Source organism: Taudactylus pleione, unplaced genomic scaffold, assembly GCF_031769625.1.
Source record: "Taudactylus pleione unplaced genomic scaffold, aTauple2 ptg000015l, whole genome shotgun sequence".
In the NCBI taxonomy this organism is placed as follows: domain Eukaryota; kingdom Metazoa; phylum Chordata; class Amphibia; order Anura; family Myobatrachidae; genus Taudactylus; species Taudactylus pleione.
This window is the reverse complement of record NW_028284417.1, coordinates 31,596,771-31,668,859: the sequence shown is the minus strand read 5'-3', so window position 1 is coordinate 31,668,859 and position 72,089 is coordinate 31,596,771. Positions and strand designations below refer to the sequence as shown.

The window sequence follows — 72,089 nt, the reverse complement described above, 5'->3', positions numbered from 1 at the left end:
CGTTTTGTCGGTCAGACACACCTGCGTTCGCAGTATCACTCCCCCGTTCCCAAGCACCTTTCCCTGTTACCACCCGCAAACAACACTGTCACTCAGAGTAGCGACCTGATAATGGCTTACGAGCAACCAAAATCAGATCGCAACGAATAGCTTGCACATGCGCACTGTGAATTATACGCATGCGCAGGAGTGCGAAAATCGCTCAGAGAGAGTGCTCCCGCCCTAGCGAGTGGGTCTGAATCAGGTTCATAGTTCAAGGCACAAAAGCAATGGGCAATAACAGTGCTCAAAAAACCAACTAGTATAGAGCAGGAAGGAGTTAAATGTATACCAGGCTAGTTATAGCGAGGTACTGTATATATGGAGACAGATGCCCATACTCTCTGGAACCTGCTGAAGCATGCACACGGCGGAAATCACCGACCCAGTCGTCAGTGCTGTTGCCACCGGTGCTGGGGTTGCTGGAGCGGTAGTGACAGCATCCTATAGGACGCCCTTCACTGCCCGCTCTTGTTGAAAAAAATTTAAATATTTAAAAATAAATTAACAGTAACAGGGGCCACTTTAAAGCAGCCCCACAAACAGGTGCCCGCTCCTGCACGGCACCAAACTAAAACTGCTGGCTGGGTATAGTGGAGAGGGAGCCAGGTGGCTGCTGAGAAGAAATCAGTAACTATTTGGTGCCCAGATTCTCCACCTCCAGGCTATATCCAGAGTGATCCCTGTGCTCACTAGAGGAGGAATAGTGATTTTCCCTAATTATCAAGACCAACAGGATACAATGGCAACCACTAGGTATAAGCAATCTTGCAAATAGCCAGGCCTATTCTGCAAGAGCTACAGCATTTACCACATATTTAAGGAGTAGACGGCCGTACCTTTACAGCTGGCTGTTCTCCTATGCTATTGAATTTTCAGAATGGCGATAGCGGATGCGGTGTTATTTAACCAAGGCATTTTTTGCTTCATCTACTGCAGACATATTTTTTTTCTAGTTGTTAGAATTCTTGAACATCAGCACGATTGCCGGTCGAATAGGACATCATATATACTGTAGATATTTAAGTTCCAATTTTGTCACGATTACGAATCGATGCAGATTAATATAGCGGCCAGATTGATACATAGAGATGTGTACTCACTCACCTTTGTTGCAGTCGCGTCATACAGCACCTCTTACCGCATCTGGTCCCATGAGAAACTAGCACGAGCATCTTTATTACCAAAAATGCTTCTTCGTCGCAATGCAATGTGACTAGGACACACCAGGAGACTGTTGATTAATGTGATATGTGACACTTGTATATCTATGTGCGACTCTCAATCAGCATGTGAAGTGCTACGATGCAGCGGATGCAGCATTTTTTCACGCCAAGTTCCATTTACAGTCTCAGTCGCGCACAGATATACAAGCGTGGAATCGGTATGATATGCCGGCGGCCGCATGGCCGGGAGTTCGAATCCCGGCAGCGGCAGCCCGACAAAACAGCAGAGCCCGGCAGCGGAAGCCCGACAGAGCTGGAAATCCCGATCATCCTAAGGTAAGTATCTACTAACCTAACCCCCCTAACCCTCCTTAGGGGTGCCTAATCCTGACCTCCCCCCATGTGCCTAACCCTAATCCCCCCTCTAATTGCCTAACCCTAACCCCCCCTTCCCCGATGCCTAAACCTAAGTCCCCCTGGGGGGTGCCTAACCCTAACCTCCCCCCGGGGATGCCTAACCCTCCCTCCTCCTAGCCTAACCCTTCCGGGGGGGTGCCTAACCCTAGGACCCCCCCGGGAGCCCTAAACCTAACCCTCCAACCCCACGGCTGTCTGCTGGCGGCGCCTGGCATCCCTTCGATCGGGATGCCGGGCTCCAGTCTCCCGGCTTCGGTAAAATGACAGGCGTCTAGATCTAGATGCCTGTCATTTAACCCTCGCCGGGATAATGCAGTCGGGAAACCGGCTGTCGGGCTTACGTCAGCCGGCTTCCCGATGGCATCCCACAAGCGTCACACATCAAATTAATCAGCATGGTCTCCTGGTGCGTCCTAGTCCTGGTGACTTTTTATCAGCCTAGAAAAATATTTTATACTGCTTTGACAACAAAAAGTAGAAAATATTTTTTTTTTTAAGGGGCTATTTGATAGACAGCAAGAAATCAGTAAAGGGAATGGGCCATATTCAATTAGGTGAGAAAAGTAGTGTTTGGCAAAAAGCGATCGCAGGTAAGTGCTTAATGCGAAAACTCCATAGACAGAAACAGGTGAAATTTTTTTACCATCTCCGAGCAGATGAGAAGTGCAAAATCCCTATTTTAGGCTAAAAATTTAGGGACTTGGTTCGGAACCCTTTGGACATATACCCCTTTCAGATATATATATCTCGGGAAATTTCCTGCTCAGACCCGGGAATTTCTCCTGTGCAAAATCCTGGGTATTTGGTAGAGACTCCCCTTTCACACTACAACGTCTACCCAGGAAATTCCCAGGTAGACCCCTTTCAGACAAGAGCAGGGTTTTTCAGAGTTTTACACAGAAAATCACATTAAATGCTATGGTGTTATTGTAATAAATACAAAAACGTAATTTTTGAATTGTTCAAAAATTGTTTTATTTTAATAAAGGCCTTTTGTTTTGCATACGAAGTTTGAAAGCACTTCCATATTTCTTACATAGGAAATAATGTTGCACAAAATACAACACAATTCAAAACCAAACAATAGTATAAAAATAAATAAAAGTGCACATTTACTTCAGAACCCAAAGTACTCCATATGTATGGATGGATTGATATTGTCGAAGCGTAGACAATGTAAACATTGTTAAGTGCACATATAGCTGTGAGGCATTAAACAAACCTTTAAAATGAAACAAATAGGACCAGACTTTTTTGGTAGATCCTTGTTTACACCAGCTCAATATCCTTAAAAAAATAAAATGACAAGCCGTAACCATAACATTTTCAACATCATATGGATATGTCTAGTTAACATCACTAGATATATTTGATTACCACAGTTAAATATTTTGGTAAACTGTAAACTCTGGGTTTTTGTCAGGAGTAAGTTCCTGTGACAGAGTATTAGCTGGCAAAGTATCTTTAAATTGACCTTCGAGTACATTATCTAATGTACTATCTGTAAGTGTTGAGGATGACTGAGGTGTTTGCGGATGCTTGGATATATGGGATGTACTTTGCCCAAATGCTGTGGGGGACTTTACTTGTTGCGCATACTGGGATATTTTCCCAAATGCTGTGGGGGACTTTACTTGTTGCGCATACTGGGATGTTTGGCCAAATGCTGGGGGGGACTTTACTTGTTGCGCATACTGGGATGTTTTCCCAAATGCTGTGGGGGACTTTACTTGTTGCGCATACTGGGATGTTTTCCCAAATGCTGTGGGGGACTTTACTTGTTGCGCATACTGGGATGTTTGGCCAAATGCTGGGGGGGACTTTACTTGTTGCGCATACTGGGATGTTTGGCCAAATGCTGGGGGGGACTTTACTTGTTGCGCATACTGGGATGTTTGGCCAAATGCTGGGGGGGACTTTACTTGTTGCGCATACTGGGATGTTTGCCCAAATGCTGGGGGGGGGGCTTTGCTTGTTGTTGAGCATACTTGTATGTAGTTTGCCCAAATGCTGTGGGGAAATTAGCGTGCTGGTCATACTGCGATGTATGGTCAAATGAGGTGGGAGACTGCGGTTGTTCCACATACTGGGATGGTTCCCCAAATGAGTTTGGATAATTAGCTTGGTGCCCAAAATAGGTGGGTGGTGGAACATGTGTTGTTTTGTAGTGTATTGTGCTCAAGATTTGAGTAAAAAATGTACGGTTATCGTGACTGAGCATTTCCTGCATAGCCATCATTTCCTTTAGCAAATTACTCTGCATTTCTCTCTCATTGGCCATGAACCGCTGCAGTCTGGCATCCTCTTGTGTACGCCATTCCGAATCTAGGTCGCGTAGTTGTTCACAAAGAATATTTGTCATGGCTTTGGTAGCAACATCAATTTTGCTCTTCTTTTTACATGTTGGCACTGTGAAAACTGAAAGTAAAAGAGAGAAAACATTGAGCAACAGATGTAAAAAATATTTGAAACACAAAACAATAAATGGACCAAATTCAAAAAGCAGCACGTCTGTGTGCATGCGCTGCCCGTCCTCCACTACAAGATGAACGCAGAAACAATACGGTTTCTACTATATACTACAAATTTAACTACATTACATAGATTAATGCAGCAAAACATAAGTTATTTGATTTAAACTTACTGTTACCGCATAGGGTGGGCTTGTCTCCCTGGGTTTGTGGCTCAGACTCAGAATCTTGCCTTTGCGTTGGAGATCACATCTGTGCCAGTGCTTGGTTCAATGATGATGGTATTAGATGAGTCCTCATCTGCATCATCAAATAGGACCTGTGATAATGCCGGGCTCTGCTGGCTGCTCTCAGGAGTTGTTGAAGATGTGCCTGTCGTTGTTGCAGACAGTGTGCCAGCATCATGGCCGGATTAAGGTCTGTGGGGGCCCCTGGGCAACAAACATGTGGGAGCCCCTATTAAATGTGACAAACTGGGGGTATGCGCAATGGGGACCTTATGCAGAGCCCTCAGTAGTGTCAGTGCCCACAGTGGTAGGGCTCCATATGCAGTGCACCCAGTAGTAGTGCCCCTTATGCAATGCTCCAATTAGTAGTGCCCACTGTAGTAATGCCCTCTGTATAAATGCCCCCAGTAGTAATATTCCTGTAGATGTGACCCAAATAGTAAATAGATAGTAAATAGATGTCTTGAAAAAGACCCTTAAAGGTCGAAACGCGTTGGTACTGGATGCCTGCATAATTTTCTGCCTTGGAAGTAAGAAACACCTTCACTTGAAAAGCATTGGGACCCTGTGTCTGACCCCTTAGGAGATTCCGGATGATCCCAGGACCGGTTACCTAGGGGTCCCAGTGCTTATTCACTGGGTATGTGATGGTGTGTTCTATTCTGCATTTCATTGAACATTCCTTATTCCATTCTTGGATGGTGTCTCATCTGTATGCAGTTATATTTGCACCTTATTGTATTTATGTGCAATTGCATTTGCACTTTACTTTTAGCCATTTCTTAATGGTATTTATGTGATTTTATTGTCTATTGTCTGATTAAATTGTTATACTTTATCACCACTATCTATAATTTTTATTAGTACTCAGCGCAGTGGTGGAATTCTTTTCAAATTTTATTATATACTATTTATCATCGGTCGGGAGTGATACTGACGAGATTAATTCCATCTGCAGCAGAGCTGTGCAACCAGAGTGTCATATACTTATTGTTGCCCCTCTATTAGTGCCCCCAATATTAATGCTCCCTCTATAGTAGAGCCAATAGTAATGCCCCCAGTAGTAATGCCTCCCCTTCCGAGTAATGCCCCACCTCCGAGTAATGCCCCAGCAGTAATGCCTCCCCCCCGAGTAGTGCCCCCTGTAGCAATGCCTCCCCCCACGAATAATGCCTCAGTAGTAATGCCTCCCCCCCACGAATAATGCCCCAGTAGTAATGTGCCCCCCTCACCGAGTAAAGCCCCCAGTAAGCTGCTTGCACTAAAAAAAAAATATATATAAAGCTCATACTTACCTTAAGCTAAGCCCCGCGTCTGCTGCAATCCGCTCGGCTGCTCCTCTGCACTATAGGAGACATCATGATGTCTCTCCCATAGTGCACTGCGTGAGCCGGAACTCGGAGCTCAGGAGTGAGCTCCATCCTCCGACTGCCACTGCGGGGAGGGAGCCGGGCACCCACTGGTTACAATCTCAGCGGGAGTCTGGCAAATGAAGCCTCCCTGCGGCGCCGGGGTTAGGTTGGCAAGATGAGGCGGAACTGGTTCCGTCTCCTCCGGTCCACTTTAACCCCAATAGTTGTGGGGGCCCTTAACGTGTGGGTGCCCAGGGTCGATCGTCCCTGTCGCCCCCCCATTAATCCGGCCCTGGCCAGCACTTGAAGAAGATAGAGCAATGGGGTTGCATAGTGCTGTATGCCCAAAAGCCGAAGTGCATAAATTGTATAAGGGCCATTCCATCCTTCCCACCAGGGCCGGCTCTAGGGGTGTTCGACCAGTGTGGTCGCACAGGGGCGCCACCCGTAGAGGGGCGGCACCCCTCCCCAGCATCCCGAAGTAGCCAGCGGGTGGTCAAATCGGGAGACTGGGGACACCCACCGCCACAGTTGTACAGCGGTGCTGGACCCGCGAAGAGTGAATGGATGTCGTGCGCATGCGCGCGGCAACCGTTCACTGATGGGAGAGGGCTGGAGGAAGCCCAGCCAGTGACAGAGTGCTGGGATTTACCCCCAGCCCGAAGTAATTTGGAGGCGTGCGCCATGCGGGCACGCCTCCAAATAACGTTTACATAGGGGGCGTGGTCTATGGTAATTAGGCCACGCCCCAAATTCGGTCGCGCACATATCGAAGCCGCGTGCGATGTTAGGGCACCATCTTGAGGGCCGGCACAGGGTGCTCCGAACCCTGGAGCCGGCCCTGCTTTCCACACCACTGCGATTACAATTGTGGTCATGGACCTTTGTGTATTGTTTCTTTAGGCTCTTTAGCTTATTAAGGACTTGCTACTGTCTCTTCACAATACCCCGGCTGGCCAGGATTTTGGCAATGTTGCAATATATCATGGCATCCTTAACAGTGCCTGTGAATTGAGCTTTTATTTCCTCCTCTCCCCGCACATGGACCTCCTCGTCCTTCCAATGTGACATGATCTGCAACCACCTGTACACACCTGGTACCACTCTCCAAACACCTGGTACTGCACTCTGTCAGCACCAAGTTCACCTGGCAGTGTTGCGGGCCTCTCTGCAGCTGTTGCGGCACCTAAATCCGTCTTGTAGCACTGCACTGCCTTTTTAGCGCTATGTGTGCGTCTGTGGCGTCTGCCCTCCACTGTCCGGCTGCTGCTGATCTCATCAACAGGCAGCTGCATCCAGGCCAATCAGCTTTTTGGTGAAGCTCGGGAGTAAATTCCCGGGTAGCACCATTCACACACGAGCAGGGTAATTTTCCAGCACTTATGTCCCGGGAAAAACTCTGGTCGATTGAAGGGGCGGCTACCCGGGAACGTGTTCCCGGGTAGGTACCTTTCAGACAGATGCGGCTACCCGGGAATTTGGCTGGGCAGGCCAAATTCCCGGGAATCTCGAGATGTCTGAAAGGGGTATTATTAAGCAAGAATTATTTTTTTATTTAACTTAATTCCCCCTAATAATGACATGTCATTTTTGGGGTGAAAATTTTAAAAGTGTAGGAAAATGGGTTTAAAGTACTGGGTCAGGTATTTTGGAGGGCTGTATGGATGGGACTTCTAAATTGATAACCTATGTCAGTTAGGCTTTTTATGGGGTACAGACTGATTTCCCTAAAATGCGCTGTACTTTTCGCTAGTTTCGCCATGAGCAATTATCGCGCAAATGCATTTTCATGTTTTTGTAATTGGATAGGGAGAATAACGGGAGCGAGCATTGCGAAAATACGCAAAAAGATCCCACCAAAACTGGCGAATAGGGCGAAAACTTCTCCGGCAAAAGTTTGTGTTTTATCGTGGCTAAATGAGTATGCCCTAAGTGTCAGGAGACTTGTGCAGGGTGTGGATGTTACTATACATATTTTATCAGCATGAAACTTGAGGGGAGTGGCGGGATTTTTTTACAAAAAAAAGGTTTTTTTCCCCAACTCTGGCTAGAAAGGATTCAAACATGGTTTATCAATTACTAATGCATAGCGATGTTTCACAGTATTAATATAATATGCAGGATTTACATTTTTTTTCATTAATGCAAAAAAACTGGTTTAAACTAAAAAAAAAACAGTGTAACCAAAAAGTTTTTTTCTTCTTCCAACCAGGCATGTAAATATCAAATAGCGCTATTTCACATTTACATTGCACATCAGCATGTATGAAAGCAGATAAAATAGAGAAAATGACTTTTCTCTACAGTCCCTGCAAACATCTAACGATTTTGTTGTAGATTGTATGTTCCCAGTAATAGTGTGATTTCTGACCAGCACTTTCTATGGGAGAATAAAAAAAGTCTGTACACTTCCCTGAAGTTTCAATTTCACTGTTGCGATGGAAAATGATTCAGATGTTACTATGGAGGAGAAGTATGAAGAAGTGGTTAAGTGTGAAATGCACTATAATCAGAGCTGTTTGATGTGAGCCTCCTTCCCCACAATTACACACCTACATCTATATGTAAAGAAGCAGATAACAGAGAAAATCACTTTTCTCTAAACAATTTTGCTGTCACCATACTATTGTATGGCGACTAAAAAATCCCTCAGATGTTACTAAAAATAAACAAAAGTAAAGGCGCACTTTTGTGGCTTATCCTTTTTCGCAAATCGTCAGTCTGCCAGTGCCCAAAATCTCGCAGCCAGTAAGTAAGACGCAGCATATCAGCACAGGGCTGTTGCGCTGTGGGACATGCATGGATCGCTGGAGGGCGTTTTCTCTCCCCTACTTTGGCGGACGAGATTACACTATCAGCGTTACTGCCTCTGGCGAAGCAGAAAGAGCTATAGCCGCACTATAACTCCCGCTATAGTACATCTCCTCCATAGTTGCTAAAATCACACCAAAATCCCCAGATTTAGAACAAGAGTCAGACGCAGTTTACACTGCACCTTCAACCTCGTGTCCAACCCTGCTCGTTACCCGGGTTTAGGGATGGACATCAGAAGCCCGGCATTGAATGGTTGCCATGATTCTGACATCAAATACAGCGATGCAATGGCAACTAGCCATTGCATCGCAACGGTTAGATAGTATAACCATTGTAATGGTTATACTTGCGGCCAAAAATGGGGCAGAACCTCTCGGCACCCCCATCCACGTCACTGTAGGTGTGTGCCCAGCACTCTCCGAGATGCTGGGCTGCCTCCAGGCTTCCCCCTAGAATAGATGCCATGCGTACGGTATCTATTCTCCTGGGTGCTTTCCCTCCCACAGCAAGCCATCTGATGGGCATCGGAAAGCTGCATCCGATAGCTGGCAACCATCGAATTCCCAGTATTTGATGTAAAAAGAAATTCCATCAAATCAGAAACATCGATGGTTGCTAACAATCGGCTTCCGATGTACTTCCCTACCACAAGGCTGAAGTTACCTTCTTATTCGGCCAGCTTCTTATTCACTTCTTATTCAAGCTCCAGCTACTTATTCATTTTCCAGCTTCTTATTCAGAACATGTTATATTAAAAAAAAATATCATTAAGCTTACATTGTGTACACAAATTTAAATTGTATTTTGCTTGTTCCACAAAGCTTTTGGGCATGAAATAGTGGCAAAGTGGGCACAGGGCACAAATTAATACATTTGAATAAGTAGCTGTACTTGTGCAAGGGTTAAAGAGCGTTGGGCAACAAATTTGCCACTTGGAATCCACAGAGGGGGGTCACTTACATACGACCCACTTGCAAATGGCCTTGCCCAACAAGCTTTTGGGCATGAAATTGGATGGTAAAGTGGGCACAGGGACCAGATTTTCTAAAATTTGAATAAGTAGCTGTAGTTGTGCAAGGGTTAACTAGCCTTGGCAACAAATTTGACACTTGGAATCCACAGAGGGAGGTCACTTACATATGACCCACTTGCAATTGGCCTTGCCCAACAAGCTTTTGGGCATGAAATTGGATGGTAAAGTGGGCACAGGGACCAGACTTTCTAAATTTGAATAAGTAGCTGTAGTTGTGCAAGGGTTAACTAGCCTTGGGCAACAAATTTGACACTTGTAATCCACAGAGGGAGGTCACTTACATATGACCCACTTGCAATTGGCCTTGCCCAACAAGGTTTTGGGCATGAAAAAGGGCATTAAACTGGGCACAGGCACCAATTAATACATTTAAATAAGTAGCTGTAGTTGTGCAAGGGTTAACTAGCCTTGGGCAACAAATTTGACACTTGCAATCCACAGAGGGGGTCACTTACATATGACCCACTTGAAATTGGCCTTGCCCAACAAGGTTTTGGGCATGAAATTGGGTAGTAAAGTGGGCACAGGGACCAGATTTTCTATATTTGAATAAGTAGCTATACTTGTGCAAGGGTTAACTAGCCTTGGGCAACAAATTTGACACTTGGAATCCACCGAAATGGGTCACTTACATATGACCCACTTGCAATTGGCCTTGCCCAACAAGGTTTTGGGCATGAAATAGGGCATTAAAGTGGGCACAGGCACCAATTAATACATTTGAATAAGTAGCTGTAGTTGTGCAAGGGCTAAAGAGCCTTGGGTAACAAATTTGATACTTGGAATCCACCGAAATGGGTCACTTACATATGACCCACTTGCAATTAGCCTTGCCCAACAAGGTTTTGGGCATGAAATTGGGTGGTAAAGTGGGCACAGGGACCAGATTTTCTAACTTTGAATAAGTAGCTGTAGTTGTGCAAGGGTTAACTAGTTTTGGGCAACAAATTTGACAGTTGTAATCCACAGAAAGGGGTCACTTACATATGATCCACTTGCAATTGGCCTTGCCCAACAAGGTTTTGGGCATGAAATAGGGCATTAAACTGGGCACAGGCACCAATTAATACATTTAAATAAGTATCTGTAGCTGTGCAAGGGTTAAAGAGCCTTGGGCAACAAATTTGACACTTGGAATCCACAGAGGGGGGTCACTTACATACGACCCACTTGCAATTGGCCTTGCCCAACAAGCTTTTGGGCATGAAATTGGATGGTAAAGTGGGCACAGGGACCAGATTTTCTAAATTTTGAATAAGTAGCTGTAGTTGTGCAAGGGTTAACTAGCCTTGGGCAACAAATTTGACACTTGTAATCCACAGAGGGAGGTCACTTACATATGACCCACTTGCAATTGGCCTTGCCCAACAAGGTTTTGGGCATGAAATTGGGCATTAAACTGGGCACAGGCACCAATTAATACATTTGAATAAGTAGCTGTAGTTGTGCAAGGGTTAAAGAGCCTTGGGCAACAAATTTGACACTTCCAATCCACAGAGGGGGTCACTTACATACGACCCATTTGCAATTGGCCTTGCCCAACAAGGTTTTGGGCATGAAATTGGGCAGTAAATTAGGCACAGGGACCAGATTTTCTATATTTGAATAAGTAGCTGTACTTGTGCAAGGGTTAACTAGCCTTGGGCAACAAATTTGACACTTGGAATCCACAGAAATGGGTCACTTACATATGACCCACTTGCAATTGGCCTTGCCCAACAAGGTTTTGGGCATGAAATAGGGCATTAAATTGGGCACAGGCACCAATTAATACATTTGAATAAGTAGCTGTAGTTGTGCAAGGGTTAAAGAGCCTTGGGCAACAAATTTGACACTTGCAATCCACAGAGGGGGTCACTTACATATGACCCACTTGCAATTGGCCTTGCCCAACAAGGTTTTGGGCATGAAATAGGGCATTAAACTGGGCACGGGCACCAATTAATACATTTGAATAAGTAGCTGTAGTTGTGCAAGGGTTAACTAGCCTTGGGCAACAAATTTGACAGTTGTAATCCACAGAAAGGGGTCACTTACATATGATCCACTTGCAATTGGCCTTGCCCAACAAGGTTTTGGGCATGAAATAGGGCATTAAACTGGGCACAGGCACCAATTAATACATTTGAATAAGTAGCTGTAGTTGTGCAAGGGCTAAAGAGCCTTGGGCGACAAATTGGACAGTTGTAATCCACAGAGGGGGGTCACTTACATATGACCCATTTGCAATTGGCCTTGCCCAACAAGCTTTTGGGCATGCAATTGGGTGGTAAATTGGGCACAGGGACTAGATTTTCTAAATTTGAATAAGTAGCTGTAGTTGTGCAAGGGTTAACTAGCCTTGGGCAACAAATTTGACACTTGGAATCCACAGAGGGGGCGGGTCACTTACATATGACCCACTTTTCAATTGGCCTTGCCCAACAAGGTTTTGGGCATGAAATAGGGCATTAAAGTAGGCATAGGGACCAGATTTTCTATATTTGAACAAGTAGCTGTAGTTGTACAAGGGTTAAATAGCCTTGGGCAACAACTTTGACACCTGACATCCACAAAGAAGGGGTCACATACATATAACCCACATACAATTGGCCTTGCCCAACAAGATTTTAGGCATGAAATAGGGTGGTAAAGTGGACATAGAGAGCAAAGTATATGTATTTGAATAAGTAGCTATAGTAGTGCAAGGATTAAATAGCCTTGGGCAACAAATGTGACACTTGGAGTCCACAGAGAGGGTTAACTTACATATAACCCAAACACAATTGGCCTTGCCCAACAAGATTTTGGGCATTAAATAGGGTGGTAAAATGGGCATGGGCACCAGATTTTATTAAAATGTATAAATTTGCGCCTATGCCCACTTTAATACCCTATTTCATGCCCAAAAACTTGTTGGAGAAGGACAAGTGCAAGTGGGTCATATGTAAGTGACCCCCCCTGTGCATTCCAAGTGTCAAATTTGTTTCCCAAGGTTAGTTAATCCTTGCACACTACAGCTACTTATTGAAATGTATTAATTTGTGACTGTGCCCACTTTACCACCCAATTTCATGCCCAAAAGCTTGTTGGGCAAGGCCAATTGCAAGTGGGCCATATGTAAGTGACCCCCCTCTGCGGATTCCAAGTGTCAAATTTGTTGCCCAAGGCTAGTTAACCCTTGCACAAGTACAGCTACTTATTCAAATATAGAAAATCTGGTCCCTGTGCCCACTTTACCACCCAATTTCATGCCCAAAAGCTTTGTGGTCCAAGCAAAATACGATTGAAATTTGTGTAATAGATACCATATTTTGTTTATTCAATGTAAGCTTATTGATTCTATTTGAAAAAAATGTTTTAATATAACATGTTCTGAATAAGAAGCTGGAAACTGAATAAGAAGCTAACTTCAGCCTCGTATCCCTACCCGGGTTGGATTCCCACTTCCCAGGTCACTGAACCCTGGTTATTTTTCAGGGACCCTTTCGCAATGATGAGCGGCGACTCAGGAATTATTTTGAGAGTGTATAAGAGTAATGAGTGACTGCTGTGATATCTTATGTAACTTGTTACACAGGGACATTTTGGTTATAGCTCTAAATCCTTTTGGTGAATGTAAGTGATGTATTGCACGGCATACGCCATGTACAGAATTCCCCCAAGCTACAGCACACCATGACAGGAAAGAGCTGCGCACACAGGAAGCTGTCATTGCCGCCCCCTCCCTCCCTCCGCGGCATGTGTCGGGCTGCGGCATGCTGGGATCTAGGGCACCAGACATGGGCTCCAAACTTGTCCGCGCTATGAGGAACTTTAACGTGGCTAATAGAGCCGAGCGGCTGCTGGAGAAGGAGAGGCCCAGCGCGGCGCCCCTGCACCCGGCAAGCAAGAAGACGCTGCAGGCGGTTATCTCACGTGAGTGCCCACCCCGGCCCCGAGTTACACGCACGTCTGCCGGGTCCTGCTCTCCGGGCTGGCGTTATCAGCGAGAGTGCGTCTATCAGCCGCACATTAGGGACAGCTGTGAGCCGGCGCACTGTCTGATCTACTCCCAGCATGATACATGGCGACCGAGAGCGTGTCCGGAGATCAGCGGCTGGCTGACAAGCTGCTGATGCCGTGTGTGTGACCTCTGTTATTCACACAGGAACATAAGAGGACACACAGCAGCATTTTTTGCTTCAGATGCGTTCCAGTAACAGGAAGCAGAATCTTGTAGCTACAGTGCATTCTGGGAGTTGTAGTCCTGTGCACGATATGTATGGCTGGAGGTCACCGTCACATGATAGAAGTGACTCTGTGGCTACCTGACTTTGCCTGGGGATCACCTGTTGTAGATTTCCATTGTCAAATTCCTGGGCCATAGTGGTATAAACTATGCAAACCCAAAGCTGCTTATTCTAAAAGCTTAAAATTGACTGTGTGACTGGTTTAGCTTACCTCAGACACAACTTTTTGGGGGCGATTCAATTGTTAGCGCCGGTAGTTTGGGTGCCCTAAATTTGAATTTAGATGTACCCTGTCTAATTGGGCGTGACAAGTGCGATAATGGGACTCCCAAAACAATTGAATTGCTACATTGGGTGCCCAATAATTATCGCATGCTAAAAACAATTGAATTGCTTCCTTTGTACTTCTTGTCCATCTATGATCCATCACCAACTTGGAAACATAAAGTACAGCGTATAAGGGGCAATTCAATTGCTTTTTTAAAGAGCGGTAAAGCTGGATACACACTGGGCGATATATCGGCTGTTCAATTGAATGCGTTGGCGGCTACAGTATGTATCCCCGATATGTCTGTGAACGACGTTCTCAGACATATCACATCTGCTCTGCAGTACAGCAGATGGCCGATATATCTGCAGATATATCGGTGCATCTGGCTGTGTGTGACTGACAGCTCAACTGGGCAGGCAAATTCAAATGCCCGCCCAGTTGTGATGTCAGGGAACACCCAGCGAGCAGCCAACTGGCGGTACTAACAATTGAATTGCCCCTTTTGTGTTTCTCAGTAATAATGTATGTCATACATCATTATCAGTGTTCTCCCCAGAACATTTTTCCATCTGGGTGGCATCAAGAAGTAGCCGGATGGGGGCCTTCGCAATAATAAAATGTTTTAAATCCTGACCTGACCTGATTTAAACTTGAAATAACAATTTATATATTAATTCTCTTCTTCTTAGAAGCCCAGATACTGTCCCCACTTGCAGACTAAACAGAATATATTTTTTATGCATCTCTACAGATACTGGCCCCACTTACAGACTCTCTTTAATCAGTTCAAGTGACTGTTCCCGCCTGAACTTTTATACAGGAAGAGGAATGTTTGCCCTCCAGCCTGACACCTCCCCTGCGCTGTGATGGACACTACCCCCCCCACCCCAATGCCACAACCCCTGCTCAGCACTCACCCCTGCCCCAATGCCGTGTCCCCTGCCCAGCACCTCCCGATGCCGCGTCCCCTGCCCGGGACCTCCCCCCCACCCCAATGCGCCGTGTCACGTCACCTGGAACCATCACTAACATGTCCTTATTGCCAGCAGACACAGAGCCTCCAATGTGAAGAACGTGACGTCACCGCCGCATCCGTGGTATCAAGGACACATTGAGGGTCCATTGCATTGGGGCGGTGCATTGGGACAGGAAGGAAGTGCTGGGCGGTAGGCTCTTTCTGCCAGGCGATACGCTCGCAGAAAACAGCCTGGGGAGAACACTGATTATTGAGAAACATGATGCCCTTTTATACAATGTATTTTATTTATTTTTACAAGAGGATGTATATCATACATCATTATTAAAAAAGCATGAAGCCCTTATATGCTGTATTTTGTTTATTTTTACAAGAAAGTGACAGACCATAGATTGAAAAAAATTATAAAAAAGTTTTGTCTGATGTCGACTAATGGTGCATATCCAGGGTCGGACTGGCCCACAGGGGTACAGGGGAAACCCCCGGTGGGCTCCACTGCCTGAGGGCCCACCCCCTTCTTTAGGGAACAGGTTCCAGACTGTGCACTTGAATTATACTGCACAGACTATTGTGTATTTTCTACAACACATTGCTGTTATTAATCTGGTACATTATCATGCATTCACTAGCAGTATTTACTAACTATATATATATATATATATATATATATATATATATATATATTTAAAGGGGCCCAGATCTCTAAGTATGGGCCCCTATCACTGCATTCCCCTGGTGGGCCCTTCATGCCCCAGTACGACACTGTGCATATCCACTACACGAGAGTGGAACGACTGTACGATTACAACATCGTAATCGGTCAATAGTTAATCAACCTGTGCAGTGGATAATGTACCCACACTGAACGATATGTCATTCAATGCATGCACCCTCCCTCATCCCCGAACATGCACAACCTGTCGGTATCGGCAGGTTGGGCAGTATGTTCAGGCTATGACAGATGCTGGCAACGACCAGCGGGAGCACGCATTGCTGGTCGTTGCCGGCATATTCACTGCAGGATTAATGAATGATAACAATGTCGTAATCGTTCAATTGCTCATTTTTCTCGTGTAGTGGATACGCGCCTTAAAGCTACAGTAGAATTATTAAAGCTTCAAAACTGACAACCTATCAACTTCTGTCTATTATTTTGTAGGATGCAAAAGAAAAATGATAGCTAGAATCTGGTTGCTATGGGCAGCACTATCACTTTTAGAAGCTTTAGTAAATCTACCCCACAATCTTTTAAATCAAAATTGCTACTAAGTCCTATAACTGTACTTGCTTACAGGAGACTCCCAAGTTTTGGAGAGTTCTCCTGGCTCCTGGGAAAGCAGACAGCCCTCCTACATTACATTCCTTTCTCCAGTGAATGAGGGATGTAGTAGTAGTGAAGTGATTTGCAGTGAATCCATTCATCATGGTCCTGCACCCTGAATGTGATGTCACGAATCACACCATCATGTGGCTGGGTTTGTGGTAACGTGATTCATGACACCATGTCCTCCTAGGACAGCAGACACAGCATTGGCATGTCCTTATGCATATTTTCCCTATACATTTCTGTTTTTGACAGCAGTATGTGTACATTCACTGCTGGTTTATTTTCCCAAATGTCATATTTTTTACTAAATTACTTTTAAGATAAACGCATATATTCTGTATATTTTTTTTTTTATATATTTAAAAAATTTTAGTACTTTTCTATATGAGACAAATTTATGTTCATAAATGCATAAAAATATATTGTATGATTGTCCTATCATTAGTGGTATCATTTTGGAAATGTTTTTTGTTTAATTGGCATCTCACCGTTTATTTTTTTAGATGCCCAAATTCTTCAGTGACATGACAGAAAAAAACACATTGAAGCAGTGGAATTAAATATATTTTTCTCAATATAAGAAGTGTTTTCTTCATGAAATATGTAAATGCCTTAAACCAGGGATGGGGAACATTTTTTCTGCTGAGGGCCATTTTGATATATATAACATTAATTGTGGGCGATGTGACATCGCACGGGGCGAGGCCACCATCGCCGGTGATTGCAGCAATGCCCTGAGAATCCTGAGGATGCTCCAGGGAGCTGTAAGGGCAGCGGTGTGAACGTCTGAAACATCCTAAGGATGTTCCAGGTGGCACTGCTGCATACATTCTGGCTGCACGGTGCCATTCTATGCACCCTGCTAGCCAGATGAGGCTAGCAGAAAAGAGCTCTGAGGGCGAGAGCAAATGATTCTGCGGGCCTTATATGACCCCCGGGCCTGAGGTTCCCCATCCCTGCCTTAAACAATAGCAGCTGTGCAAAAATGGGATGTTACAATTCCTTTTAAACTATTTTGAACACACAGAAAAGGAAAACAGTTGTGAATGTAGGCGGTACAGCATATGCTCTGACTGTCTTTCTAAGTTCCTCCAAATACATGTTAGGTGATTAAACAAGCTTGTTCTAAAAATATACTTTATTTGATTGTATATTAGAATGAGTTTTTGGTTACTTAAATTGTATTATTAAATATAAAAATATGTTTTACTATGAACTGTTTACTTTAAGTCGGACAGCAACCCCAGGAACAATATAACCAATTGTATACTTAAGTTCTTTAAAAACTGTATATGTGTAACATTTACCTTATTTACTATTAATTACAATTCAATATGAACTGACTTTTAGCTCAATCATGGCAAATTTCTGTGTAACTAACACTGTAAATAATCTCTAAATAATATAGTAATACAGTAAAGTAGTTAGTAGGATATTACAAAAGCTTATATTTAGAAATAGCCACTTTAATTTTTCTCAGGATCCTCTAGTGACCACTTATTTGACAGAGAGACAAAGAAAAGGCTTTAAAATATAACAACTTTTATATAAAAAAGACAAAATTAATTAGAAAGCAACAATATAGAACTCTATTAGAAATTACAATCTAATGCTAGACATATGTAATCAAATGGGTAATGAGAAGTATTTTTTAAATACACTTCTTTAATATTCTAATACAATTAACAGGATGCTGAATGTGCACATAGTCTCTCATAAATTCCAATCCCTTTCGGAGCTATTGATGAGTCCCAAAAGTTTGACATACTGTAGGTAACGTGTTTAATTTTATGTGCACCATGTTCACAAGTGTTTTTTTTTTTTTACGTGTGCTTTGTGTATAGTATATGAAATGAATTAGTTTATTTGTATTTTTTGACTGCTAGTAAATGATGACTACAGGTAATATTATATTTTTCAGTGAAAATAGAAAAAAATCTGATTTAACCTTTTTATTTCATGTTTTCTATTGCCATTTGTTAGAACACCCTGACATCCAGGATAAAATTCACCACAAGGATGAGGAGCTTTTGTCACGGCTGAAAGACGTTTATGTTGATTCTACAGACCCATTGTCTGAGGTAACCTATGGCAGACGTTCAGTATTACTTTCTCTGTAATGTAATTTAAAAGGGTTCCTCAGCCCTTAATTTGTTTCCTTTTTCAGCACCCTTTTTATACATTCCATATTGATCGCTGCAGTATTTGGCTAGTTATGCTTGTCTATCCAATTATTACTGTACTTGCCATGCTTTCTGTCATCTCCTAGATAAGCAGTATTTGACAGTTTGGCATACCTGCATTTCTAGAGAGCTGCTCTAGCTCATTGGCATATTAAAACCCATTAGTTGTACACCATATTTTTTCCACTTATTGGTGTCTGTCTTTTAGGATTGTTTAATTCCACGTATATTTAAGAGTATTATCATTATTTATTTTCCTGTATGAACTCCTAAATGTCCATAATCGTCACATCTTTTGGCGCTTGAGACACCCAAGGTTTAGCTGCTTATATTTTTATAGCAGAAAACCTAAATTTCCCTTTATAATTAATTTTGCCTAGTGCATAAAGGCAACTCAATGTTTTTTTTTCTTAGATCGCACATACGGTAAGAGTAGTGGTTGTGAACAGATGCCTTTTCAATTTGCATGTGTCAGCTCTATGAACTCCAGACTAAAATGCTGCTTTCCTGCACATAGGGGGTAATTCAGTTGTTTTTTTGGGTGCCCGACGGAGCTATTCAATTATTGCTCCGATCAGGCCGTGAGTTCGTGGGCTCCCAGATTTCTGGGGAGAACACTGGCATTGTATCATATGCCGTAGGGGAGCTTTTTTTCAAAAATGGAACCCTGAGATATGCTCTTAATATCTTTGATGCAATGCAAATAGCACCAAGACAGGAGTACATTCTTGTCAGGTGCCTTGCTGCATTTGGAACAAAGCATTTAACATATTAACTACACTTTTGAAAAGTTAGGGTCATTACAATTCATCTTAAAGCTGCCCACACACACAGCGATATTTTACCCAATCTGGCCGAATCCGACACATTGGAACGACAGATCGTGTAAAATATGGCCAAATCCTGAGTAAATCATGAGTCCCCACTCACGATGCGATGCGCGTCCCCACTGGTCGCACATTGCATCGTCAGATTTGCCGTGCAGTAGGGCAGATCTGACAATCTAGGACGCGATGCACTGTAAAAAGTCTGGATGCAGGGGAGATCGTGTGAAGATTGGATGGACCCCAAATCGTGTGCAGTGCTGCCGGGGACAGTTTCAAGGGAAATCGTACACATCGGCTGATCATGAGCACATCGCTATGTCTGTGGGCACCTCAAGATTCCTGGAGAGTTCTATTTTGAAAGATCACACCTGGGTTAAGGCCCTGAAAAACATCATATAATTATGTAATAAGTTTAATGTCCATGGCATTGTGGGACATAAATTCTGGATAACAAGTGACTAATAGCAGCAAGGTGTGTAGCAATACTGTTGCAGGGATTTTAATGGTAAATCAGTTGCTTATTGGCACACATTATCTACATTTATTTAAGACATCAGGGGCCATATGTAATAGCCCGTGATTTGTGGGGTTCGGCGAGATAATGACTAGATTTAAAATGGCAATTCTTTTAAAGGCACCAGGTTAAGAAAATTATGGTTATTTCTTACTAATTTTAATTGTGGGGATTTTTTTCTAATGGCTATTTAGCCTTCATTAACTTTTTTCATTACTTTGTGATTTTGTTTTGCAATTATCTTTTTCCACAAAAGCAACATCATTTATCACCTGTGTTGCCTTAATTGGTGGCTTGTGTTATAATCCTGCATGTTGTTAATGCTCTCTCTTTGAGGTCCATTATGGACTGCTCTCCTATAGATTTCCCAAGTCACAGTGTGTACTTCATTGAATGGATCTCTGGCTGTTTTCGGTTTAAAAATAATAAATAGGGAAACTTGCAGTTCCTTTTGTCAATTACCATGCTGATTTTGACAAAGGCGACAAACGCCTTTTCTTCCCCTATTTTCCCTGCCTGTCTTATTTCAGAAAGCATTTAACCTTTTTCTCCCAGTTATATAATGTTTTGAATTATTGTTAGAGCTTTTACACCCTCTGCTTTGATTTTTTTTTTTTGTTACATGATTGTTTTACCTTATTATATTTTATGCCAAAAATATACTGGTAGGTTATTTAGCTGTTAGCATTTATTTATATAGTGCCAGCATACTCCGTAGCGATTTACAAACTAGTAACAAACACAGAAATAAGATAAGACAAGGAATTAACAAATATACAAGGCGGTAAGAGGGCACTGCTAACAAGTTTACAATTTTAACACTAATGTGTATATGTGCTCTGAAAACCCACCTGTTCATTAAAGCATACCCTTCCACCACATAACCGTGTCACCAGGTCGCTCTCACTACTGCCTCAGCCATCTCTACCTTGCCTACTTCCTGCACTCAGGTCCCCTTCTACACACTCATGCCTCATGTCATCTGTCTGTTTCACCTTACCCCTAGATTGTAAGCTCCTAGTGCCCATAGTAGGTTGTAAGTACCTTGTGCATGGAATCTGTATAATATGTTGATATGTTAAGATAAAGGGGCAGTTTCAATTTTCTGCAGGTTCTGTGTCGTGTGCTCACAGGCTAAAATTCCACCCATTTCACGGGGCACTTTCATAAACGCACTCCAGATGCCCACACAATTCAATCATAAATGGCAAATAGTCACGCTTAATTCTGTAGTGTGAGACCCATGTGAATTCCATAATAGAGTGGGGAAATCATACTGACCTCTCAAAAAAGTGGCAAATGAGAAAACAGGGCAGTGTAAAAGGCTGATAGTGGCTATAAGCTTATAGTCATAGTGTTCCAGCTATGCTGTTTTAGCGGGGCGCTGCACCCTGCCAAATCTTACAAGGGTAGATTGTACCCTGCCCTTTTCTCGGCGCCCCACTAAAACAATCTGCTTTGAGCCTTCCCCATCCGCGGCCAAGTTGCAGTGTCCAATCACCACCAGGTGAATAGATGCCGTGCGAATGTGCCCTGCACCTCCGTAAGTGCTGGGCATGCCCCCAAGTATGACAAATTGGAGGCGTGTCACAAAGGCACGCCCCCTTTCCCCTGCCAGCGCCCTGCCCACAGTCTAGCGGGAATATAAAAAAATACTAATTCGGGCACAAACCACATAAAATAAAAAATCTATGAATTGTTAATAAATTATTTATCTCGTAGAAAAAGCAGCTCCTAAAAAAGGGATTATGTTCTGATTCCCCTCAAATTCAACCTAAGAAATTACTAGATTAAGTAAGAGATATTAAATGGTTTGAAAAAAACAATATATGGATTAACTGATACAGAAGGAGCGCTTAATAAAAAGTATAAATTAATTACATATAAGCATCACACTGAATGAATATATAAAATCAACAATAAAATAAATTACATTATACAGTGCAATTGATCAGGACAGGCTATCAAAAATATTGTAACTATCCATACAGAACTTAATAACCACGTGTACATATATTTTATCTCTTTGTTATTGGACTCTTATGCTTCTGCAGTAGGTGTCCATACATAAGAATATAGTATTGTCTGTGGAATAAAGAACTGGATATCTGCTCCAAAGTGCAAGTCTTTTGACCCTCCTGTTGAATAGCGGTCAATAAGAGAAAAACATATTTTTGTAAGAGCTCATACACCAAAAAAGATATTTAGCTTGTAATAATAACGAAAATATATATATATAAATAGTATTTGGCAACAGAGTCCTGATTCATTCAGGATGACCTCCAAATGGGTGTAAGCCAATGTTGTAATCCACTGCTATCACGTAATAATAAAGATGCAGTCTTTTATAGTGTGCACACTTTACTGATTTAGGAGCTGCTTACCACCGGCAACTTGCAGGGATCCCTTCAGCATCAAAATTAAATATCCGGTTCTGGTAGTCCCTGTAGCCTGGATCAAACAGAGGGTCCAATCGTGTAGGCAGTATAGTGCTCATTGTTGCCAGCTGTCACCCACAGCTATTTCCTGCATTTAGTGTCTTTCCCTGCACGAGCAGTGGTTCCTAGAGCAGCTCTCCAAAGGATGGATGGTTCGTAGCCTATCACAGCACAACCCTTACGCGTTTCTCCTCCAGGTGTAAATCTTAGAACCAGAACGTTGACTTTACCTATAAAAGCTCCCTTTCCCATAAAGCTTTATAACCTTACCGGTACTCTGATGCCATCAGGGCTTCTGTGTGAGTATTAAGAACTTGTTAAAGCTAATGCATATTCTGGTATAACAGGACTGCTAAAGGTTAGACAGTATTCCTATACTTAATGTCAGTATAAAACAATATATACATGGTATCGATGGTAATGTACTAGATCTCAAAGTAGTTAATGGGTGACTGTAATTACAACCTGATAATATTAACACACTTCTAAACAGAAGTAAAATGCACATATTTTTCACATAAACAAATAGAGTATTTCCAGAACAATCTGATCTTGCAGATATTAAATATCAGGGAAACAGTTAAGATAACTGTATAACAATGTACAAAAAAGGTGTGATATATTTTGTGGACATGAGAATGTTGACCTGTCAACATGCAACGTGTCGACATACTTGGCATGTCAACATTTACCACGTCAACATTCGCCATATTGACACTGATGAAATGTTAACATGATTAGAATGTCAACAAAACATCCCTGGTGGTCTAGTGGTGACTGGTCCGGCGGCTCTGGCAGTGTCTTCCTGGTCCAGCAGTCAGCTGATAAGGACTTCCGGTGGTGAGTATATGGCTAATCCTAACCCCTCCACCTAGTGTCTAACCCTCCACTGCCAGTCCGTGCAGAATGTCGACATTTCACATGCTGGTATGTTCAATGTCAACATTTTAACAATGTCGACATGCATATCGACATTGTAAATGTTGACATAATGACTACATCCCGTACAAAAAGGGATGAGGCAGAATTAAAACAAAAGTGAAGTCAAGGCAGGCGGCAAAAACAAGCAGTGGTCAAAACACAAAAGCAGATCTATATAACTGTATCCTAGGGCAAGGAAGCACATGAGAGTCTGAAGCTATCACCAGCAGTCTAGTTTGACTCATTGCCGATTTAAATTACAGTACCCCAGTGAGAGACAGCCCACAGAGAAGTGTGTACTGAGAAATTGTGTACAGTCATGATAGCTGTAGTGCATAATGATTAGAGTCCCAATTGCTAGACAACCAGCCAATGGGCCTCTCACTATTTACGAATAAAATTGATGCAGATAAAAACTGTCATTACGTTGGAATGCCATGACAGTTACTAAGAGGAGAGAGGTGGGGAGAAAATATTGGGGAGAGATGAAGAGAGGGAGGTTGGAGACCAAATTAAATAAAATATATAAAAATAAATAAAGGGTGGGCATTACAGCTAGTAATGCATAATATGATTTTGATCTGATCATTGTCAGCATGTTGATATAACACTTGTGGCCTATTTCGGAGGATCTCTGTATGGATACAAATTGTGATCTTTTGTTACAGCGCATGCACAGACGTGAATTTATGCATCTGCGTATGTCTGTACTGTTTTGAGTCAGACCGAACGTGCTCAAATTTGTTTGTGAAACTGGGCATTTCTGTGCGGTGACTATGCGAGTGCACGGAATCGCCCCGTCTTGTGGCAGTGTCATGGGAGTGCATGTAAAGCTTGGTGCGATTCTGTGTCCTATGTACAGAGAAGGGAATCCTTTTTACTTATGGAACTTTTGCACTTAGCATGGGGCTGGTGCAAGTGCATATACTAATGATGACTGTTGCGGCAACTGGTGTAAAATCAAGGGGCGGTGCAGCTTCCCGTTTACAGACGCACCGATCCATGCATTAAGCCAGTGGTTCCCAAACTTTCTTATATCACAGCACTCTGGAGTATCAGCAATTTTGTCACAGCAACCCTAGGCGATAGGTTTCTTAATTGAGAAATTCAGCAAAAATTATTCAACTAAGGGGTAAATTTACTAAAGTGAAAGTTTTTAGAAGTGAGTTTAAAAAGTGACGTTGCCCATAGCAACCTATCAGATTCTACTTAACATTTTAACTAGCTCCTTCTGGAAGATAATATTTAGAATCTGACTGGTTGCTATGGGCAACATCACTTTTTAAACTGACTTCTGAAAACTCTCACTTTAGTAAATTTACCCCTAAGTGAATTGTGCTTGCCTGTTATCCCTAGGTTCAGTTATATGGTGGTGCACTGAGTTGTGCTTCTGTTTGCTCATATATTTCATGCTTGAAAGCCACTAGCACTGCTTTTGCTTATCACATTGACCATAAGTAATTTGATTTAGTCCTGGAACACCAACCCATGACACCTCTGCCAGTGCCCCCAGTTTGGGAAGCATTGGATTAGCCCTATGGATTCTTACATTAGCGTAAGGTAGTAAATCAGACTCCCACAGCTGCCTGCACTTACAACTACACTTTGCGTGTGACTTAGAATCAGCCCCGTCATGTGCAAATTTTGACACCATGAAGGAAATGTCTCACACTTTCTAAAGAGTGGAGAAGTTGCCCATAGCAACCTGTCTGCTTCTAACTAGCATTTATCAAGTACATTCTAAAATGATAGGTAAAAGCTGTTTGGTTGTTATGGGCAACTTCTCTTTAGAAGGCTTGATGCATCTCCGCCAAAGTCTCATAAAGGTTTTCTCTTCACCCTGAAGTCTGTTAATGCAGCTGTTGTGACTCGGAACAGAATTAAGAGGTTCTATGGAGCTTTAATGAAGTGAGAGGCACATATGCACTTTTACTGCATGAGCTGCATTCTATGCATTGGTGATTTTGGCCTTGAGGGCTGTTAGTTTTTAGGGCCACCAGTAAAACGGCTTATGCAAAAAGAAGTTTATTTCTGTATTTGTGGAGTTTGTATGTTCTTCTCCTGTCTGCGAGGGTTTCCTCAAAGTGCTCCGATTTTCTCCCATTCTCCAAAAACATACTGGTTGGTTAATTGTCTTCTGACAGAAATGTACTCTAATGTGTATGTGTGTTCTTGTGGTAGGGAGTATAGATTGTAAGCTCCACTGGTGTAGGGACTGATGTGAAGATTTAAATATTCTGTGTAAAGTGCGGTGTAATATGTGTGTACTATATAAATAACTGGTAATAAAAAATTAAATAAATCTGCCATACAACCATTTACACAGCTGCTGAAAAAATAACTTGACTACTATAGGGCTTTTTATGCAGGGTCTTTCCATCCAGAAGAAAAAGCGCGCAGGAAAAGGCTTATTTCTATAATCAATGCAAGTTTACAGACATGAGGGGCATTTTTAATTATCCCCAATGTTGGGTTGCCTCATCCTTCCTTATGGTGGTCCAACATCATTCATTATATTTTGCACTGCTATGGGGGTAAAATGAGCAATGTTGCTGTCACAATGCAGTGCAGCTATTATGAGTCCCCATGCAGTTCCGACAGCACATCGCCCGCATTGCTCTTTATAAAATTAATGGAGTGCATCAGATGTAGGATTAAATATGGGATGCAGTTTATAGACCAGCAGACTAAATGCCGCCGGTCTATATCCCGACAGGAGCAGCGCGACGGGGAACTTAAGATAGGCGTCACAAACCGACCGACGCTGGAATGCAGAAGGACTACAGCTCGAATGAGGCAAGTCAGGGGCGTCCTTAGCGTTAGCCGTGGGGGAGGGAGGGTTAGGTTTAGGGAGTGTTTAGCGGGGTTAGGGTTGGGTTTTTCTGGGGGGGAGATTAGGGTTAGGCACACCTAGGGGGGAGGGTTAGGGTTAGGCACCCCAGGGGGTAGGTTGGGTTTAGGGTGCAGGAAGGGGGGGGTTAGGTTTAAGCACCCCCGGGGGGGGTCTTAGGGTTAGGCACCGCCCCAGTAGTTTTAGGGTTAGGCACCCCTAAGGGAGGGTTATGGGGGAGAGGGGAGGGTTAGGGTACTTACCAGCCAGCGTCGGGATCTCCTACTGTCGGGCTTCTCCTGTCAGTATTTCATACCGATCACTTAGATATTTATCATTGCTAGGGGATGATTCAGTTGCTCCACATTTTTCCACCTATTGTGGCAAGCAGATTCTGCCTACACCTTTTATAAGCTGCAAGCAGACTCTGCCTCCTGGCGTTGACCCTCTCTTGTGTCTTCCGCACATAATTGAATCTGCCTCTTAAATCATGCAATTAGATCATGGTTTAGTGAGATGTTTGTGCCTAATTTGAAAAGTTTAAAGGGCTTCTAGTGGTAGTGTATAATATGAATTTGCCTTTTTTGACTGTAAGGCCAGGTTAATAGAATTTGTGCTTGGTTTAAGTGATGTGACTATGTTGTAAGTGAATTTAATGCTGTATTGAATGATAAATCCATTTTTATGCAGGGATGGGTTGGGTACATTATCAGATATGAGTTTAAGTATACCTAACGTATTGGGTCTATTCAGTAGTTACAGTTTTTCTATACATAAACTAACAAGTAGATCTTACAGCACTGAGTATGGTAATGTTGCTGTGTAGGGGGGTCTGCATGGTGTGCATTAACATAGTGTAGACAGTTATGATGTCAACATGGTTAAAATGTCGACACCTGGAATTGTCGCTATTGATAGAATATCGACATATGAAATGTTAACTTTGTCAACATGTTATTAAGATTAGTGGGATGTACTCGGCATCCCGATAGTCAGAATCCCGACGCTCACAATACTGCCGGCAGGATCCCGACGGGTTAGAATGCCGACAACTTCTAACGGAAAGTATAAGGGGGAGGTTTAGAGTATGTCTGCAGGATGGGAAGGTCAGGGTTAGGCTGCGGGAGGGGTGGATTATGATTAAGGTAAAGCTGGGTACACCCTAGACTACGGCAGATGCGACTGGTCAATATATTGGGCTGTCCATACACACTGCGCGATCTGGTCACGAATGCCCGATATATCGGCCGCCAGATCTTCAGTTGGCCTTCACTGCAGGCAGATCTGAAGATGCAACGAACGACGTGCGGGAGCACACAATGGTACTTACACGATAGGTGATGTGGACGATTTGTCCAAAAACCACAAATCGTCCAATATATCGTCTAGTGTATACCCAGCTTTAGGGTAGCGTGAAAATATTTACCGAGATTCACCGGCATTTTTACTATCAGGATCCTGCTGTTGGCATTCTGACCATCGGGATGCCGTGCCCAACCCGGATTAGCATTATGGTTAGGATTACCTTTAGGTTCAGTGGCTAGGGATAGATTTACCTGAAAACAACATTGTCGATATTCTGACCATGTTGATATTTTATCAGTGTCAATGTGGTCACTATCAACATAACTATTTTACATTTTCTTGTCGAACATAACGGACCTGTGTGCAGGTTTGTCATAAGATAATGAAAAGCTATAACACAGCACAATAACAACCAGAATAGACTAAATGTTGTGTTAAAGTGACGTAGTATTTTTTCTACTTCAGGGTCCATAGGGTATCCACAGGATACCTTTGGGTATAGGTGTGACGTCAGTCGCAGGGCACCAAAGAGTTAAGCTTTCAGCCTCCCAGGATGCACTAGGTCCCCCTCCTATACCCCGCCCCCGGGCCAAGGCACCTCAGTTTAGTTTGGTGCCCGGCCGGAGTCGGGTGCACCTGTTGGAGTGGGGGCTAGAAGAGCCCCTGAAGCTTTTTCTTCATGCAGCTGTGGCTGCACATCTGGATGAACAGCATGGACAGTCAGTCCTGACGTCCATGCTGTCTTCCCTACACCCCGCCGGTACCAGAACGCCGGTACTGATCCGGGGATGCTGGTGGGCGTCTGGGGTCACAGCTAGCGGTGACCCCAGATGCTCCGGACCATGGCCGGATTCAAGGGGGACAGAGGTAAGCAGCGGGGTCCCGCGGTGGGTCCCCGCTGATCACATGGTCCTAAGTCCCCAGGCAGGGGGCTCCCTGGGGACTGGCTGCAGCGTGGAGCCAGGCGACCAACCTGCGCTTCCACTACCCCCTGGGACAGCGGACCGCAGCAGAGCGGTAGCGCTGCGGCGTCCCAGGGGTTAAATGCATGCCAGGGGAGCGCGCCTTCCCTGTCTCACAGCCGGCGCCTCCCCCGCTGCACACAGCCCTCTCTGCACTGTGCTGACTGGTCCTGTGTCAGCGCTCCTCCCCCAGGCCAGCTTCTCTCTGCTCCTCGGCGGCCATCTTCTCTCGCATGGTGAACGCTGCTGGAAGTCTGGAAGGAAGCATCGTGGTCTGGGTCCCCCCGCATACCTCTCCTCCGCTGTGGCTCAGGTCTGTGTATGCAGCGCTGTGTCCTACCAGGCCCTGTGTCTGTGTAGTTGAGTGATCAGCGCTGTTAGTGCAGGAATTGTTATTTCTCTGCATTGTATGTGACTGTGCTAGCGCTGCCTGTAACTATTCTTCTCTAAACTGTCAGCTTTATTACTGTCCCTGTTCTTTCTGCTAAAGCCCTTGCGGTGCGGTGCTGCAGGGTGGTCTCTCGCCTATTTAATACTTAATTGGTGAGAGAGGTCACATACGTGGTGCCATCATGTCTGAAAGTGATTTTCCCCTCCGGCTACAGTGTACCACGTGCAAAGTACCGTTAGCGGAGGGGGAGGGTAGCGCGGAGGGCCTTTGCCGGCAGTGTTTGTCCATGGCGCGGCCTATTACGGTTACAGCACCGGTACAGGAGCCGCCCTGGGCTTGTTTCGCTCAGGCGTTAACAGCTTTAGTGGGCCAGTTAGCTCCGCAGCCCGCGTTTACTCCGATGGGTTTGTCCCAGCAGTCTGTGGTGTCGTCACCCATGCAGGGGTTCCCACGACAATTGGTGGTACCCCACAGTCTCCCTATTTCCCCGCTCCCGGGTTCTCAGGAGCCAGCGTGGGTTAACTCCCTGACGAGTTCTTTACAGCACTTGTCGGATGTGTTGCAAGGGGAGTCTGTGATGCGGCCTCATAAAAGGCCGGTGGCGTCTCTGTCCGCTCCTTATGAGGATGACGAAGGGACGTCTGATGATGGGGAGATTCTGGATCCTTACGATCAGGAACCTTTCCATACTAAGGACGCTGATGCTAAGTCCAAAGTATATATTCCTGGACTTATTCGGGCGGTCCGCACAGCCTTGGTGATTGAGGACGAAGTTCCCCCAGCGGCTAAATCTAAGTATGCCTTTTTCAAAGATGTGAAGGGCGATGCCACAGTCTTTCCTCTTTCGGGTCAGTTGGTGGACCATTTAGAGGAGGCGTGGAAACAACCTGGCAAAAGATACCAGCCGCAGAGACGCCTGGCGGTGGCTTATCCGTTCGCGGATAATTATTTTGCTAAGTGTGAATCCCCTCCACAGGTGGATTCTCACGTGACCCGTCTTGTCCGTAGTGCCACATTGCCGATGCCATCCATGTCCTCCCTTAAGGATGCTACGGACCGCAAGGTAGAAATCTGCCTGAAGTCCGCTTATTCCCTTGCAGGGGGGGCAGCACGGCCGGCTATGGCCATTTGCTGGGTTGCCAGAGCGATAGAGCGCTGGGCGGATTCATTAGAGGCTTCTTTTGAATCCGACTGTCCGGCCGAACAAGCGGAGTTGTTTGGCAATCTCCGTGATTCGGCCACCTACATCAACGAGGCGGCTCTAGACATTAGTACTCTGGTGTCTAGAATTTCTTCAGCAGCGGTAGCTGCTCGTCGCACCTTGTGGCTGCGATCCTGGAAGGCGGACGCAGATCCAAGAAAGGTCTGGAAGCGTTGCCGTTTACCGGAGAAGTTCTCTTCGGTCCGGATCTGGATAAGATTGTGGCCACGCTGGCGGCAGCCAAATCTGCTTGTCTCCCGTCGGCCGCTGCTCCTTCTGGTTCTGGACCATCGTCCTTTCGGTCATCTAGGGCCCAGGGCAGGCCCAAACCACAGTCGTTTCCTCGACAGGCTGGCCCTAAGAAATCGGTCAAGCCCCGGAAACAGGCATGGAGTACCAGACGTCCGGCCCCCAAGCCAGATGACAAGCCTGCGGCCTGACGGTCCGGGTCTCCCCTTGGGGGATCCCAGGGTGGGAGGCCGCCTGCTGCAGTTCTCCCGGTGTTGGTCGTTCACTACGACAGACACTTGGGTTCTGGAGGTGGTCTCTCACGGGTACGCCCTCTCCTTCCGGCACAGACCCCCGGCTCGATTCTTCACCACGGGTCTACCATCAGACCGGAACAAGGCTACGGAGCTGCGGAAGGTATTGCACACTATGCTCCAGGCTGGAGTTATAGTGCCTGTTCCATTCTCCCAGAGGGGCCAGGGTTTCTATTCAAATCTATTTTTGGTACAGAAACCCAATGGGTCATATCGTCCGATTCTCAACCTCAAAGCACTCAACAAGTCTTTGCGGGTCCCGAAGTTTCGGATGGAGACCCTACGGTCCATCATTCTGGCGCTGGAACCTGGGGACTACATGGTGTCATTGGACATACAGGACGCTATGGCGGTCATGGCGGCTTCTCTGCGGCTGCAAGGAGTCCGCATGTTGCCGTACTTGGACGACCTGTTATTGGTGGCAGGATCTCCAGAGCTCCTGTTACACCACTTGGACCTGACCATTGCACTGCTGCAACGGCACGGCTGGCTAATCAACTGGCAGAAGTCCACTCTAATCCCGTCTCGGAGGATTCTGCATCTTGGAGCCTTATTGGACTCGGGACAGCAAAGGATCTTCGTGACGGAGGACAAGATCTCTGCTTTACAGTCAGGGGTGCGCAGTTGTCTGCACAGCCGCCGGGTGTCCTTACACTCGGCGATGAGGTTACTGGGCTCCATGGTGTCGGTGTTCGACATGGTGGAATACGCCCAGTTTCACTCCAGACCTCTGCAGCACCTGATCCTGTCCTAGTGGAACGGGCTGCCTCAGTCTCTGAAGTTCCAGACGATTGTGCTCACCCCGGAGGTTCGCCTGTCCCTTGCGTGGTGGTTAAAGACGACCCACCTCAACAAGGGACGTCCGTTCTGGGTTCCAAATTGGGTCCTGTTGACAACGGACGCCAGTCTTCGGGGCTGGGGAGCAGTTTCGGGTCCACACTTGTTCCAGGGCAGGTGGACACCGACAGAAGCGGAGCTTCCAATAAATATCTTGGAACTCCGTGCGGTCTTCAATGCTCTCCTGCAGGCACAGCGGTTTCTCCAGGGTCACCCGGTGCAGGTCCAGTCGGACAATGCTACCACCGTGGCCTACATAAACAGGCAAGGAGGAACTCGCAGTCGGGCGGCTCTCGTAGAGGTCTCTCGGATCCTGGTTTGGGCGGAGCGCAATCTTCCGGCCATATCAGCGGTCTTCATCCCGGGAGTGCTAAATTGGGAGGCGGACTTTCTAAGTCGCCAGGACGATCATCCAGGGGAATGGTCCCTGCACCCGGACGTTTTTCAACTACTGGTGGACAGGTGGGGTCTTCCAGAAATCGACCTCATGGCGTCCCGGCACAACAACAAGTTGCCGGTGTACCGGTCTCGCACAAGAGACGAAGGGGCGTCTCTGGTGGATGCTCTGTCCGTCCGGTGGACGTTCAGGTTCGCATACCTGTTCCCTCCGGTCTCCCTTCTTCCACGGGTAATCCGGAAATTCAAACAGGAAGGAGGGACGCTCCTGTTGATAGCTCCCGCGTGGCCCAGACGGCACTGGTTCTCTGACCTTCAGGGTCTGTCCGTGGACAGTCCTCTGCGGTTGCCGCTACGACCGGACCTTCTGTCTCAGGGTCCTTGTCTTCACCCGGACCTGACTCGGCTGTCTTTGGCGGCGTGGCTGTTGAGACGGCCATGCTGAGGTCCTGGGGGTTTGCCAGCTCTGTGGTGCGTACCATGTTACGAGCTCGGAAACCGTCTTCCGCGAGGATATACCATCGCGTGTGGCATACGTTCTTCCAGTGGTGTCGACCGAGAGGTTATGCACCGCGGGAGTTTCGTCTGTCTCGGATTCTCGCCTTCCTGCAAGCGGGACTAGATCATGGGCTTCGCCTTGCTTCTTTGAAGGTACAGGTTTCGGCCCTATCTGTCTGGTTTCACCGTAGGATTGCTACAATCCCGGATGTGCGCACCTTTATGCAAGGTGTTCTCCGTATTCAGCCGCCCTTTGTTCCACCTGTGGCGCCTTGGGATTTGGCTGTGGTCCTGAGGGCTCTCCAAGGACCGCCGTTTGAACCACTGGGCTCAGTGGATATTAAATGGCTAACAGCTAAGACTGTTTTCCTTCTGGCCGTTGCTTCAGCCAGACGTGTTTCTGAGTTAGGGGCTCTTTCTTGTAGACCCCCTTTCTTGGTTTTTCATGGGAACAGGGCAGTGCTCCGCACTCGGCCCGAGTTTCTTCCCAAAGTTGTTTCCCAGTTTCATGTTAACGAGGAAATAGTTGTTCCGGCCTTTAACTCACCGGGTCTTTCCGTGGGTGAGGCCTCTTTGGATGTTGTGCGGGCCTTAAGGACTTATGTTGACCGCACTTCTTTGTTTAGGAAGTCGGACGCTTTGTTGTCCTCTATGGCTTCTGTAAAAAGGGTTGGCCTGCTTCAAAGCAAACTTTGGCAGCCTGGATCCGTATGGCTATTTCTGAAGCTTATCTTCATGAAGGCCTACCGGTCCCTCCTTCTCTGAAGGCTCATTCCACTAGGTCTGTGGGTCCTTCGTGGGCAGCTCGACGTGGTGCCTCGGCAGTTCAGATCTGCAAGGCTGCTACGTGGTCTTCTGTCCATACCTTCGTGAGGTATTACAGGTTTGACACCTTCGCCTCTCAGGATGCTTCCTTCGGGCGGCGGATTCTCCTTTCTGCACAGGAGCGTCCCCACCCTTAAAGGATACTGCTTTGGGACATCCCCAAGGTATCCTGTGGATACCCTATGGACCCTGAAGTAGAAAATATGAGATATGGTAAGAACTTACCCTTGTTATCTCTATTTCTACGAAGTCCATAGGGTTCCACAGGACTCCCGCCCTGTCGCACCTGTGCTGCAGATGGGCTTTGCTCTGGTCACCGGTTTTCCGTCTCCCTCTGGTGAGAATGTGATTCTTGTATGTGTCCAGATCTTTGTTCTCTCTCTCTTCCTTCTCCTCCTCCGGCCTATGGCTTGGTAACTAACTGAGGTGCCTTGGCCCGGGGGCGGGGTATAGGAGGGGGACCTAGTGCATCCTGGGAGGCTGAAAGCTTAACTCTTTGGTGCCCTGCGACTGACGTCACACCTATACCCCAAGGTATCCTGTGGAACCCTATGGACTTCGTAGAAATAGAGATAACAAGGGTAAGTTCTTACCATATCTCATATTATTTAATGTTGGCTAAGTTTTAATGTAATTTGTGGGTTGAGCAACTCTTGTCTCTTTTATGTACTGCTTAATCTGGACAGTGCTGAGGAATATGGTGCTTTATAAAGAAATAGTATACTACAGATTTGGTTGGCATTAAGCTAAAATGGAAACATCAGTGGCTGATTATGTGATTTAATGATTCTTGCTATTATTGAATTTCTTGCTAACATTTAACATGTTTTCCTCCTTGTTTTAAAAAAGGTAAAACATGAAGTTCAGGTAAATGAGCAAGGAGAGTTCAGGCTTCCAAAGCAGGTACTGAAGAATGTGGCTTATGGAATTGATGTGGACAGAGTTCAGAAAGGAAACATTGCTTTTGTTGAGGCTTTGACAATTTTGCACAATTACAAACAATCCCCAAAATCTTGGACGGAAGAGAGAATAGCAGAAGAGTACGGCCTAAGTATGAAGGACACGCAGTCCATGCTGGAATATTTTAGACCTTTTGATATGACAATCATTCCACAAAAAGATAAAAAACAAATCACTGAACAATAGGACTGCTACATTACATGCTATGTGGAAGGTATAACGTAATATTGTTGTCTGCATTTGTGACTGTACATTTTTATTTGAGTAATGAAAATGTTGTTTTGAAAGTAAATATATGGCTATAGATCTTAGGATTTACTTAACATAAAAAACAATCTCTGCCTAATTTCAGCTTTTATATTGCATTGATAACATTTTTACTGTCAAGTAGTTGTCATGTACAATAGACTACCATCCATTTCAGCAATGAAAACATATATTTATGCGCCTGATTCTGAGTCGCACGCAATACTGATATTCACACAAATGGTCAATGTATTTCAACTGCGCATATGTCTAAGTCGCTAAAAAGTTGCACGGTGCATGCGTCCCAGAATGTGAATGCAGAGAGGCAAAGTAGTGATTAAGTCACTATTGGGTGTTTCTGTGCGGGAACGGGGAGGTGGCTACTCAGATACACGAATATGTATCATCTTATAAGCATGTTATGAGAGTATTGTGGGTATGACTGGTTTGCAAAGTCGGGGCCTAAATCAAAGATGGACGGCATTGCAAAGCCGCACACCAGCGGCATATGCATATGTGCATATGCATCGCAGTACGCGAACCAGTGCGCGAGATCGTGAAGCGTTCGCTTGCTTTGCATAGACTGTCCAGCAGAGTGAGTGACTGGCAAAGCCGTTTCTGGGTGGTGACATAGGCTGGCCATTAAAAACGGGGGAGTGGAGGTGCGAACGCAGGCGTGCCTGAGCATCTCAGCGGCATTTCAGAGGCGTGCATAATTTAGAGCCAGCGTCATAGTACATGTCACCTGGCTGGTTTTTACACTGAAGTGCTCGCAGTGCCTGCGGTAGAGTATGGTCAGCCACAAGCGATGTGATTGCATCCGATGGTACTTGATGTTACTGATGACTGCATACACTTCCTGGAGATGACGTGCGCAAGTGGGCGTCTGCATACACAAAGCGATCACACGCCAACACGTAGTGGGTGTGCTAATGCCTTGTGCGATCGCCTGCCTTCCCAAATTTGCATACGGATCGAGCGAGTGGGTCTGAATGAGGTCCCTCGTGCGGTATCGCAGAGCCTTTTCTGCATATGCGCAAAACTGATCTTGTGCAAGCGCAGACCACTTACCATCGGAGATGTGCGCTCACCATCTGGTTAGCATACATCTCTGAATCAGGCCCTCAGACGCTTAATTGCATTGGAGGCCATTCTCTGTTGGAGAATCTGCACCTAGCATGGGGCTGATGCAAGTTTCGATGATGCTTCTGATGGTAAGGTCTAAAGACACACCAAGCAGGATTGTCACTTCTGAAGACAAAGTGGGTGTCCCTGGCCTTGCTCTCATTCAGACACACACTTGTACACCAGGGAAGGTTGTGTACTGACATTAGCTTAAAGTCGTGACAACTTCAAAATACTGTATGCTAAAGCGGTCGCAACAGCTTGCGTCTCTGAAAATAATAATGCAAAATCCCCTGTGACCTGTACACATCACTGAAAACTTCAGTTCATAGAGTACAATGTCCTCCGATTTATAAGCCCACTGTATTGGTGTCGCACAACTTACTACTTTTTTTTACTCACATCCAGGGGTAAATTTACTAAGATGGGAGTTCTATTTAAGAAGTGATGTTGCCAATAGCAACCAATCAGATTCTACTTCTCATTTATCTAGCACCTTCTAGAAGATAATACCTGGAATCTGATTGGTTGCTATGGGCAACATCACTTCTTAAATAGAACTCACATCTTAGTAAATTTACCCTCCTGTCTCTATTCCAGGGGAGATGTATCAACCTTCTAAATAGGACAGTTGTAGAAATTACCCTTAGCAACCAATCAGCTTCTACCAATCATTTTGTGAAATGTATTTGATTCAGTGGTTCTCAAACTCTGTCCTCAGGACCCCACACAGGTGACGTTTTCCAGGTCACCCACCAGATGAACAGGTGTAGTCCTTACTAACACATTTTAAAAGATCCACAAGTGGAGCGAATTATTTCACTTGTGATTTTGTGAGGAGACTTGAACCGTTTGGGGTCCTGAGGACCGAGTTTGAGAACTTGTGTGATAGATGATAGCTAGTACTGATTGGTTGTTAAGGCCAACGTCTACACTTTCAATTTAGAAGATTTGATACATCTCACCATTTCTGTAGCATCCACTATAGAAATCTTGTCAGAATGTGCCTATTACTTACTGAGTTGGTATGTCTTCAAACGTCAACGCACTTACATGGATATACAAATGAGAACTTCCAGATATTTCCTCATCTGCACAAATACATGGTATAACTTGAAATGATGGATGAAGTCGCACACACATTCAGAAACTTAAATCAACGCTATTCTACAGCAACAACGCTGATCTTTGCAATGCTAGTGCAGCATACTAATACCCCTTTTACACCAAAGGGGTATTTACACCAAAAACCCGGGTCTGACCTTGGTTTTTGGACATGGTTCCAACCAAGGTCAGACCCCGTTTACACTGCGCCTTCGATCTGGGCTATTCCCAGGTCAGCCCCGTTCACACTGAACCCGGGACTGCCCTGCTAAACTTGTGAGGTTATAAAAAGTGGGAAGTGACTGCTCCACAACCACCAATCAGCTCATTTTAGGCATGACCCAGGTCGGATAATGCTTGGTTACACTGCACCATTACCAGGGTCCATCCTGGGTCTGACCCTGGTAGCTACCCGGTTTGGATTCTCGGGTCACTTGACCCGGGTTATTTTTCAGGGACCCTTTTCCACTGAGCGGCAACCTAGGTAGACCCGACAATAAACTGGATTATTTCAGCAGTGGAAAAGGGGTATAAGTGACTACATGGGGCACCAATTTTAAATTAAAATTAGCTTATTAACTTTTAATTGAATATATCAGAGAATTAACAAGCTATAAAAAATAAATTTTATCGATATTCATTTTATTGATATGATTGCCGATTACATCGATATTGTATATTTTAATACCAAAAGTCCTGCCTTGTGATTTTTGAAAGATATGAACACGATATATTTTTTCCATAGGTATTGACAAAAAATACACAACACCAATTGCAGTAACATTGCAGTGTATCTCCTACGAATTGGAGAATTGTTTGTTTGTTTGTATTGTTCAAACCTGATAGGTGTTTTTGGACATTTTTTTCTCTTTTCCTCCTTTTTTATTTAATGAATATCAATAAAATTTATTTTTTATAGGTTGTTAATTCTATAGGAGTATATATATATATATACAATTTACTCCTAGGGTGCACCTTCTATCTTTATTGCTTTATAATGATCTTTCTTACCCAACCAAAATATTCCTCTGCAATCAATCCTTCCCTACCTCCCTCTTCCCCTATCTATATATAACTTCTAATTGAGCCATTTAAGTCTTTAATTGATAAGGTGATTGTCAAACATACACATTACTTATTTTCATAGCATCTTGTGGAACTGCTACAGTACTCTTAATTGCTTTTTTTTCTTTTTCGTTCCTCCATTGCAGCCACAACTTGGGATATAGGACCTGTTTCCCTTAGTATAGACAGGAAGTTTTTTCAGGGACTGCCCCCTCACTGTATATAGTCCAGCCCCTTCCTCTTGTCATGTCTTTTTTTCCTGTCTCCTAGCAGTATAGAGGCAGAGTAGGGAAGTTTGTTATTTTATATAGAATGGGACTTACTCTTGCTTTGCCCAGTGCGCCCATAGCACTGCAGTCTGAGATGGGGTGGCTCCCCAGAGGGACAGCACGAAGGCTGGTGGGCACTGGTGCCGATATCTTGAACCCGGAGCATCAGTGATGCATGCGCTTTTGCCCGGGGAAGTCTCCAGGGGTCTGGCAGCTTATACCCTCTCTCAATAGCCAAGGCGTTGTGCACAGACGTGACCTGATGACATGCCAGACCAGCAGCATGTGCAGGAGTGCACCCAGAGCTAAGGTTATAGGGCTATAATATGGCTCTGCACACCGGAAGCAGGTGTCTGTCTCCTTTACACCTTTTCAGAGGATCCAGGGCATTGGAAGTCTACAGGTGTGCCACAAAATGAATGTAGAGCCTTCTCCCCTACAGCCAAATAGTGCCCAGCCAAGGTAAGTCCCTTTTGTGGGCATTTATACACATTTAGGTTTTAGTTGGAACTAGAAGAAACTGAATAAGGAAAAGCATTAAAAGTGCCTGTATGCTGCCTGTGATAAACCATTCCAAACAAGGGATGGTATTTGGTGAGCATTGTGCTCTGAAGAGTCCCACGCCTATAATTGCTCAGCAGCCTAACCAGCTTCAAGAGTTAATGAGCTGGATAAACAAAAAAAATAAAAGTCTTTTGTATCTAAAGAAGAGTTTTTAACTTCATATATCTAAAAGTGAATTAGACTCACTCAAAGGGTGACGGGAGGTAAATCTTATCAATTACCTCCGGATAAGTGGAATAGATACCTGTTTCTGTCATTAAAACAACAATGGAGAGAGACTAATGCTGGGTACACACTGGCCTATATATTGGCCGATCAATTGATCGGCCAATATATCGTGCCCCCGTCGGCCAGTGTGTATAGTTGATATGTCTGTGAACAACGTCGTTCACAGACATATCGCATTGGCTGTGCTGCACAACCAATGAGCAGATATATCTGCAGACATATCTGTCCATCGGCAAGTGTGTACGGGCGATCAGCCGATCACCCGTAGACGGGTGCAGAGAGAGGGGGGGAGCCGCGAGCGGGTACTTCTTACTCGGGTCCGGCACAGCTCCCCATCCACAGCAGCCCAGCACATGCTGCTGTGTGCTGGGCTGCACTGGGAGACTGTCCGAGGCTGCTAAAGCAGCAGCCCGAACAGTTTCCTATGCCAAAGGGGGGAGCGATCACCCTGATCGCACCCCCTATTGGCTGTGCGCCAGGCTGGGGCACACAGCGCCCCCCCATGTTTGCGGGTTCCCCCAAAGGGGGCGTGGCCAAGCCTTCCAGGATTAGGCCGCACTCCGGCTGCCGGGACCCGCTGTAGCATGCAGATGATAGTTGTTCAGTGTGTATGAACGACCATCATCTGCAGATATATCTGCAGATCACTCGATCTGCAGATATATCTGTTAGGTGTGTACCCACCTCAAGGGTCTGATTCACTACGGATCGCTATTCTGCTTATATGCACGCAACGCAGTTGCTAATAACAGGTGTGATATTTAAATGTTTTCATTCGCATTGCGCTTGCAGCCTGACATAAGGATGCCCACTTCCCCATACTCACATCCATATACTTGCCCAACATAGAGAAACAATCTGTAACATCGGACCCATACGCACAGTTAATGAAGCCCTGACCTCACTCAGGAATTGCTTATTTCAGCGCACGCTATAAGTCCTCAGGCAGCTTCTGGTTTCGCAGTGGCTAATTTATGCAACGGCGTTGAAACGCACTGGCACACCTATGTTCGCCCGGCTACCCCCCCATCACCACCCACAAATGTCACTTCCTGTCAATCACTCTGTCATGGGTCTGCGTATCCTCTGCGATCGCAGTCCCGAGCACAGTGGCTAGTTTGCGCACTGCAACGCATGCACAGTACACAACAATTGACCAATTGCGTGCGTATAAGCAACTGCGTTCCTTGCTGAATCAGGCCCTAACCTACAGACTCGGTCGTCACTATACATAGGAATGACCAGACAATCCTTTCGGTAGAATTTTAGTATATTCAATCCCAAACAGCAATGATTATAGGGCCCCTTTAGAAATAGCAGTAGGCAGTTTGTCAATCAATGGATTCATTATATTCAGGATTAATGGGTACTGGATGTGGTGTTCAATGGATATCGAAAAGAGTTTGAGAAGGAACCTGAAATTTGTACTATCAAGAATGCCAATTACGAGTGGGAAAGGTGTCTATGGAAGGAAATTTTGCAAAATGTATCAGCCTTCAACCAGTAAAACCAGTACCTACTGTAGTAAGGGAAAACAGTTCTATTCTCTCTTTCTGGTAAAAAAAAAAAAAAAAATCAGAAGAAGAATTCAGGATCATCTTTGATCTAAGAACTGAACAAAAGTTTAATATGGAGACGCTAAAATCTATTCTAGCAGGCATTATGGAAGGGGACTTCCTAGCAGGAAGACATTTCCAGTTTGCATGTCTTCCCTATGGTTTATTGACTTTACCAAGGGAGTTCACCAAGGTATTAGTGACTGTGATAGTGCACCTAAGAGCTCAGAATAATGATGTGGTCTTACTTCAATGACATATTGATTTCCGGGAAGACGGAAGATATATTGCGAAGCAATGTGGGCCAAGTTCTACAATGCTTGCAGACATTCTGCATAGAAATGAACATTCTGAATGATTTATCGTTGAACAATATCGTTAAGGCTCATATCATTCATAGATCTCGTACCATGTGTATGCACCTTTACCGATAATTCTGTTTCTTCAAGAGACTCCATGGTGGCCCATAGATACCCTCCCTTGAGTGTTTTTCCAGAAACCCATTACAAGGACACTCAAAAAGACAAGGGACAAGAGGAAGGGGCTAAACTATAAACAGTGAGGGGACGGTCTCAGAAAAAACTTCCTGTCTATACTAAGGGGAACAGGTCCAATATCCCAAGGTGTGGCTGCCATGGAGTCTCTCGAAGAAACAGAATTATTGATAAGAATAATCCGATGTTTTATTTGTTATAGTAAAAATGCATCCATGTCTATATAGCTATAGAAATTAAACTTGAGCATGGAAACATATTTACCCTTGCCTTCATTTAACATTTATATTAGCCAAATGTTTACATTATAAACATTGACAATTTTAGTATCGCATGTATATCACTTACATGTACACACACATGCAAGACAATTTAATAATGAAGTTAAATATGTGTAACACATCCAATACTCAAGCTAGAACTAAAAGTTAGTAATCTGATTTGTCACAAAACACATACAAATTGTCATAAACCACACACACTACTTTGGTATTATTGTTTTACAAGAAATTAAACATACAGAAACCAATACAGGTAATTTGTCATAAAATACTGAAAGTCGGCCACCTTGGGGAAGTCCGGTATGTGATCCGCTGCACAGTGGCCATGTCACCTATGGTACGCCCAGGTCCCTGGACCTATGAGTGAGCTTTTTACTAAGGGCCTGAATCAGAGATGTTTACTCAGAGTTATTATTGGTAATGTGCACATGCATCAAGTTTCATTTTGTCGTTTGCAGAGAGGATTTATTTGCAAAGCGATTGACAGGCAGGAACTGTTAGTGGGTGGCGACTCAAATATAGGCGTGTTTATGACTATTTTTGGTTCGTACCTCTTCCTATGACTCCGTACACAGTGAAAGTGGCTCTGACGTCTCAGTTCCCACAGCCATTCTGTGTGACCATAGGATTGCTCAGAAGTCTGATAATACTCTGATCTGCAACCAAGCTGTGTTTTTGCATGCAGTCACTTGGATTTGCAAAGTCGCTGGTGGGCATCTCAATACATATAGCGGTGACTGCGACATCTGCATATTTCTTCTTTATTTACCAATCTATGTATGAAGCAGGCGTCATGTCCCTGATGAGGAAGTGGAAGAGGCAGCTGAGGCATCTCCAGAAAAAGCAGATGAAGCCTCAGGTGTTTCTGAGTTAGGACAGGGCCCTTCCCACGACTCGTACCCCATCCAGTCTCTTCTTCCTTGTTATCCTAGACCTGCCATCCACCCCCCATTTCTCCTTTATCCACTGGGGGACAATGGAGTTTAGATGGTGGTGTGCGGAGCCTAGCTCTTTAAATCTTAGTTGATTTGAACTTGGCTCCTCCCCCTCTATGCCCCACCTGATCTCAGTTCTCAGTTTAGTTTTAGTGTCCGTTGGAGTGTTTTTTCCAAGGGCTGCTGTCCAGTTCTTTTTCTTCCTCTTTTGCATTTCCTGTTAGTCTGCCTGCATCAAGGAAGCATCCAGTGAGACCCACCCTGGCTGGCACAGTTCTGTGTGTGGGTCCCTGAGCACAATGTTCACTGACACTGCGGCTCCACCACACACTGGAGTTGGAATGGCGGCGGACACGCTAGTAAAGTCACGCTTTGTCCCCACTTCCCCATTCCAGTTTGGCTGCAGGGAAACAGGCATTACATACCGGCTTAGAGCTGCGGACGGGCTTAGCATTGGCTCCCATCTTGGCAGCCCTCACTCAGGGTCCAGGGACTGCTTTGGGAGCCTCCGCAGGGAAGGATTGGTACCCATTGGACATGCGGCCTGCCTGTGAGCCCATAGGGGGAGGGATTGGTCCAACTCCACAGCTCGCATCTGCCTGCAGAATACCCTCCTATATTCCCTCCTGATTAGCAGCAGCAATGTGGCTCAGCCCTCACTGAAGCGGAGATTCACCATGAAGACACTTTGCCTAGCCATTGCTCTTCCTCTACTCTCCACTCCTCCTATACGGTACTGGGATTGTGGGTTTATGGGAAGGATGTTTTAATACATTTAAAGCATGTTTAATTACACTCAGTAGTCAATGTGCCTGTTAAGGTAGCCCGCCAGTAAGGGACCTGTTGTTTTCAGCAAGATTGTTAGTTTTGTGTACTATCTAACTCTCTTCTGGGATTTAAGGTGTATTTTTCTTAACCTTCTCATTACTCTGTGGTATTGTCAGTATCTGCTCTTTATGTTTGAGTTCTGCTGCTAGTGCACTGTAATTTTGTATGTAATTTGCTGCACTTTTATTCTGTCTACTATATTCATAACCTTACTGCGTGTGAGCTGTGTGATTGAATATTACTCCTATTGTGTCCCTACCCTTTCACAACATGTCTGGAAAGGGTAGTGCTGCAGGATCGCTCCCTGTAAAGGAAATAACTGTCTGGTAAGTTTTTGCTTGTGCCAAGTGTAAAACAAAATTTCCACATGCAAAGTCAATCAGGGGGCAGTTTGCTAGTCCTGTGTGGCAGAGGTTCTGAGTGCTGCAGTGGTATATACCGGCTTGGGTGGCGACACTGGCTAGGGTTATGTCAGAGTTGTCTCAGCAGTTAGTGGCCTCCAGACATGTTGGGCAATGTCTTGCTTTGTTGGGTTCATCTTCAATCCCAACACTAGCAGGGCCTTTAGGTAGACCATTGTCTGAGGTGCTTCTGATGGTCACTCTGTGTCACAGCATTCTCAAACGACTGAACCATATTGGGTTCAAGGTCTGGCGTGCTCGGTTTAGATTTTAATATAGGTCTTCTCTGGAGAGACTGCTGGAGTCTTCCTCCAGCGGCTCAAATGAGCTGTCCAAATGGAAATTATCTCCGAAGAGGTGGCTTCCAATTATCCTCCAGAATTTGATTCTGACTGAGAAGAATCAAATTCTGGGAGTTCATCTCATCCTGTAGAACAGCGGTAGCGCAGCTCTTCCTGTCTTCTGATATGGCTCCCAAAGCTGGATAGACCACTGTCAGGACAGGACCTATACTGAGGAGGGTGCTGCTTCATACGATGCCACCTGTTCTGGACACTGACTGTCTCCTCTGACAGGCACAAAGCTGTGCGGTTGTTCAAAGGAGGTTTGGTTGCACTACTCCGCCTCCCGCAGGCATGTATCGACATGACATCATGTTGCAAACATGGGAGATGGAGCCACTTGAGAGGTATTGCAACTTGTGACTGACAACCAGAAGCCACAAGGAGGAAGCAGACGCCAGAACCCACAATCAGAAAGAGACAGTGGGCAAAATTTACTAAGCGGTGGGTTCTAAACCCTGGCAGTTTGGTTGCGGTTTGACGGTGGTTTCTATTCTGTTCTAAACCCCGGGGGTTTGGTGGCGGTTTTGCAGTGGTTTCTAAATGACAGCTCTATTCTATTCTAAAATGTGTTTTGACGGCAGTTTTGCAGCGGTTTTGGCATTAGTAAATCTGAAGATAGCAAAACCGCCTCCAAACCGCAGTCAAAACACATTTTAGAATAGAATAGAACACGGCTGTCATTTAGAAACTGCTGCAAAACCGCCACCTAACCCCCGGGTTTAGAACAGAATAGAACCTGCTGTCAGGCCACCACCAAACAGTCAGGGTTTAGAACCCGCCACTTAGTAAATTTTGCCCAGTGAGTCACTGTCAGCCTGTCAAAATGAAATAAAAACATTTTTCAGGTAATTTAAAGTAATTTCCAAAGTTTTGTATGTTTTATCCACCTTTTCATTATCCCTTCATGCTAGAACTGTTGTCAATTTTATATGGTTAACTTTTAATATAATACTAGCTTTAAATAAAATGAGCATTATAAAATTCATATGTGGAACTCAGTGTAAAGTGGACCTTCCATGATTGCAGAAATAGTCCAGCTCTGTAGTGAATTACTACTGACCCATTGCTGCACTTGACATTGAATTACACACAACAGTTTTCGATTAGAAATCGTATTCGATTAGAAGCGAAAAGCCGAGATCCGTGAAAAAGTATCGGCGATTGTGACTTTTCACCTGTCGGAAACTTATCTCCGTATTCAATTCCATCCGCTTTTCGCGGACGCGGAAAGTCAATGCTATGTAATAGGCAAAAAAGATTTGCCTCTGAATAGCAGGACAAAAGAAGTGCACATTTTTTATTTTTGGGTGCAAAGGTGGGGAAACCACTCAAAACCCCTGGACCAGCCCCCCAAAGAACAACTGCGCAAAAAAAAATCACGAAAAAAATTAAGAGCACACCAAAAAAGTACTTTGGATTTGGGGGCGTAAAAGCACAAAGTGGGGGGACAACTTTGCAAACTAGCTAAATAAGGATCAGGGGGTGCTCTAAGAAGGGGTCAAGTGTTTTTGGGATTGCAGGTGCTTTTATGAGGGAGGAATTTCACTTTTATTAAAACTACACTTTAGAGACATTAAAAGATGCTTGCACCCATTTTCAGGTACCCCAAATTTCACAGGACTACTTATTTGCTCCAAAAAATCCTGCTTTATGCCAGTATTCTTCACCAGTATTCTTCACCACTTGTGCAAAGATGCTAGTTAGTGGCAATTGTGCGAACTTAAGTACTCCAAACAGTTTTATTAGGACTAATCGGGCACTACTACATTAATCCCCAATGTTTCTGCATCTTTTTGGGGAGTTCAGGCTGATTTAGCTGATTCTGACACCACTTTTCACCTGTTCTGACTTTGTGTGTCGCCATTTTCGTTTCTTTTGGAATTGAATAGGCCAAATAGTGGGTACACACATGACAAGTTTCCGTGGCTAAAATACGCCATGTAGGCAAAAAGTCCGGCATGTGAAAATTTGTTGTGGGTGCAAAACTAATTGAATACTGCCTATGCCTTTAAACAGGTTCTGTGGCTGATTAAAACCAGGTGTAATGCAATCTTGAAGTCAGTCAGCCAAACACACAAAAACAAAAGCTGACTTGACTGTTGGCTCTTTGCCGTACCTACAGTATAGCTAATTTTTAACTCTTTGTCCCTGACTGGTAGACCACCCCTGCTAAACAAGAATCAAAACTCGATCTTTCTTCAGTGACAGAATATGACGTGGCTAAAATACAAGGTATTAACGCCTTAATCAGGTTTGCACACCAGATTTGGAGGTATTTCTCTTCAAGAGAAAGTGAAAACTGGTTACTTTTCCTTCCTCTCTATAGAGGACTTGATGTCCACAACATGGATGCATCCAATTTGCAAGTTCCAGATATACAGACATTTAATTTCTCTTTACCTACTACCAACCATGGAATCTCCCCCCTTGGTGAATCCCTGGTTGTCTAAAAAGACTACTATTCTGGCCAAGTATACTTCATTCTGGAATGGTCCTGATCAAAAGCTTGAGTATACTCTTAAGTCAACTTATGTAAGTGCATGAGTTTCCCTTAAGCCCATTTTAAACACATCAAGCAGTCCAGTACTTTTTCGGGGAAAGCTGCTATAGATGCAGGCCTGGTCTGTTACAAAGTTTCCACTTCAGCCATTGCTGCTTGCAGGGCTTTTTGGCAGTGGACATGGAAGGCAGACACTGAATCTAATAGGGCCCATACGCCTAAAAGACCAGCATAAGATCAGATGAATGATACGTTTTCCCTACGACTCCCTGGCAGTCCCTGTAGCATATTTGTTGTTTTTCTAAGCACAGGATCAGTCGTAAGATCGATCCTGTGTCTCACAGGCTCATCAGGAAATAGTCATTGAAATGAGTTGAAATGCCACACTTTGGATCACATGAACAAAATAAATGGCACGATCTGCACACGATATGATGGACCATAGGTGCTGCACATATGATCATAAGAACCGATTGTACGAACAGCGGGAGTGCGCATCGGATCGGATGTTATTAAAAAAAGACACGATTTCCACAAGATCCATCTTATGATTGGTTGAAAATCGTGTAATCGTCCAGAAATCGCGTAGGTGTATGGGGCCCTTACGTGATCCTTAGAGCTCTTCCTTTTTCAGGAGATATTTTGTTTGGGCCAGAGCTGGACAGAGTAATTGTTCTATCCACAGGGAACAGGATTTCTTTTTTACCTTCCTCTTCCTCTGTCTCAAATATAGGTCTTATTCTGGCCCTTCCATTTGCTCACTTCAAACCTCGAGTAAGTCATGGAATCAAGGGTCTCGGGGGTAGTCTTCCTCCTCCAGGGGTGGAAAAGAAAACTGTCATCAGTCCTGGCCCTCCCATTGACCATTCAGAGTAACTGTCCACATGACAGATTACCTTTCCACATACAGTAGGGGACCCTATGGTGTTTGCGCATCTTCTTTAAAAAAAAAATTAATCTCAAACTTGTTCTTATGCCTGGCATCAGACTATCCTCTCTGTAGGATAAAAAGTAGAGTTTCTAGGCCCTCCTATATGAAGATTCATTTCCACAGGTCTCCCAACCTTATATGGGTCACCCCAGTTCCGATTGGTCAGAGATCACAAGTTTTTACTCAAACTAGTTTGTAGTTCCAAAGCTGCATGGCTCAGTACGACCGATACTCAATCTCATATCCTTAAATGTGCATTTATGATTCCAGAAATTCAAGATGCAGTCCCTGCGATCCATGATAGTGAGCACAGAACAAGGAGAATTTTTGGTTTCTCTGGATATTCGGGATACTTATTGACACATACCTATCTGTGAACCTCATCAATCCTTCCTTCAGTTTGTGATATGAGTTGCCCACTTTCAATTCAGAACCCTACCCTTTGGCGTCTTCGTCTTCCCACGAATAATTACCAAAGTTGTGGTGGTAATCGTGGGTCACAAACAGTTATTAGGTGTAACGATTATCCCTTACCTTGACAATCACTCATGTCTACCTGATGCATCACACACTCATATCTCATGGGTGGATTGTGAATTTCAGAAAGTCCAATCTGACTCCATCTAAGAAATTGCTGTTCCTAGGGTTGTTGTTCAACGCATCCATGAAGATGATTTATTTTCCTCCAGAAAAAATTCTGGCAATCCAGTCACTAGTGAGTCTGCTTCTCAGGAAACAGAAGGTTTCTGTCCACATGTGCATGTGTCTCTTAGGGAAGCTTGTCTCCTCCTTTGAGAAGCTCCCATTGGACAAGCTCTTCACATTAGATGGTTCTCACCTTAACTTGTTCAGAGTCATTTGCCTCACCCCTTAGACTCACCTCTCCCTTCTCTGGTGGTTGGACACAGATGCCCTTTCACAATCTGGAATTGGAGGTTATTCACCACAGATGCTAGTCTCTGAGGCTTGGGCATGGTGGTTATCCAGTATAAGTTTTGGGGGTTTGGAGAAGTATTGCTGCCCATCAATGGAACTCAAAGAAGGTTTCAGAACTGTCCATCTTTTTCTAGTGCTGCTTGACATTGCTTTGTGAGTTGCAGACATTTATGCAAGGGTCCTCCTCCAACCCTGCCCATTTCTTCTTCCCATGGCTCCATGGGACTTGAATCTTATCTTAGATATTTTGCAATCAGATCTTTTGAATCGCTTGACCCATTGGACTTGGAAGATTGTTTTCCTCCTAGCGATTGCCTTAACCAGGGGAATCCGAGATTGTCTGACCTAAGTGCCGTGTCCTCTCACTCTCCCTATCTGGTTTTTCATGGCAGAGCTCCGTACAATACCCTCCTTCTTGTCGAAGGTCATCTTCAAATTCAACATCAATCAACTTATTGTGGCTCCGGTTCTTCCAAGTGGTGATTCTTGTGGTTATCCCTTGAATGTGGTTCTGGCTCTTTGGTTGTACATTTCCCAGAATGCCTTACATAAACCCGACGGCTTGTTTGTCATCTATTATTCCCACAATTGTCATTGGCTGGCTTCAAAGCAAATAGTCTTGTTGGCTTCAGGTGGGTATTCGGGAAACTTGCATTACCCACGGTCGACCAGTGTCTTCCAGAGTTTCCGCTCATTTCACTTGGAGAGTGGGCGTCTCTTAGGCTGTGTGTCATAGGGCTTTTGCTGCTCAGCTGTTTTCAGGCATATACTTCAACAGAGCATGATCCATAATCAATCTAAATTTTCACCTAGTACCTTGGTGTTTCTAATTTCCATTTAATTGCCAGTGCTTCTTTTTCAACATTGGCATAATTTCTATCATGTATATTCAGTTTCCTACTAAATTAAATAAGAGGATGCTCTTCACCATCTTTGCTTTGAGTCAACAAATCACCTATACCTACATCTGATGCATCTGTCTGCACAATAGATGTACTTTTAAAGTCAGGTGTCATCACTATTGATTGGGTGCACAATGCTACCTTTATTGCTTGAAAAGCCTTTTCTGCCTCAGAAACCATAACTGTTTACCCTTGATAAGGTCAGTCAAAGGGACAGCAGGTGTGGGGAATAAACCTTCTATAATACCCTGTGATTCTAAAGAAAGTGTTCACTTGCTTCTTATTTAGGGGTCATAGACAACTTTGTATTGCCCCAATTTTATTAAGTTGGGACTTTATCAAACTTCTTGTGGTGTATCCATGATACTTCACCTCATCCATCCCTGAGCAACTCTTTTAGGTTGGCTTTCATACCTGCCTCATGGATGGAATCCAACACTGCTTGTTCCCTGGGTAAGTGAGACTACCAATCAGGACTATAGATGAGTACATTATCAAGATAGGTAGCAGCTTATTGTCTGTGGGGCCTTCCATTTTTTCCAGCATCCTCTGAAAGGTGGCAGGTGCCCCATGTAACCAAACTGGCAACATTTTATATTGAAACAAACCCTCCAGTGTAGAAAATGCTGTCTTCTCTTTTGCCTTGTCTGTCATCGGCACTTGCTAGTACCCTTTGGTTAAGTCTAGAGTGGTTAAGTATCATGCTGTTCTTAATCTCTTAATAAATTCATCCACACAAAGCATACAGATGTGTCCCCAATCATCTTACCTCCATGTGCTACAAGTCACGTTAAACATAACATGTGAGCGCTGTTCAACTCGGTAGTGCAGAGTGTATTTGCGGCATGTGAAATACTATGTTACAGTGTCAGCGGCTGTGAAACTGTGAAGCAGTATTTCACATGCAGATACACCCACTGTCGCACACAGAATATAGGCATGCTGTATATAATTTTATACAGCAGAAGCTGCTTGTGCATTCTATTCCATTTGCGAATAAGACACATTTGAAGGTAAAAAGTTGCATGAAAGATGCTCGGCACTACAGAGTCACAGCATGGTGCAACTAGAAGGGCCGTTTAAAGTGCAAGGAAGTAAGATGTATCCGGACACATCTGTAAGTAGGCATACAGCTTAAAAATACAATTTAATGTACAGAAATCGTTGCGCTCCTGTTGGGTTGCAGTAGTGATCTTACCGGAGTGACTGGTTTAGGTGACAGAGCTACAGTACTTTATCATTCCAAGGTTTTATAAAACTTACATGGTAGATCTGTTCTGGCTTTCTTTTCCCAGACTGGTACTCCTTATAATTATCTTCTCTCACTTTTTCTTTGATTTCAAATGGTCCCTGCCACTTGGCCAAATATGTATTTTCTACCATCCCCAGGAGCAAAGGTGCGTAATTGGGCATTACAATTGTACACCCTTTGTTGTGCCTGTTGTGCCTATTCCAAGTGCTCGCTCACTATCTGTACCACTGCACTTATTCTTTCCTGCATCTGAGAAACTTGCTCAATAACCATCTTATAAGGTCTGGGTTGCCCTTCCCATGTCTCTTTTACATTATACAACAATTCCTTTGGATGTTTCCCATACAACAAATTAAAATGCGAGAAACCTGTGAAAGATTATGGAACCTCTCCAATGGTCAGCAATAAAGAGGGATACCAATCTTTCACATCTTTATCCACCATTGTATTTAGCATATTCTTTAATTTTTGTTAAACCTCTCTACAAAACCATCAGTATGAGGGTGATACACGGAGATCCTTAATTGAGTAACCTTAAATAGGTAACACATGGGGTATCCTGATCAGTTAGGAGTTCCTATTCATACTCTGCTACAACTCGTACTAGTTCCCTAGCAATAGTCTTGTTGGCATATTGTGCAATGGTATCACTTCTGGGTATCATTACCACCATAATACACTGATGATGTCTGGCAGACTTTATTAGAAATTCAACCAAATTGATAGCTATTCTCTCAAATGGGACCTCAATAATGGGTAATAGGACAAGTGGACTTCTTTAATGTGGCATGGTACTGATACTCAGAGCAGGATGCACAGTAGTCAGATACATCTTTATAGACCCCTGGCCAGAAATTCTCATAGGTTTTTTCTGCACATAGATGTCCTGCAGTTATGTGACCATGAGCCTGATGTAACCAGTGGCGTAACTATACATTTTGCTTTTTGCTCCCCCCTGTCAAAAAATGTGTTTAATGCCCCCCACCCCCGGGCATTAAACAAACACCCAAAGATGACGTTTAAGGTGTGTAGTTCCATGATACAGTAATGTCCCTTATGACACAATAAGTAATGTCCCTTATAACACATTATGCCACAAAATAATGCCACACATAATGCCACACAGTAATGCCCTTATAACAAATTATGCCACACCATGCCCCTTATACAGTGCTCCCTGTAGTAGTGCCCCTTATACAATGCCCCTGTAGTAGTGCCCATTATGCTGACCCACTGTATCAGTGTCCCTTATGCAATTCCCCCTGTAGTTGAGCCCATATGCCATGTCCCCTGTAGCTGAGCCCATATGCCGTGTCCCCTGTAGCCGAGCCCATAGGCCGTGTCCCCTGTAGCCGAGCCCATAGGTCGTGTCCCATGTAGCCGAGCCCATAGGCCGTGTCCCCTGTAGCCGAGCCCATAGGCCGTGTCCCCTGTAGCCGAGCCCATAGGCCGTGTCCCCTGTAGCCGAGCCCACACCCGTTTACCTCAGTCAGGTGACTCAACAGCTGCTCCTCTTCAGCTGAGTGACAAACTTCTTCTCAAAGGCAGTCAGGCACGCAGAGAGCGTGCATAATGGATGGTCCGATGCGGCGGCATAGCTGGCCTAACAGACACTAGAGGTCCAGTAGGACCTCTAGCATCTGTGTCCTCCTAGGCGGTGGCCATTTTTGGAGGAACGCTTTCAGCAGATTTCATGCGGACGGCAAGTTCGCATGGAATCTGCAGCCCCCAAGCCACCGCAGAGTCTGCTGGGGCTGTAGTTACGCCACTTGGTCTAACAGTGTTCTTCTATATACTTTTGGTACTATCAATTGATCCACAATATCTTTTTTAGATATTTGATACAAAAAATCTTGACGTACTGCCGTGTGAGGGTATGACAGCCTATTATCAGGTTTCCATCAACCACTTTAAAATTCTCCTGTTTTTTGCCAGAATAGGGTCTTTTAACTGTTCTGAGGTAAAAATATATTTTCTCACTTCAAAATTAGACATACAGTCAATTGGTTCAATAACATTTTCTACTTCAGTAGGGGATACATCATTCTGTGCTCCACTGCTGCTCTCACCATTTTCTGACTCCCCAAACATGCTTGGAAAAGGGAACACTTCAGACTCTGGGAACATACCTACTACCACTGTATCAGTAACATTATCAAATGGGCTTGGGTAATTTTCTTCTGTAACCAATTGAGTTTCCCACAGCTTCCAAAAATGGGAAAAATCTGTTACCAGTATAGCATCAAATATCAAATAAGAAACGAATCCCACAGAACTTCCATGGAACCACACTATGGGGTATATTTACTAAAGTTTGATTTCTGATCAATTTTAATTAAATTTTGTGTTTCAGGGTCTAAATCACCTGTTAGTAAAATGGCTACCAGAATCTAACAGAGCCTCTACCCATTTGCTTTCTACAGTAATTATACACATGTAACTGGCTCAGTCTGTTGCTGTGCAGTGCAGGCTAGCTGAGCAAAGAAATATAATCTGCGATTTACATAAGCAGTATCACATTGCCTAGGCTTGGAGTTATGTGTATAAGTAGTGGCATGCTGTGCACATAAAGCATGGAAGGATGGCAGGAAGGAGCCGGTGGAAGCAATCAGGCAAAGCAGTAAAACGTCAACATGTTTCACCTCCTTGTCAACAAAATCGTTCTCAAGTCTTCTTAGAGCGCAAAAGGCCAAAAAAACAGGTTGGTACCTTGTAGTAAAAGTACTTTAAGGACTAATAAGCACCTGTGCTTATCTGAGCGTGCCCCAGCCCTCTTACTTGCATACTACCAGCACCAAGAAAGCAGACCAGCAAGAAGGATACGGATCAGCAGCATCGTAGGGTAAGTTTACTTTATTACACTTACCAGCTGCACTATTGTATCCATAACACCCTGATACTGCATTTATTATCCTTGAGGTACTCACGAGCTGTAACACCAGATAGAGCAATATCTGCTAAAGGAAGTTTGGTTTAGTGTACTAAGAAGGCTGTATTGATCCAAAGAATCAATTTTGTCAACACTTTGTTACATTCAACGTTCTGATTAAAGTTAATGGCCAAAATATACCTTTTGTGGTTTCCCTGACAGGATGGGTGCCAAAGGGCCTGCCCACTGATTTTTAGCCTAACTTTTCTTCTCAGCTTTTCTTTCAAAAGTTGTTAAATAGGCTTCAATATCATCACTCTTTGTCATCTTTTGCAAAAAGTGACTAGCTTGTATTGAGCTGGAGCTATTTATGACATACGTGGAAGCATTTCCAGACAGGACGGCTAGATTCTTAACTACTTCTTTTAAGGCCTCACGGTCTTGGTGCTGTCGGCCCTGCATCTCTTCAACATCCAATTGTTGTTGCCTTCAGGCCTCCTCAATGGTCAATTACTGCACACTGGTGGTTTTCTGCTGAGCACTGATGGCTTCCTGCTGCACCAATGTAACCTGTAGTAAGGCCTTAACTATGCCCTCCATGTTATCTCTTGGTGCAGGTGAGAATCAGAATCTGGCTTCCCTAAGCATCCACTGATGACACTACCAAGAAATGCACAAATAACAGTATTTTTTTTTTTTTTAAATGTATCTGTCACATGAAATTTTCAACATTAATGTTTATGGCTGCAATTTAAGTGTAATACTGTGTAGCAAAATCAGGGTGAGGTGCTATCTTCTGAGGTAAAAGGTTGCACTTGTACAGTAGCTGTTAAGTAGTAGTGCACCAGTTTAGGATCTTGGCACAAGTGACCACAGCTAGTTTTATTAGCAGCACAATAATAAAAACATAAAAGTAAATCCTGGCCTGTCCGGCTGTAATAAAACAAAATTATATCCTCTCTCAGAGTGGACCGACCTAACGTACCTCTCAGAAAACAGAAGTCTTTAGCATAGCACTTACATTAATTAATCCGCGTTTCTCAACAGGCCTCTGACCTGTTCTCCAGGCATTAAAAAACTGACTGCAGAGCCTCTCACAGGTTGTCTGCCAATCAAGGCTGCTAATCAGCTTCTGTCTACCAGACAGAAGCTAAAAACCTGGGGCATATATGTATCTCCCCTTGACAACATTTCTAGTGTTTTTGTCACAATACTTACCAGTAAGGTACAGTATGTGTCAGACACATATTACTGTAAAGCTGGCCACACACTAGGCCAACTTACATCCAACCAGCCAACTTGTTGATTGGTTGGAATGAAAATCTGGTAATGTATCGGAGCAAATAATGATCAGCAATTTGCTCCTAAACGCCAGAAAACAGATGAAAATGGTAATTCAAACAAGTTTGTTAAATGTTTGATCTAAACTATTTGTTCAAACAACAGTTTTGGTCCATTTTCCAGTGTTTGGAAGCAAATTGCTGATTGTATTCCTTACCAGATTTTCATTCCAACCAATCAACTAGTTGGCTGGTTGGACAGATAATCTTTAGATGTGTGGCCAGCTTAACTCCCTACCTTGTGGCAAATCTGATGGTCTGGCCATGACCTTCTAATCCCCATGTTACCTGGCCAGTTCATCCCATGGCACACTGCTCTTTATGGTGATGGTGTGAAACACCACACACAGAGTGATAATTTGATAAACTACAACTGGCACATATATAAGGGCTTCCCCAGACTGGTCAAGGCACCTGAAGTGGGCCTTCAGAAGTTCAAAAGCCTGCTCAATGACCTTAAAAAATATATTGTATATATCTGCGCTGTTTTTCAGCATCTCATTAGTACACAAACATAGAATTGATTAAAATATGAGCGCTAAGTGGATGAATAAATGATAAATAAACAGTGGCACCTGTAAAAAATATATATTAGTGTAAAGTGTTTATAGCTCCTTTTGGAGATATTTTGTGTGAGGTGAGGTCCGAGCAGTAGTCCGAGCAGCTTTTGGAACTACTGCTCGGACTACTCATCCACTTAGCGCTCATATTTTCATCAATTCTATGCCCAATGACCTGTCTGGTGGCTGTATGTAAACTCAGCATCTATGTTGGATCACAATACCATAGTCAGGAGCCATGGGCGACAAGGATATCCACTATCCTCTGCAACATTAATTGAAATGATTAGTTATAAAAATTGGAAATTTGTAATAATTATCCAACAACTCAGAAAATGTCTGCATTAAAAAACAGTGATTGCTGCAAAAGCATCATGGGCACTTCCTGGAAATGTGGCAACCAGTAAAAGAATCTGGAGGGAGGCAAGACATACAACCATAACATTAATAAATTGATGTTTCCTATTCCTATATAAATATATGTTCATTCCAAAAAATTGATAGTAGGTTGTCATACCCTCACATGGCAGTATGTCAAAATTTGTTTGTCACAACTCATGGATAGATGGTGGATGCTATTCTGTATTTTGGAATTGAATAAATCTAGTACTGAGGTGCGGAGTCTAACGTGTCGGTGGTATTCACCAGGGACCCCTGCAAGGAAGTTTGGACTTATCTGTGTCCTACACACAGGTCGCGTCCCTCAGACTTGGTTCCCTAATACAGGTGCTGGTGTTCTCTGGATAGGAGTAGAGTAAGATGAAGACGTACAGTGTAGTCGACAAGCCGGGTCAGAAACAAATGGACAAAACGTTACCAGGGAGTGGACGTATGCAGGTCACAGAGGATAGTCAAGGTTCAAACTTGGAATACCAAGCGCAGTACCAGGGAGGAGATGTAGTCAGGTCACAATCAAAGCAAAGGTCAGGAATGCACAGTAGTATCACAGGTAAGAACACTGGAGTAAAGTTTGGGAGCCTATACTCTGGCCCCAGAGTGTCCTCAGAAAACTCCATATATATGAGACTTGAATTTGGTGCCCATGTGGTGCAACGTCACCCATGGCATGCCTGGCCCTTTAAGACTCCGAACGGCCCTATGGGAGCAGCAGCCACTAACCGGAAGTAGGGGGAACAAGCTGCAGGGTCTGCATGTGGTGTGCCCTGGGCGCCTGCAGAGCAGGAGAGCCAACCGGACCTTGAAGTAGCGGGTTCTGGAAACCACCCGCCCGCTGTCCCATAATACACCAGCACTGCTGGACCCGGGAAATAGATGCCGGGATCCGGCATGCTGTGACATTACCCCCTCCTCTAGGAGTGGGCCTCAAACACATAGAAAATTTCTGGTTACATTTCTGAAGAAGTTGAGGTACATGAATATCCAAGGCCTTCACCCAACAGCGTTCCTCAGGTCCATATCTTTTCCAGTCCACCAGGAATTGGACTGTACCTTGAGAAACTCTGGAGTCCAAAATCTGCTTCACCTCATACTACTCCTGATGATCTATTGGAATAGTTGAAGGAGGGTCACAGGGCATCAAAAATTTATTCAGAACCAGTGGTTTCAAGAGGGAGATGTGAAAGACATTTGGTATCTTAAGCATGCCAGGGAGCTTCAGGCGATACGCCACCGGGATGATCACATGGAAAATCTGGAAGCATCGTAGGCACCTTCAGTTGCAGATGTTTGGTTGACAGCCAGACTCAGTCACCAGCACTCAGTAAAGGAACCCTCTTCCTTTTTCTGTCTGCAAAGAACTTATACCTCGAAGAGGCTCTGCACATATTCTTCTTTACCTCTCTCCAGATATTGAGGAACTGCTTAACCGTATCGCGGAAGACTGGGAGTGATATCAACCTAAGGACTGGCAATCTGATAACACAGGGTGAAAACCGTACTGGATAAAGAATAGCGAGTGGCCCAATATTTCATGGAACAGATTGTTGTAAATGAATTCAGCCCATGGCAGCAAGGAGACTCAATCAGAATTTCGACAAATCCCAATTCACCCACTCCATCTGACCGTTACTCTGGGGATCGTAGGCTCATGAGAAGCTCAGGTTAACCCCAAAACATGTACACAATGCCTTCCAGGATTTGGAAGTAAATTTCACCCCAAACAATGTCCTTAGGGAACTCGTACAACCTGAAGATCTCCCTTATGAAAGCCACTGCTAGCTTTGCAACTGAAGACAGGCCTTTCCATGGCATGAAGTGAGCAGCCTTGGAAAACCTGTCCACTACTACCCAGATGGTATTCAAACCTTGACAGAATGGCAGATCGGTGACAAAGTCCTTGGAAATATGGGTACAAGGATGGTCAGGCACTGGCAATGGATGCAGGGGATCAAAGGGCAAGTGAGGTGGAACCTTGTGTTAAGCGCTGGTAGAACAGGCTGCCACAAAATCTGTTCTAACACAAAGAATTAGCTCCTGGTTTCTTTTCACACCCACATGACTGGTGAAGCATGAACCATGAGCCCATTGTAGCAGTTTTGCATGCAGCTCTGGTGCTACGAATGTCTTCCCTGGAGGAATTTTGACCTTGGTGGTTACCGGTACAAAGCAAGCCGGGTTCAGAGTGGGCTTATCCTCCTTAACTTAGTCCTCCTCAGTGGAACTGAATGCCCAGGACAATGCATCAGCTGTGATGTGTTTTCTGCTTGGCCGGTAGGTGATCACCAAATTGAAGCGGTCAAAGAACAGCAACCATCTGGATTCATGATAGTTCAGACAGTGAGTGTTCCTGAGGTAAGTAAGATTCTTGTGGTCAGTGTAAACTATCACAAAGACATTTGCCCCCTCCAACAGGTATTGCCATTCTTGTAGGGCCAGCTTGAAGGCTAACAATTCTTTATCCCCTTTTTTATTATTTGATGGATAAGAAACTACAAGAATACCACTTTTCTTCATCATCTTTCTGTGAAATCACTGCCCCATCCCCAACCTTAGATGTGCCCAGCTCCAGAGGAAAAGACTGGTCACAATCAGGCTGCCTCAGGACTGGAGCGAAGATGAAACACTGCTTCAATTGGTCTAATGCTTCAATATACAGAAAAAAAAGCATACAGAACTGAAATGCGCAACTGGAATGCAGCTGGTGCAAATGTGTCAAAAAAGAGGTGGTATTTACCCTCCACCAAGATAGCACAAAATCACAAAAAGACATCACACTACCATCGCTAATCCAAATAACAATACTTATAACCAAATGTTAGTATATTCAAAATGCATGCCAGCAACATTAGCTGGTGATTGCTAATATTTTATTATTTGGATATATTTACTTTCTTGTTGTATATGTTTTTATGTATTAAATTGTACTTCACTATTTGTCCACCTTTCTTTTATATGGGGACATACATGGTATTATCCACATGGAAAATTAATTGCTTCTGAGCCACCTTATTATCCATTGCCGATGAAACCTGGAGGATTTAGAATATACTAACATTTGGTTAAAAGTATCGTTATTTGGATTAGCGCTGGTAGTGTGGTATCTTTTTGTGATTCTGGTCTAATGCTTTCTCTGCCTTAGGAGGCTAGACCCAGGTGTTTTGGCCCTTCTTAGTGAGAGCGGTAATGGGAGCTGCAACAGATGAATAATTCCTGATGAGCAGCTGGTAAAAATTACAGAAGCCCAGGAATCGTATTGCCTTTAACCCCTCCTGTTGGGGCCAATGTACAATGGCGGAAAGCTTCTCAGGGTCCATTTGGAGACTAGAGTCTGAAATAACGTAACCCAGGAATGCCAGCACCTTTCGCTCGAATGAGCACTTCTCTATCTTGCAGCAGAGTCAGTTGTCCCAAAGTCGTGACAGCACTTACGATGACTCACTATGTCTTTAGAGAAGATCAGAATATCATCCACATATACCACAACGTACTTGTATAACAGGAGTTGAAAGATGTTATTCATGTACTTTGGAAAACAGCAGGTGCTTTGTTTAAACCAAAAGGCATGACCAATTACTCGTAATGACCATCACTTGTGTTGAAGGCCGTCTTCCACGCATCCCCCTCTGGGATCCGGATTAAGTTATAGGCCCCGTGGAGATCTAACTTGAAAAAACCTTTGCTCCTTTTATGAGATTAAAGAGTTCCGAGATTAGTGGTAGAGGATTATGGGCCTGATTCAGCAAGGATCGCAGTTGCTAATACGCATGTAATCTGCCAAATTTTGCATTCTGCACATGCATCGCAGTGCGCGTGCGTGAACCAGCTGGAGTGCCGTTTGTGGGTGGTGACTGGGTGGGTCGGCCGAACGCAGGCGTGCCACTGCGTTCGCACGCCATTTCAGGGGAGTGCATAAATTATCCACTGCAAAACCATACGCAGTGTGATGTCTCATAGCATGCATGGCTATTAGCAATTTCTGAGTAAGGTCAGGGATTGTACAACTGTAAGGCTGCAATGGTACTCTATTGTACTGATGGTTTAGCTATTCTGTTAAGTATTCCGGATGTGCATATAGTAAAGTGGGAATCCTTATGTAGTGCTGAGTTTGCATTGTGATTGCAGTGGTTTGGTTTGCTATCGCAGTTGAACTGCATGTGTACGCAATATTGGGATCCATAGTGAATCAGGCCCTATGATCCTTGACAGTGATAGCGTTCAGACTCCGATAATCGATACATGGTCTCAACCCTCCATCTTTCTTCTTAACACAAAATAACCCTGCTCCCGAGGGTGATTTAGACTCCCTGATGAACCCACGCTCAAGGTTCTCTTTCATGTATTCAGATACCGCTTGGGCCTCAGGAAGTGAGAGAGGAAACACTCTCCCATGGGGACACATTTTCCCAGGTAGTAAATCTGTAGTGCAGTCCCACTCCCAATGAGCTGGGAGTGTTTCAGCAGCCATTTTGCTGAATACATCTCTGAAGGACTGGTATGGAGCGGGTAGATGATTATCCAGAGAGATGGACGAACTCTGGATGAGACGATGTGGAGGTTTAATGCTTGGCAAGCACATGATGGCACTGAGCCTCCCACTACAGGATTTGGGGTTTACTCCAATCTACTGTGGGAGCATGCTTGCGTAGCCATGGAAGATCCAGGGAAATGGGACTCTCGGCTGATGGTAGTATGCAGAAGGATATCAACTCCCGATGGAGAGTGCCCACTTGCATGGTATTGTCTGTCATCCAGGAGTGGATGCTAGCCGTGGAAAGTTTATTCTCGTCCACTCTGATGATGCAGAGTGGCATCTGTAGTGACACACTAGGAATACCTATCTCCTGAACCTACTTTGCAGTAATGAAGTTGCTGTCGGCGCCAGAGTCCAAGAAGGCCTTGAGAGTCTCTGGTCTCTTCTCTATTAACATCATCACATCAATTGAGAACTGGGAAGGACTGCCTTCTTTTGGGGTGTGATTAAATGCACCTAACCTGACCACCCCATGATCAGTTAGGGCCTCTCGTTTCCTGGACGCTTGGAACAGCTGGCAAGGAGTTGGCCTGGTTCGCCACATACAGACATAGCTTATTTTTTAATCTTGTTTCCTTTTCTATGGCAGGGAGACGAGCCTTCCCAATCTGCATGGGCTCTTCTTGAGACTCAACCAGAGCTGTGAAATGCGGTGAAGGCCTACCCGGCTACACAAAGATATCAGGTCATCCAGAGATGCTGGCAAGATCAAGTCAGTACATACTTGATCTGCTCTAAGAGACCTTGCATAAATGCGGCAACTAGGGCTTCCTTGTTTCACCCTAACTCTGAGGCCAGGGTTCGAGCTAATTGTACTGGAGGTGGCTGCGCTACACTGACTCCTTGCATATGCGTCTGTAGGCACTGCATAATCTGGGGCTGATCTTGCTCTTGCTTCGTGACTCTGGCTAGGAGATTCTCCAGCAGATCTCGAGGTGAAAGATTACCAGTGGCATCCATGTTTGGCCAGAGTACTGTCACAACTCCCGGATAGATAGTGAATGCTAACCCATATTTCGGGATTGATGAGACCTAGTATTTTGGCATTGAGTCTAACGTGCTGGCGGTATTGGCAGTAAGTTTGGACCTCAGACTTTGTTCCCTAATACAGGTGCTGGTGTTCTCTGGATAGAAGTAGAGTATGATGAAAACATACAGTGTACTCGACAAGCCGGGTCAGAACCAAAACGGACAAGACGGTACCAGGGAACAGACTTATGCAGGTTATAGAGGACAGCCAAGTGTCAGAACCAGAATACCAAGCACAGTGCCAGGGAGGAGAGTCAGGTCACGAATAAAGAGAAGGTCGGGAATGAGTAGTATCATCACAGGTAAGAACGCTGGAGTAAGGTTTGGGAGCCTATACTCTGGCACCAGAGTGTCCTCAGGAACCTCCTTAAATAGACTTGAATTTGGCATGCATGTGACATCACCCATGGCATGCCTGGCCCTTTTAGACTATCTCTGAGTGGCCCTTGTAGCCCTATGGGAGCGGCAGCCACTAACCAGAAGTAGGGAGAACAAGCCGCTCGGAACCACCCGCCCGCTGCCCCATAATACACCAGCGCTGCTGGATCTGGTAAGTAGATGCCAGGATCCGGTAAAAAGATATTCTGGAACAATTGATAGTTCCTAAGGCATATAGAAGAACTGTGTTAGATCTGGCTCATGGTCATATAACTGCAGGGCATCTAGAGGTAAAAAACCTCTGAGAGAAGTTTGCAGTGGTTTTTCTAGCCAGGAGTCCATAGAGATGTATCTGACTACTAAGCATCTGCATTGAGTGTTAGTACCATGATCCCATTACCCATTATTGAGGTCCTATATAAGAGGATAGCTATGGATTTGGTTGGACCTCTAAAGTCTTGCCCACGGTCATCAGTATATTTTGGTGGTAATATATTACTCCATCAGATACCCGGAGTCTATACCATTGTGTAATACATCAAATAAAAGAAGGAGTCTTGTTGAGTGAGACAAAGTAATCGCAGATCATCTTAATTATTTTTGTTCAGTATTCACTACTCAGAGGGCAATGGGCCACAGTTAAGTTGCAATTGTAATCAGAAAAATGAGTTGGAACAAGCACATTTACAGAGGAGAAGATCCTAACAGAACTCTCTGAACAAAGTGGATAAAGCAATGGGGCCAGCTGGGATACATCCAAGGATACTAAAAGAGCTTAAAAGGGTGCTAGTAACACCTTTAAAAGAATTATTCAACCAGTCACTAGCTACTGGAGCAATTCCAGAGGACTGGAAAAGAGCAAACGATATCCCACTGCACAAAAGTGGAAGCAAGGAAGAGACAAGCAACTACCAACCAGTGAACCTTACATCAGTAATAGGGAAATTGATGGAAACACTCTTAAAAGAAAGAGTCATAGATTATCTAAAATCTAGCAATTTGCAGGATCCCAAACAGCATGGATTTACTGGGGGGAGATCATGTCAAACAAATCTTATTGACTTTTTTTGACTGGGTGACTAAGGAAATAGATAAAGGGGGGGGATAGATATAGCTTATCTAGACTTTAGTAAGGCTTTTGACACTGTTCCGCATTGCAGACTGTTAAATAAACTGGAAAGCATGGGATTGGATAGTTGAATGGATAAGATCATGGCTGCAGGATAGGAAACAGAGAGTTGTAGTAAATGGAGTGCAGTCTCAAGAGGGAAATGTTACCAGTGGAGTACCTCAGGCATCTGTACTTTGACCAGTGCTTTTTAATATCTTTATTTGTGACATTGCAAATGGTATTGAAGGGAAACTATGCCTTTTTGCAGATGACACAAAGGTATGCAACAGGGTAGAGACACCAGGAGGGGTAAAACAAATGATTGATGATCTAGGTAGACTAGAGGAATGGTCAAGAACGTGGCAACTACAGTTTAATGCCAAAAAATGCAAGATCATGCACTTGGGTCTCAAAAATCCAAAGTCTAAATTTAGTATTAATGGCACTATACTAGAAACTGCTGAAGAGGAAAGGGATCTAGGAATCACTATTTCAGGTGACTTAAAGGCAAGCAAACATTGTAATAAAGCAATGAGGAAGGCAAGTCAGATGCTTGGTTGCATAGGGAAAGGAATTAGTAGCAGAAAGAAAGAAGTGATAATACCACTGTATAGGTCATTGGTACGTCCTCATCTCGAATACTGTGTTCAGTTCTGGAGGCCATATCTCCAGAAGGATATTAATACATTAGAGACTGTACAAAGAAGGGCAACTAAAATGGTGCAAGGTCTACACCACAAAACGTACCAGGAAAGACTAAAAGATCTTAATATGTATAGTTTGGAGCAGAGAAGGGAAAGGGGGGACATGATAGAAAAGGGTTTTAACAAGGTAAAGGAAGGAGACATTCTTCAAAGAAAGAGAAGTATTGGAACAAGAGGACATGTTCTGAAACTGGAGGGTGGTAGGTTCAGCGGAAATTTGAGGAAAATTTACTTCACAGAAAGGGTAGTGGACAAGTGGAATAGCCTCCCATCAGAGGTGGTAGAGGCTAAGACAGTAGAGCAATTTAAACATGTATGGGATAGACATAAGGATATCCTTCAGAAGAAGTAAGGATCAATAAGGGTTGAGGTAACAATATGTTTAAAAATGGGGCAGACTAGATGGGCCAAGTGGTTCTTATCTGCCGTCAAATTCTGTTTCTAAAAACTATTGGTAGGGAAATAGTGCATGTCTTTAGCTTGTTTAGGAAGATTTTGGGGGTCACAAAGTTTTAGATGGGAGGTACTAGCACAGTAAAACAGTAAATATCCTTTTCCCCAAGACTCTCTAGCATACCAATGTAATTTATTTCAAGTCCAGGCCTAAGGCAATCAGCAGTCAGGTCTCCCACTTACTTAAAGTGTGTATCCACTTGCCGACAACAAAGGACTGAACGAATACGATATCATTATAGTGCAGTCATTCATTATACTGTGTAGTACCCATACTGAATGATATGTCGTTCAGTGCAGACACCCTCCCTTATCCCAGAACATATTCAACCTGACAATATTGTCAGGTTGACCATCATGTTCAGACAATTAGCAATGCCGACAACGACCAGTTGGAGTGCGCATTGCCGGTCGTTGTCTGCATTTTACCCCGATTAATGAACGATTGAATGATAACGATGTCATAATCGTTCAATCGGCCATTTATATCGGCAAGTGGATACGCACCTTTACTCTCCGGTCATGCAGCAGACCCTCAGCTGCATGGCAGACACTGCCTGGCCCTGCCTCCTTCATGCTTCCAGCCCTACCTCCCTCTTCCTTCTGGTGCCAACTGCCTCTTTCCTGCATAGTGTGCACAGCTAGTGTGTCAACAGATGAATTGAGCCTGCGCAATACCAGGACAGAGCCACTGATCTGATGGGTGAAGATCGATCACCCTTAATTTCACCCCCTCTGGTGCTGTCTGATCGTGCTTCTCTGATGGGGCCTCTTCTCTTGGTGCCCGGGGCATGTGCCACCCCAACTGTGCCCCTTGAAAGGACATATACAATGTAGATATGCACAATGACAGGACAAAGCGCAATGGATGGGGAGACAGAGGTACCTGTAATAAGAGGTAGACACACAAGCAGTGAAAGAAAAGCAAAGGAGAACACCACCTTTTTTTCTCCCACTCCCTCCTTGACTCACTTCAATCTGGCTTCCGTTCTCTCCACTCCACTGAAACTGCCCTCACGAAAGTATGCAATGACCTCCTTGCTGCCAAATGCAAGGGCCACTACTCTCTGCTCATTCACCTTGACCTCTCTGCTGCATTTAACACTCTCCTCCTGCAAATCCTTCACTCTCTTGGTCGACTTGGCACTGCCCTCTCATTCCTTCTCTGTCTCCTCTCATGACTCCTCTCCCCCCCCACTTCCACTAACAGTAGGAGTTCCCCAAGATTCTGTACTTGGACCTCTCCTATTCTCCCTATATACATCCTGTTTAGGTGAACTCATCAACTCTTTTGACCTCCAATATCATCTCTATGCTGATGATACTCAAATCTACCTTTCCACCCCGACCTCTCCCCTCACCCATATCTCCAACTGTATCTCTGCTATCTCTTCCTGGATAACCCAGCTCTTTCTTAAACTTAACATGCCTAAAGATGCTAATCCACTAGCAGACCTCAAAATGACTGCACAATTACGACATTGTAATCGTGCAGTCATTTGTCAGTCTGTGATGTGCCTTCACTGAATGACCAGTCGTTCAGTGTAGGCACATCAATCATCTGCAAACATGCTGAACCTGATGTTATCGTCAGGTTGTCCATCATGTTTGCCCCGATGATAGACGTCTAAACAACTAGCGGGAGCGGGCATCGCTAGTCATTTTAGACATTTTTTTTAAACAATCTGCAAACGATTTTCAAACGATTATCGAATGATAACGATATAGTTAACGTTCAATCGCTCAATTTAATCACCTAGTGGATGGGCACCTTTAGACTGAACTGATCATCTTCCCACCTTCTATTACCTTATTTCCCACAATTTCATTATCTATCTCCTCTAGCACCACAGTGCGCTGTCTTGGAGTAATCCTAGCCTCCTCCCTCTCCTTCAAACCACACATTTAGCACCTCTTGCAGTCCTGCCGTTTCCATCTCAAAAATATTTCCAGTATTAGACCCTTCCTCACCCTGGATGCTACTTAAACCCCCATCCACTTGCTGGTCATCTCCAGATTGGACTACTGTAACCTTCTCCTAGATGGCCTCCCAGTCTCCAACCTCTCTCCACTACAATCGGTCCTCAATGCTGCTGCTCTGCTCATATTCCTCTCCAAACATTCTACATCTGCCTCCCATTCCCCTTAGATTCCAATTCAAGGTTCTTACACTCGCCTACAAGCCCTCACCCAATCCTCTCCCACTTACATCTCTGACCTCATCTCCCTTCACACTCCCGCCTGTCCACTTTGCTCATCAAATGCACGCCGTCTCTCCTGCCAACTGATTACTTCCTCCCACTCCTGCCTCCAAGATTTTGCCCGTGCTGCACCCTACCTTTGCAACTCTCTCCCTCTCCCTATCAGACTCTTCACCTCTCTACAAATTCAAATGGGCTCTCAAGACCCACTACTTCATCAAGGCCTTCCAGCTCACAACCTAAACCACTTCATGCTCTTTACTCCCTATCTACCCTTTGTGTCATGCCTGTCTGCCCCTCCCCTTCAGAATGTAAGCTCTCATGAGCAGGGACCTCTTCCCTCATGTGCTTCTCCTTACACTTTCTGCTACTCCTTACTCCCCACAAGGGCATCTGACACTTGACTGCTAACTCCCTGTGTATCAATCATGTCCTTGTCCTGCACTGTAATGTACTGTAAATTACTTGTTTCCTGTTCACTTATTAGTTTATGTACTCTGTAAGGTGCTGCGGAACTTGTGGCGCAATATAAATAAAAGGATAACAATAATAATAATAAGAGGAAACACCAATGCACATATACAAAGGGAGGAACAGAAATGGGGGATTATCATAAAGACATACATACAAAGAGGGTGAAAGAAAGGCAAACACACAAAGGGAGTGGCAGGGGTCATAGAGATATATACTCTGGTAATTGGGAAAATGCAGACAGTCATTTATACCTTGAGGGTAGCAGAGGTGCTAAGAAAAAAAAAAGCATCTGAAAAGAGCATAGAGGCACTTAGGGGGTCATTCAGACCCGGTCGTTAGCGCCGATGCACCACAGAGCATGCGCATGACGGTGCCGGCGCCGTCGTGCGCATGCGTGAGACCCGCTATGACCGACAGCGCCGGTCAGTAGCGGGTCTCGATCCAAAGGGGGCGAGCTGTCGATGTTGATTGACAGCTCGCCCCGTTTGGAAGGCGGGCCGGGGGGGTGGCAGCCCAAACGGGGGCGTTCCCATGGGAACGCCTACCGTTTGGGGGCGGCCCCACTGACATCACTAGTGATGTCAGTGGAGAGCTTCCGGCTCAGACAGAGCCGAAAGCTCTCCGGGCTTACGACAAGGGAGACCCTACCATAGGGTCTCATCGTAAGCCCCGATGGTCGCGATGGTCTTGACCATCGCAACCATCACCTTAGGCAGTCGTAAGGCTGTGGGTGTTAACCCACAGCCTTACCACCGCAAAGGAGGACGTCTTGAAAATTCAAGCGGTCCTCCCCTCATTCAGACCGACCGCACGCTCTGTGCGACCGGCTCTGAATGAGGTCCTTAGTGCCTCAATGGGAATAGGTAGCATGCCGCAGTTGTGTCCTACTGTACCCTGTTTAATAGATCGCCATGGTGGTCATCTATTAACCACTTGCCTAGCATGGTCGTATCATATGCGACCACACCAGGCTGGGCTTTCCCTGACATGGTTGCATTTGATGCGACCAGTCAGAAATGTCCTGTTGGAAGAGACTCTTCCTGCAGCTGCCAGTTTCAGAGGGACCTCCCGGCCCGTGTGCACCTTCGGATCCCCTCCCCCCCACTGTTTGCTGATCACTGCTGGTGACAGCTGCTCCCCCCTGTGCATACCCAGCGGCTTCAGAGAGAGGAGCAGCCCCTGGGGACTGTCATCGCTGGGCCCCCCTCTCCAGTGTACACCCAACTGTTGCAGAGAGAAGAGCAGCCACCAGGGAATGTCATAGCCGGACCCCCCTCCCCTATGTACACTCGGCGGCTGCAGGGAGAAGAGCAGCCGCTGGGGAATGTCAGCACTGGCCCCCCTTCCCTGTGTACATGAATGAGTGAGAGCCAATGGTTATTTTTCTTTATGTGACGGAGCTTAGCGGCCGCTAAGCCCCGTACCTGTTTTTATTAGCCCGCAGCCCAAAGCGCCCCCTGCAGCGTTGGCTATCGAGGGGTTGAAAACATTGATGGTTCCCAATAGAAGTTTTTTGTGCCATCGATAGTAATCATCAATAGACAGCCCAACGATGGCCGTCTCTAATATATAGCAGAGCCTCGGCTGCCCACGATAGTATCGTTTATATAGATCTTCTTGACCTAATTCAATCATAGAAAAAACCTTACAATATCTGAGCGGTGTTTGGAAAAAATATTAGCCAGTTAAGTGGTTAAAGTTAAGACGATCACCAATTTCTACAAGAGCAACCACATCAATATATAAATATTGCATTTTGGTAGATAGCAAGTCTTTACATCAACCTGATTAATGAGCCCAGTTTAACTCAGCCCAAACTGGCACATATCACACTAGACAGATGTCACACTAATGACTTAGGTCCTGATGGCATGTCTGGGGAAACACCATATAAAGTACATGCCAGCATTAGGTAGACTTCTTCTAATATAAAGGATTTGCAATTCCTGATTCTAATTGAGCTGTTTGTTCAGTCACTACTGTTAAGACATACAGTATCATGGGCTAGAAACATAAATCTATATAGTAGGGGTGAGCGGGTTCGGATTTCTGAAATCCAAACCCCCCCCGAGCCCCCCCGGCCCGAGGCCGATCCGAGTCAGGCTCGACTTTTCCCGCCTGACTCGGATCTGAAATCGAGGCAAAACGTCATCATCCCGCCTTCCGGGTCTCGCGGGTTTTGGATCCTATATAAGGTACCCGCGTCGGCGCCATTTTCTCACTCGGCTGTGGACAGTGAAGAGGGAGGGTGGGAGTTAGGGCTGGCTGGGCTGTGTAGTGTAGTGTAGTGTAGTGCAGTGTAGTGTTGTGCTGCGCTGTGCTGCTGTTGTCCATAGGGGCTGTGTCCACTCCTTTAAAGTCCATAGGGGCTGGCTGGACTGTGTTGTGCAGTCAGTTGTCCATAGCGGCTGTGTCCACTCCAAAGTCCTATGCAGTGTCCCAGTCCTCAAGGGGTGCTGTAGTGTTGTCCAGGGGGTGCTCTGTCCATCAGGGGTGCTCCCCCCAAGTGCAAAAAAAATATATTTTTTCTGTGTTTGAGAATTGTGTGCACTGTGGCTGCACGTGCATCAACAAAGGAGCAGCGCCAAGCGTGCGCCTGTGTCCCATAAGTAAAAGGCCAGCTGGCTTGTCCGTTAAAGGGTGCTGTAACCCCCAAAGGGCACTCCAAACAAAATAAAAATATATATTTTTTTGTGTTTGTGAATTGTGTGCGCAGTAGCAGCACGTGCATCAACAAAGTAGTGCCAAGCGTGCGCCTGTGTCCCATAAATAAAGGGCCAGCTGGATTGACCACTAAAGGGTGCTGTAACCCCCAAAGGGCACTCCAAACAAAATAAAAAAATATATTTTTTTGTGTTTGTGAATTGTGTGCGCAGTAGCCGCACGTGCATCAACAAAGTAGTGCCAAGCGTGCGCCTGTGTCCCATAAATAAAGGGCCGGCTGGATTGACCGCTAAAGGGTGCTGTAACCCCCAAAGGGCACTCCAAACAAAATTAAAAAAAAAATTCTGTGTTTGTGAATTGTGTGCAATGTGGCTGCACGTGCATCAACAAAGGAGCAGCGCCAAGCATGCGCCTGTGTCCCATAAGTAAAGGGCCGGCTGGCTCATTTCTTAAAGGGTGGTGTAACCCACAAAGTGCACTAGTCTCCAACAAAAATAAAAAATTATTTTCTGTGTTTGTGTGCGCCTTAGGGAAAGATCAAGAACCACTTCCTCCTAGTGCTGAAGCTGCTGCCACTAGTCATGACATAGACGATAACATGCCATCAACGTCGTCTGCCAAGGCCGATGCCCAATGTCATAGTAGAGGGCACATACAATCCCAAATGACAAAGTTCAGGAAAATGAACTTGAAAAAAAACATTTAAATCATCTGAAGAGAAACGTAAACTTGCCAATATGCCATTTACGACACGGAGTGGCAAGGTACGGCTGAGGTCTTTCCCTATGTTCATGACTAGTGGTTCAGCTTCACATGACGATGGAAGCCCTCCTCCCGCTAAAAATATCAAACGAGTTAAGCTGGCAAAAGCACAGCGAAGAACTGTGCGTTCTAAGAAGATATCACAAATCCCCAAGGAGAGTCCAAGTGTGGTGGCGGTTGCGATGCCTGACCTTCCCAGCACTGGACGGGAAGAGGTGGCTCTTTCCACTATTTGCACGCCCCCTGCAAGTGCTGAAAGGAGCACCCACAGTCCACTTGCTGATATGCAAATTGAAGATGTCACTGTTGAAGTACAACAGGATGAGGATACTGGTGTAGCTGGCACTGAGGAGGAAGTTGGCGAGGAGGATTCTGATGGTGATGTGGTTTGTTTAAATCAGGCTCCGGGGGAGACAGTTGTTGTCCGTGGGATGAAAAAGCCCATCACGGTCATGCCTGGGCAGAAGACCAAACATTCCACCTCTTTGGTCTGGCAATATTTCTATCCAAATCCGGACAACTGTCTTGCCATATGTACCATATGTAAAGGTGAAATAAGTAGGGGTAGGGACGTTAACCACCTAGGAACATCCTCCCTTATATGGCACCTGCAGCGCGTTCATAAAAAGTTACTGTCAAGTTCAGAAACTTTGGCTAAGACCGTAAGCAGTCCAGGGACACCTAAATCCCTTTTTCCTGTTTTATCCAAGGAATCGGTGAATGAGGAGGATGAGGATGACATCTTGCCTCCGTAGAGCCAGTTTGTGCAGGGACACATTAATTGCCAGCTTGTTTTGTGGGGGCCCAAACGAACCAATCATTTCAGCTACAGTCATGTGGCAGACCCTGGCGCTGAAATGATTGGTTTGTTAAAGTGTGCATGTCCTATTTATACAACATAAGGGTGGGTGGGAGGGCCCAAGGACAATTCCATCTTGCACCTCTTTTTTTTCTTTGCAGTATGTACTGTTTGGGGCCTAGTTTTTCAAACTGCCATCCTGTCTGCCACTGCAGTGTCACTCCTAGATGGGCCACGTGTTTGTGCCGCCCACTCGTGTCGCTTAGCATAGTCCTCCAGCTACCTCGGTGCAATCTTTTGGCCATAAAAACAATATTGTGAGGTGTTCAGAATAGACTGGAAATGAAGGTTATTGAGGTTAATAATTGCATAGGAGCAGAAAAACCCACAAATTCTGTGATTTAAGCTGTTTTTATGCTTTTTTTCAAAAAAATACAGATCCAAAACACAAAACCCAGAACCCAAAACACGGAAGGTTGGTTTTGGCAAAACCAATCTACATCCAAAACACGAAGAAAGATCCAGATCCAAAACCAAAACACAAAACACGAAAAGTGGCCGGTGCACACCCCTACTATATAGTAATACACTGTATAATATTAGTTTTCAAGTCAATATAAACTGGACCTCTATGTATCCAAATAATGTCATCTTAAATGTAACAGAGAGAACCATGTTGACACAAAACACACAAGATTTATTTACGAATCTAAAAATAGTAGTTGGGAATGCTGGCAACTCTTCTTCCTATCTAATCAGAACCTTCTGTTTTAGATAAACTGCCCTGGTAACTAAATTAACAAGAAATGAAATGCATAAATATAATTAAAGTGACATGGAGCAATAATAATAATAAGAGGAGTCCAAAAGCAGGACTAGTCAATGATTCCTGGTGTGCACTGATCATAAAAGGGAAAAACAAACAATATTTTACAAGCCCTCCAAATAACTTTATTCTTTCTCATGTATGTACAGTATTTATATAGTACCAAACTCTACAATGAAATAGAAAAGAGATCCCTGTCCTATGAGCTTGCATTCTAATTATGTGTCCTCATTTGATATGAATGTTTTAAAATGTTGTAAGGTGTCCTAGCTTCAAGGATGCATGTTAAACACGATGTGCCAGTACTCAAACTGCCCCTAATACCCACTGTCACTAGCAGAGGGAGGGCAGCAGAGGTTACATGATGTATATTCCTCTGAAATTATTAATATTATCGTGACATAAACATTATGCAAGGTGAAATGTAAATGGGAAATGCTACTCATCAGTGGCCGATTTTTCCATGGTGCTGCAGAGTTGCAGTCCCCACAGTGAAATCCAGCACAGCACACCATCCCCAGTGAGCCCAGGTCCCGGGAGCATTAGCAGTGCAAGAGTAGAGATGGTCCTGGTCCCTTCAACAAATAGACCGGCCCCCTAAGAAGGTGTGCACAAGTAGTGGTTTCCAATTCGAGCTCTATTAGTGCTAATCTCACACCAGGCTGGCAGTCCCAGGGGGAGCACTGGGTACTGGGACTGCCAGTCCGGTGTGTGATTAGCAGCACTAAGAGCTTCCAGCAGGAAGCCCACACTGCTAACCAGTGCTTCTAGGGGCTGCAGGCTACGCAGCCCCTAGAAGCTGTGTTAGTGCGATTGCGCATGCGCGAAAATGGTGACCCGACCATGAAGAATCCCATGCAGCGGCAGCCCTTCTCAGATCTAAAGCTAGGAGCCGCTGCTGCTTCTCATAGCAACCAATCAGATTCTATGGATATGAGTTTTGTAGTGCAGTTTATAAAATTAAAGCAAACATATGATTGGTTGCTTTCACAATACCACAAATGTGCATCATATAAACAGTAGTAGAAGGAATTAAATAACACATTAAAAAAAAAAAGATAAGTACCTGTGCATGCCTACAGACCTACTGCCCA

At 44.7% G+C, this 72,089-nt stretch overlaps 1 protein-coding gene across 1 annotated transcript; it reads left to right on the top strand.

Moving 5' to 3' along the window:
- Positions 1-13,165: 13,165 nt before the first annotated feature.
- On the top strand, positions 13,166-35,704 carry NDUFAF4 (NADH:ubiquinone oxidoreductase complex assembly factor 4). Its single transcript, XM_088472130.1, has 3 exons — positions 13,166-13,416; positions 18,288-18,385; positions 33,824-35,704. The coding sequence occupies exons 1-3, from the start codon at positions 13,257-13,259 to the stop codon at positions 34,118-34,120; spliced, it is 555 nt and encodes a 184-aa protein (XP_088328256.1). The 5' UTR covers positions 13,166-13,256; the 3' UTR covers positions 34,121-35,704.
- Positions 35,705-72,089: the final 36,385 nt, after the last annotated feature.

What these genes read in the sequence shown, in the direction of transcription:
- NDUFAF4 (XM_088472130.1), top strand. Translation starts at nt 13,257, where the DNA reads ATGCTGGGATCTAGGGCACCAGACATGGGCTCCAAACTTGTCCGCGCT. An exon ending in GCTGCAGGCGGTTATCTCAC is followed by an intron (nt 13,417 to 18,287) that starts GTGAGTGCCCAC and finishes GCCATTTGTTAG; the next exon opens with AACACCCTGACATCCAGGAT. An exon ending in CTACAGACCCATTGTCTGAG is followed by an intron (nt 18,386 to 33,823) that starts GTAACCTATGGC and finishes GTTTTAAAAAAG; the next exon opens with GTAAAACATGAAGTTCAGGT.